General features: G+C 37.0%; 1 protein-coding gene across 5 annotated transcripts; it reads right to left on the reverse strand.

Moving 5' to 3' along the window:
• Positions 1-18,718: 18,718 nt before the first annotated feature.
• Positions 18,719-58,706, reverse strand: MACROH2A1 (macroH2A.1 histone). 5 transcript variants are annotated; one of them, XM_081320499.1, is made up of 9 exons: positions 58,572-58,706; positions 47,628-47,828; positions 34,392-34,498; positions 33,898-34,095; positions 33,144-33,245; positions 29,206-29,305; positions 22,856-22,945; positions 21,937-22,111; positions 18,719-19,406 (listed from the first exon to the last, which is right to left on the reverse strand). In XM_081320499.1, exons 2-9 carry the CDS (start codon positions 47,797-47,799, stop codon positions 19,241-19,243), a joined length of 1,110 nt encoding a protein of 369 aa, XP_081176625.1. In that variant the 5' UTR covers positions 47,800-47,828; positions 58,572-58,706; the 3' UTR covers positions 18,719-19,240. The 5 variants fall into 5 exon arrangements, with proteins under 5 accessions (XP_081176625.1, XP_081176622.1, XP_081176626.1 ...); XM_081320496.1 differs by having other exon boundaries at positions 33,144-33,251; XM_081320500.1 differs by lacking the exon at positions 29,206-29,305 and adding an exon at positions 27,473-27,563 and having other exon boundaries at positions 33,144-33,251; positions 58,572-58,705.
• Between the last annotated feature and the right edge of the window lie 13,383 nt (positions 58,707-72,089).

The following is a 72,089-nucleotide window of genomic DNA, read 5'->3' on the forward strand; positions in this document are numbered from 1 at the left end:
CAAGATGCCACACAAAACTTTTTGTGAGTTTTGTTGTAAGTAACAATGATCCTTCAGGAAATGTTTACATGAGGTCATGCTATTTTGTCCACTGCCCAATCACGGAGGAGATTTTTCTGTCTGCAAAACATCTCTATGGGATGCAAAGGAGTGGAGAACCCATAATTTCCTTCTAGCTGTGTGGATAAGACTGTAATTCAAGCCTAGTGGAGCTGTCAACAGCTGTTGACAAATACATTACAATGAAGTTAGGTTAAGTGAAAATGTATTTAACATTAATCCACACCTTGACTGATATTCCTCTTTTGCATTGGGAAGAATGTGCCAGCAGGGATGAATATAATTTCTGACAACATCCTGAGAACCACCTCAAGGTGGAAATTTGCAAATAGAGCTACTGTAGTAAGTAATGAGAAGCTACAGGGCTTTCAATTATCCCACATAGTCTGTCTCTTTGCAACTTGACTGACAGCTAATTATGTTGGTGCCATTTTTTTGGCAGCAGAATTTAATCTCCCAGATGGAAAGCAAATCAATCTGCCCATCCACTGCAGCTGAGGCATACTTTGGCTCAACTTTAATTTATTCTCCTAAGCCTAAGAAGCCGAGTCATTTCAAGGTACAGAAATATCAACTTTCCTGTGTTAACCAAAGTCGGCAGAAAAACACATGCGGTAGAGCTGGGATTTCATAGGCTACGCTCGGAGATGTTGTCACTATTCATTTGCTATTAAAAAACAGCAAATGTCATCTCCCCTTGATTCCTATTTGCAAGATCCAGCCCAAAGCAAAGACACTTATGAACCGGTTGCTAGTGATAATGGTTAAACATGAGCTGTGAAGGCATTAAGTTGGATTCTATGGAGGAATGAACTAAAGCTATAAAGAGCAAAATACAGAAAGGAAGTTGTGGCAATTTTCAAGTTTTGTAGCCATTGAGCACCAGTCTTGTTCCCTGTGGAGTTCAGAGCAGGGATGTAAATACAATTCTTCTACTTACCTGCACTCCTTCAGGCCTATCAATTATGCTGCTGTTGCTTCTGAGTTGCAGTTCCAGCTTTAGGTATTAGGGCTGTCTGCAAAGGACATACAGAACAAACTATACAGCTAGTTAAGCAGAGGGGAAGACTGATCCTTGAATGTAACTAATATCCAGACTAAAATGATCACATTTGTATCAAATAAGTGTTGTCAACTTGCAAGTCTGAAACAAAAAAAGGGACACCCTTTATGCTCATTGAAGCAATTAAGCTCTGCAGTATAATGTATTCATGTTACAGAGTAACAAATTCAGCAGATTATCAAGACTGTGATGGCTGGAGATTCACAGGGTTCCTGACATTTATCAACTGGAAAATCTTATTTATCTACAAGAGCCAGCCTATAATTTTGCACTAGTGATAAGATTGCTACTTTCTATCCTTCTACACAGATAGGACTGTGTCTCTTTTCACCTTCACCCATCTTCAGATGGTAGTAGTTCTATTCACCTAGTGGCCTTTCTCTCCATTCACAGACATTCTTAATCCCCTTGTCTAAATCATCAGATCAGTCTTCTTAAAGTGTGGTCCAAGGACCCATGCCTCCCTTCAAGAACTTTTCAGGGCTCTGCAAAATCAAAATTATTAGCCAGTGATTGAAGATATTTGCAAAAATTTAAAACAACGTCACTCTTTGCATTATAATTTTTTTTACTAAAATATAATTTTTCATGCTATCTAATGGATTTAATGTTATTCTTCACAATTCAGTAAATAAGTATTCTACAAATGCATCAATTTTAATTTTCTTCCATACTTTTTGTATTGTTTAATAGACCTTTTGAGGGAAAAAAATTCAAGCACTCAGGGCCTAACATTGTACAAGTAACAATCCAAGGGTCATTGATACAATGATGCCACACAGGTTGCCTCAGTACTAATGATGCGGTTCATCTCTTCCCACATTAGCACATTGCATTTTAGTGCTTTTTTTCTGAAATATATATCTGCCTGAGATAATATCCAAGTTTCATGTCTTGTATTAAGCTGAGACGAGCCATTATTTTATCTGTGCTTAAGCTTATAGTTGTCTAGTGATAAATCTGTGTTGTGAGCTAGACATTTGATAGCTACATGAGTGAGAGATCCCACTCACATTTTTATTCAATGAATTGCAAAATACAATATTATACAGTATAGAAATGGCCTTGAAGAAGGAATTCAACAGCAGAGCTCTACTGTAAAAGGGAGGAGAGAATGAGGAAAAATCTCAAGATTCTTTGCTTTGACGAGACACACACACACACATACACACACACACACACACACAGAGGGAAAGGGAGAGAGAGAGAGAGACAGAGACAGAGACAGAGACAGAGACAGAGACAGAGACAGAGACACAGAGAGAGAGAGACTATGCCATACTTTTAAGATTCCATTATTACGGTACATCCTGCAACAAAAAAGCAGATTTACAGAATTTGTGGTGTATATTCCTTCCCTGGCCTACCATGAAGGGCTGATAAAAACTCTGTGTGGAAATAATTGGACGAAGTATCACACTTTAAGAAGATATTAACCCATCTCCATAGAATTCATCTATCTTACATTTAGCAAAAAAAAACATTAAGAGAACCATTCTTTCTAATGAACAAGCTATATTAGTTCACAATTCACAATTTTAGAAGCTGATAAGTCAGTGGAAAGCAGTATTTTTTCATGTTCCTCTTCTATAAATTCTTTGTTTTGACTTTAATAAATTTGCTAGTTTTTTTAGCCTGATTTAAGCCTGAGCATCCAGGCGGGGGAGGTTTTCACAAAAAGCAAGACCCTGGCTGTGACTGAGCAACTCCTTCTCCTGTACGTGCTGATGTTACACAAACACACGAAAGGGCAGGGCTGCAATCATAACCTCCATGTTGACTTTTTTGCCTCCCCTGCAGACCTTGACATGACATAATTAAAAAGGGAATGATGCAGTATAAGGTTCTGATTCAGCAGCAAAGTGATGTTAAGTTGTGCTAAGTTTCACGATTTAACCTTGAAAAAAATGATCTGTGGTCTACAATGGGGAAGCAAGTTTCAGTTTGGACAGATTAAAATGAAAAGAGCAGGGAAGATTGACCATTTAGATGACAACAACCCTGCCTTGATTCAGCTGGATGTTTTCAAGGGATTCACCCTAATATACCTTTGAAAGTTCCTCTTTTAAAGCTGGGCTAGAAATGATTGATCAGCATCCAAACTGTCCAATAAAGAGACCAAATTATATTGAACCAATGCAGCAAGTTTCCTACCCCAATTTAAATAAAATATTAGGGGAAAAAACCCATTTTAAAGTTAGGTTCTTGCTTTTCCACTGCTTTTTCTCTGATACTGGATTTGACATGACACTAAAAAAGGATCGCTGGTTTATCTAGTGGACCTGCTTGCTTTCTTGAATGTGAACATCATTTCTGGGGTGCAAGGACAATTGGCACAGCTGGTTGGCAAGCTAATTGCTTTTTGGGGGATGAGTCTCCACCTCACTGGCAGAACATAAGACACCTACAAAGTTGCAGCATGCTGGCAATGCTCTATGTTATTTAGATAATCAGCAAAAGCAGGTTGGTTGCAGAAGTAGGTTGACAAGATGGGATAAATAGATTAGCAGAGAATAAGAGGCCTTGTCAAGTAGTCTTGCCATGCCCTAGCTAACTCCCGTAATGGCCAACTGAGGATCAAACAATGGTACCTGTGATGGGGCTCATCATGTGTACCTAGGACAGTGCCAGGATGCAAGTACTAACAGTGGCATTTGCTCAATGAGAGCATCAGGTATGTCAATAGCCATTCCGAAAACAGTAGAAAAGCCACTGAATCTACAAAGGACTTCAAAAGTCTACATAGTGCCTTGGAACCCCCTGATGTGATTCGGTTTTTTTGAAGTACATCCGTCCTTCACTTCATGAATCTCTTCACTTTGGAATTTCAATCAAAGTTTCATCGTCCAAATATTTTTTGAAGATTGGCACAACCCTTTGTTTTTAATTCTCCAATGCTTTGCTTATACTGAAGTGCATGCCAAATGTTCTCCCTATGCCGGTAAATAATACAGAAATAAACTGAGAGATAAAACTTACAAATAATGTGTATGTATCTCTATAGACAGACAAACAGACAGACAGACACCAGTTTGAGTATTAGAGACCTCCTCATCTGAAATACTTGTTTATATATTTTCTTCTTAAATAGGGAAGAAAAAAATTATAACTATTTACAGACCCATTATGTAAGGGGAGGAGAATTTATCAGGGTTTTTTTGTTTCTTTTCAGCATCCAGCCAAGGTGGATTTTTTTTATATTTAATATTGGATGTTTGGGTCATTTTTTTCTTTTTTTCTTTTTTTTTTGTACACATTTTTTTTGTTACTGCTGGCTGTATGTTTTTTTTTTTGTTGTCTTTCTGTTTTGAGTTTTATTCTTATTGATAAAATATAAATATATACATTAACATAAGAGGTGGAAAAAGATATAGATAGATGATAGATTGATATTGATATATTTATAGATATATAGATCTAGACATATAATGGGCCTCATTGCATCTGAGCTACCAATGTTTGGGAAAGAAGATTTAAAACAATGATGAGAAGGCAAATGATTTGGTGCAAGAAAGATTTATTGACCAGCAGGATTCCAAAGTCCCAAATGCACTGAAACATAAATTGTCTTTTCAGAGAAAAATGTCTCAATGAATAAACAAATCAATACTCTATTTTGATTGAATTACATTTTGTTCAGCACACTCCTTGAGAATCAATAGACTCATTCAGCAATTATTAAAACAACAACAGAAAAGCATTCCATTCAAGTCATGGTGAAGCTGATCTTCTCATGCTTGGCCAACACAAGTTCAGAACACTCTGAGGAACTTTGGAAACCAATTTAAATTTTTTTCATGCATTTGGATGTGTTTTTTTTTGTCTTCTTGACATAGGCTCCACAATTCAAAACATCTCTTTTTGCATCTATAACAGTTGGAAATTTGTGTTTTTCCCCCCCGCTAAAATAAAACAAGATTCTCGGGAGCAAAGAAATCATTTCATCTTTGCTTACTTGGAATTGTAGAATATAAAGTTTCAGTATAAAATATGAAATTAGTTTTAAATCTCCCAACATTTGAACTGGCACATAGGACATCAAAATTCAAGTCCTTTTTCAGCCACAAAACTCAGTGAATGACTATCTTTTTAAAAAAAAAAATATTTAAATTTTATTTTAAAACATTTAAGGAAGCAAACAAATGACTACATACAAAGAAAAAAAGAAGAAATATTAAAAACATAATGATATAAAATAAAATATCAGTAAATGAACAAGAATTTACATTTTGAAATATTTAAAATTCATCATTTTGTTGATAATGAACTGAATATTTATAGCTACTCCTTATATCATCTTAATAATTAATTGAAAATCACTAGGAAACTGTATTACTATTTATATAAATATCACCAGTATTTATCATTATTTATAAAATAAATGCACATGACCTTATTGAAAAGAAAAGAAAAATGAATAAATGATAAAGAATTGATAAAAACAATTTTAAATTCTAAATTGCATTCTACTCTGCTTGACTGGTGATTACATCAACTATTTAGAAATGTTAAAATTGCTTCTGGCTATCACCTTTACATTGAATATTTTTTCCTTAAAAACTATAGTCTAAATGTTTGAAATTGCCTCGTTGGATGATACGTAATATATCTGGAAGCTCTTCTTGCTTAAATTTAGTCAGACCATTAATTTAGCCATTGCAGTGTATTCCTCAAGTTTACTTTCTGAGTCTGATATTGTCAACAAGCTATTGCTTTTCCAGTGTTCAATCAAATTTGTCTTTGAAGCCATCAGCTATGATATTTTCTGTTTTTTTATTCTGGAAAGATTCTAGTAGGAAAAATTGGAGGGGGTGTCAATTCAAATGCTTGTTTTCTTTAAATTTTGAATAACGCTATGTATTTTTTTCAATATTTGCTAATATGTCTAAAATATAGGAGAAAATAGAGGACATATTTATCTGGTACCTTTACTGATTGAAAAAATTCATAAAGTTCCATTAGCTCTGTGTCACTGATATATGTTTTTAACTAGAGCTTTAAACTGTATGGTGGCATTTATTATTCAATACTGCAAGTAAAAAGGGCCATTCCAAATTCTCAAGAGCTTTTCTGCATCCAGAAAAATTATTGCTATTTGTTTCCATCATTTATTGATAACCTATTGCGTTTTTTATGGATCTACTGCTGCCCTGGCTGGTCCGCTTGAGAATATAACCTGTCTGATGCGTCTCTATTGTATTACTTCTTTAAGTGGTTGCTAACACTATAGTGGAAATTTTGTAATCAATATTCAGTAAGAAGATTGGTCCATCTTATTGGTTTCTCTTCTTTATGAACCAAAATTATATTTCCTTCTAGTACTGCCATTATCTCTGAGAGTTCATTCATTTTGCAGGGATTCTAGTAGTTCATCCTCCATTTCTTTATTATATTGACTGATAAGCCCATCTGATCCTGGTGCCAAGCTTAATTTATTACTTCTTTGTTTGTTTTTGTTTTGAATAGTTATTAATTCACTTAATATTTGCCTATGTTTCTTATTAAATTCTTTAGATGCAAAGTCTCAATATATTTATTCAAAACTATACATGAGAATGGAAATTACAGAGCTTGCATATATATGCATGTGTATACACATATGCTACTGGGGAAGAGCAGAGGGCTAGTACTAGCAGCACCAGAAAGAATGAAGTGACTGGGCCAAAGCCGAAAGGATGCTCAGCTGTGGATGTGTCTGGTGGTGAAAGGAAAGTCCGATGCTGTAAAGATTTTTTCTCCATAGGAACCTGGAATGTAAGATCCATGAATCAAGGAAAGCTGGACGTGGTCAAACAAGAGATGACAAGACTGAACGTCGATATCTTAGGTATCAGCGAACTAAAATGGACAGGAATGGGTGAATTTAATTCAGATGACCATCAGGTATACTACTGTGGGCAAGAATCCCTCAGAAGAAATGGAGTAGCCTTCATAGTCAATAAAAGAGTAGGAAAAGCAATACTGGGATACAATCCTCAAAATGACAGAATGATCTCAGTTCGAATCCAAGGCAAACCATTCAATATTACAGTAGTCCAAGTCTATGCCCCAACCACCAGTGCTGAAGAGGATGAAATTGACCAGTTCTATGAAGCCCTACAGCACCTTATAGAACTAACACCAAAAAATGATGTCCTTATCATCATGGGGGATTGGAATGCTAAAGTAGGAAGCCAAAAGATAACTGGAATAACAGGCACGTTTGGCCTTGGAGTATAAAATGAAGCAGGGCACAGGTTGATAGAATTTTGTCAAGAGAATACTATGGTCATAGCAAACACTCTTTTCCAACAACCCAAGAGACGGCTCTACACATGGACATCACCAGACGGTAAACACAGAAATCAGATTGACTATGTGCTCTGCAGCCAAAGATGGAGAAGCTCTATACAGTCAGTAAAAACAAGACCAGGAGCTGACTGTGGCTCAGACCATGAGCTTCTCATTGCAAAGTTTAGGCTTAAACTGAAGAAAGTAGGGAAAAGCACTAGGCCACTCAGGTATGAATTAAATCATATCCCTGTTGAATATACAGTAGAGGTGACAAATAGATTTAAGGAATTAGATTTGATAGACAGAGTGCCTGACGAACTATGGACAGAGGTTCGCAACATTGTACAACAGGTAGCATCCAAAACCATCCCAAAGAAAAAGAAATGTAAGAAAGCAAAATGGCTGTCTGAGGAAGCTTTGCAAATAGCTGAGGACAGGAGGGACATGAAAGGCAAGGGAGAAAAAGAAAGATACTCCCAATTGAATGCAGAATCCCAGAGAATAGCTAGAAGAGATAAGAATGCCTTCTTAAATGAACAGTGCAAAGAAATAGAAGAAAACAATAAAATAGGGAGGACCAGAGATCTTTTCAAGAAAATTGGAGAGATGAAGGGAACGTTTAATGCAAAAATGGGCATGATAAAGGACCAAAACGGCAGGGACCTAACAGAGGCAGAAGAGATTAAGAAGAGGTGGCAAAATTACACAGAAGAACTATACAAGAATGAGCTTAACATCCCTGATAATCACAATGAGGTGGTCACTGACCTCGAGCCAGACATCCTAGAATGTGAAGTGAAGTGGGCCTTAGAAAAGCTGAGCAACAACAAAGCTAGTGGAGGTGACAGTATTCCAGCTGAGCTATTCAAAATCTTAAAAGACGATGCAATAAAAGTGCTACACTCAATTTGCCAGCAAATTTTGAAAACTCAACAGTGGCCACAGGATTGGAAAAGATCAGTTTACATTCCAATTCCAAAGAAAGGCAGTGGCAAAGAATGTTCAAACTATCGCACCATTGCACTCATTTCTCATGCTAGTAAAGTTATGCTTAAAATCCTACAAGCTAGACTCCAGCAGTATGTGGATCGAGAACTACCAGAAGTACAGGCAGGATTTCGAAGAGGCAGAGGAACCAGAGATCAAATTGCCAACATACGCTGGATCATGGAGAAAGCTAGAGAGTTCCAGAAAAGCATCTACTTCTGTTTCATTGATTATGTTAAAGCCTTTGATTGTGTGGATCATAACAAACTGTGGCAAGTTCTTAAAGAGATGGGCATACCAGACCATCTTATTTGTCTCTTGAGAAATCTATATGTGGGCCAAGAAGCAACAGTGAGAACTGGACACGGAACCACTGATTGGTTCAAAATTGGGAAAGGAGTCCGGCAAGGCTGTATACTGTCGCCCTGCCTATTTAACTTATATGCAGAGCACATCATGAGAAAGGCAGGGCTAGATGAATCAAAAGTTGGAATTAAGATTACCGGGAGAAATATCAACAACCTAAGATATGCAGATGATACCACTCGAATGGCAAAAAGTGAAGAAGAACTAAAGAGCCTCTCGTTGCGAGTGAAGAAGGAGAGTGCAAAAGTTGGGCTGAAACTAAACATTAAGAAAACGAAGATCATGGCATCCAGCCCGCTCAATTCCTGGCAAATAGATGGGGAAGAAATGGAGGTAGTGACAGATTTTATTTTCCTGGGCTCCAAGATCACTGCAGATGGAGACTGTAGCCAAGAAATTAAAAGACGCTTGCTCCTCGGGAGGAAAGCCATGACAAATCTAGACAGCACACTAAAAAGCAGAGACATCACCCTGTCAACAAAAGTGCGTATAGTCAAGGCTATGGTCTTCCCAGTTGCAATGTATGGCAGTGAAAGTTGGACGATAAGAAAGGCCGAGCGCCAAAGAATTGAGGCCTTTGAGCTATGGTGCTGGAGAAGACTCCTGCGAGTCCCTTGGACTGCAAGGTGATCAACCCAGTCAGTCCTAGAGGAGATCAACCCTGACTGCTCTTTAGAAGGCCAGATCCTGAAGCTAAAAGTCAAATACTTTGGCCACCTAATGAGAAGGAAGGACTCACTGGAGAAGAGCCTAATGCTGGGAAAGATTGAGGGCAAGAGAAGAAGGGGACGACAGAGAATGAGGTGGCTGGATGGAGTCACTGAAGCAGTAGGCGTGAGCTTAAATGGACTCCAGAAGATGGTAGAGGACAGGAAGGCCTGGAGGAACATTGTCCATAGTGTCGCGATGGGTCGGACACGACTTCGCAGCTAACAACAAAAATACACACACACCTAAATTGTATACATTCATATTTATTTATTTATTTGTTTCGATTTATATACCGCCCTTTTCCTGAAGGACTCACGGCGGTTTACAGGGCAAATTAAAACAGTGCAATGTACAAATTAAAATTAAATTAAATTAATAGCCCCAAAAGAGTTTAAAATTTAAAATTTAAAACCTTAAAACCCCTCAGTCCAGGCCAGCTAACTCAAATAGCCAGGTTTTTAGGTCCCAGCGAAATGAGCGAAGGTTGGGGGCGATCCGGAGTTCCACAGGCAGTTGATTCCATAGGGCAGGCGCGTCCACCGAGAACGCTCTCCCCTGGGGATCGCCCGCCGGCACTCCCTGACCGGCAGGACCCTGAGGAGGCCCTCCCTGTGGGAGCGCACAGGACGATGGGAAGTGGATGCTGGCAGCAGGTGCTCCCTAAGATAATCCGGACCCATGCCATTTAGGGCTTTATAGGTCATCACCAGCAACTTGAATCTCACCCGGAGGGCAACTGGAAGCCAATGCAGCTCACAGAGAAGAGGCGTTACATGGGAGTATCGGGAGACCCCCATCACAACTCGCGCGGCCGCATTCTGCACCAGCTGAAGCCTCCGAGTGGTCCTCAAAGGCAGCCCCATGTAGAGATTTCACACGAAGCTAAATAAGGCAGTAAAAAGTCTTGAAAAAAAAGCAACTGCATATATTGAGATAGTATTATGGAAAAAATATAATGAGCATAAGAACAAATTAGAAGTTTTTTCCCCACTCAGGAGAATGAAAAAAACAACTCACCAACAGTAGGATCCTGAATACAAGGATTCACCCAGTGGTGGGATTCAAATATGTGAACAAATAGTTCTCTGTGTGGATGCCGCTTCCGGAATTCTATTCTGGACCTGGGCAAGAAAAAATTAGCTACCGGTTCTGCCGAAGTGGTGCAAACCAGCTGAATCCCACCACTGCCTTCACCTCTTTTGTCCTGCAACTTCAGTTTGTAGTCTTCGCATTATCTGATTGCTTAGGCAAGGGTTCTTCCATATTTCTTCTGAGGTTTCTCAGGAACCTGAACTTAGAAAGGACCAAGGCCTTGTTCTTCTAAATGGAAACATTGGAGATGAAACATTACTTGGACTTTTACTTAAGTCTCAGCTGATCACAGATAAAGGCTTCAACAACAGCTGTCTTCCTGAATGATAACTTACTCTGTACAGTTTGTGCAGTAAAATCTCCAGTGCCCTGGTTCTGCTGAATCTATCACATCTCTTCAATTAAAAAGGTAAAGCTTCCCCCGCACATGCGTGCTAGTCATTTCCGACTCTAGGGGTTGGTGCTGGTGCTCATCTCCGTTTCAAAGCCGAAGAGCCAGTGCTTGTCCAAGGACGTCTCTGTGGTCATGTGGCCGGCATGACTAGACACCAAAGTCGCACAGAACGCTGTTACCTTCCCACCGTAGTGGTTCCTATTTTTCTACTTGCATTTTTATGTGCTTTCGAACTGCTAGGTTGGCAGAAGCTGGGTCGAGTAACATGCGCTCACTCTGTTACGCGGCACTCAGGATTTGACTCGCCAAACTGCCGACTTTCTGATCGACAAGCTCAGCGTCCTAACCCACTGAGCCACCGCGTCCCAATTCTCTTCAATTATCTGTGTGTAATTGAGTCCTAGTTGGCTTATTCAGTATTCTCAGCAAGGCCAAAGCACTTATAGAGGACTGCCTTGGATGAACCATTAAAGAAAGGCTTAATATTTAGGGCAGGGGTCCCCAACCTGTGGGCCATGGCCCACTACAAGTCCATGGCCTATTTGTAACCGGGTCATGTAAGTGGCTAGCTGGTGCATGCGCATTCGCACGCACAGACCCACTCACACAAGCCTCGTGGACACTCACACCCCCACTTGTGCAAGCATTGCGGGGGCTTGTGGCCCCTTTTGTGTGAGTGTCGCAGGTGGTCAAGGCATCACTCGCATGAGCAACAGGTGCTCATGCTCACACATATACCTGCCCCTACCACACAACCATCCTCTTTTCCCCATCCAGGTCACCAAACCAGAAAGGTTGGGGAACTCAGATTTAGGGCACCAATGGAAGAGGGGCACCACAGCTATCATGCAGTTAACTCTTCCATTCTTACACTTAGTTTTACTGAGGTTTAATATCCTGTCAGTCAAGCAATGAAAAGAGTGAGGGGCATCATGTTTGGGCTGTGCTTACGGCATCAGTTGGCCCTGTTGAGTACATTATCTTCAAATTCTATGGACATAAGAGAGATCTGCTGGATCAGATTAAACATCCAGAAAATACTCACTCAGTTCCCAGTATATGAGAAAGAATAACTTGCCTGCATCATGATCTTACAAGGAAAATAGCCACATAAACAAAGCTTTGAAGTTACTTTGACTTTTGTTATACTGGCACATTAGATTAAAAACAAAACAGTTACAGGATGCAGGATGCCTTACTGGAATCCACAAAATTGTGAATTAGTCAGATTTATTCAATTCTAGGTGTGAGCTTAAATGGACTCCAGAAGATGGTAGAGGACAGGAAGGCCTGGAGGAACATTGTCCAGCGGTTGCGATGGGTCAAACACAACTTCGCAGCTAACAACAAAAAACAACATTCAATTCTTACTCAGGAATGGACTTTGTATTAAACTAAAATATCCCTCAAAGGGAGAAAAAGTTGAATGTAATGTTTTAATTTTAGAATGGTAGGAAGAAACATAATGGCAGAATTCAAACAGCCAGTTTCCCTTTGTCATAACATACTTAATTCTATGAATAGGATTTGAAGTATGAATGCATTGCTGTCTGTACTTCATGTGTATTCTAGCTCTGAAAAAAAGCTTTGATTTTGCCTACAATTTCATAGAAGGAAATCCTATCATCTTCTTTGTTCTTACAAAATCATTCTCCTACTTCAGCTCCTGAGTATATCAGCGGATATTGATAACCCTGCTTATTAGGCAAAAACTGTTGCCTGTTTAGGCATAGCTTCTGGGTATCCAATCCAACATGTGGGATATCTGAATATGCAAAGGCAGTGCCGGAATGGGTCTAAATTCACAGCAATACATCTGCTTGGATTATCCTCCCAGTTAATTCTCAATCTCTGGGTGAAGTGGGGAGTAAACAGCATTCAAAATATCCGTATGTGTATATGTTGGAGGGAATGTTGTCAGCTATGTGATCAAGCCATAATATCTGTTTGAATGGGTTTGTATGTTATTAGTATGTTGCAGATAACATTTTTGAAGGTGGGATATGTGGAAAAACATCCTGAGCTTTTACCATGGCCAATGAAGGCATGTAAAAACAACAGCCACCCTTTATCTTGAGAGTATAAATCAACAGAATAATTCAGCAACCACAAAGCTCCTAGATCTTATGCAAACCTCATTTTATCCTTGTGTAGCTATTAAGTCCCAATACTTTGATTTTACATGCACAAACTACTTCATTACTCACTCATTCTTTGGGCTAGGTGTGGCCTGTGCCAGTTGGACTTCTAGTGTTTGTGCAAACACTAGCAGATAATTCTTACCTCATGTACTTTCCCACTAGTAAGATTGGATACAATCCAAGAACACAAGGCTTGTTTTTACTAGATCCAACCAACACCAGTCTGACTCAGCATCTCATTTCCAACCTCATTAAGACAAACACCTCTGCTTAGTAACCTTTGCAGTGGAAGGCTTTCATCTCTTTTTTATGGTGGTATATAGTATGAGAATTATGCTGAATCCATTAGTCTCTCCAGCTAATAGGTGTTAAGAAAGCCACCCTTCATTAATTTCTACACGAGCAGTCATAAACAAATCTAAACTCTGTCAGCCTTATGTAAGGCAATTTCTCTTGAGCATATTGCAAATTCTTTTAAGTAGGTGACCCGGGTGTTTTTGTCAGTGCTTTTTTTGTAAAAAAAAAAAAGGTGCCGGAACTCACACACGTCATACAACCTGCCTTGCCTACCCTACAAGGTTCCATCCCAGAACTCTGTTCTGAGCGTTCTATGAGAAAAAAAGCCCTGGTTTTTGTGAACTGTCATTCTTCTACAATACAAAGCCCAATGCAAATCTGCTCTCCTACAGAAACTGTAGCAACATCTTGATTTCTTTTGCACTGATTCTGCTTTATCTGACATAGGGGTAATAGTTAAAAACAGGAGTGGCCAAAAATAAGTGCACCTTGGTTTGAGTTTTGTCTGTTTGTTTGTTTGATAAATTTACATAGTCACCCGTCTCACATATCTTTTTTGGGGCAATGTACAAAGTTAAAGCAGTGAATTGAAGCTCTTTGACAAGCCACATTTTACAAATGGTGAAAAGGAAGAGGTAACCCCCACAATTTCTACTGTGAATTAGTCCCACAGCTTCCCATTCATTGTATTTATGATCCCTAAAGACAAGCATTGGTGCAAACTGGTGGAAGCCCACTCCTGAGAGCTAGACTCTCACCTTTAGTTACCTATAGGTTTGAACTCAACTGCATTAGCTTTTGGTGTTCATGAAAGAAATAGCACAGGCATCTTTCTGTCAGAAATAGAACTCCATACATGTATTGTAGGTATTTTTAACTTCAGCTTCAAAACAGCTTGAGGGTTCTCAATATGCTCATCCTCATGGGAACTGGAGAAATACACATACAGTATGTATCAAGAATTTATTCGGGTTGAAGGATATTATAAACTGTATTTTGTTCTTTATTGCATTTGAATTGTGCAATGAGGCTGGGCTGAAGGAAGAACATTTGCTGTTCATTTGCTGGCTGAAAATGATGTAAGACGGCATCCAGTCATTTCACAATTCTGACACCCAATATTATAGTTTCAAATTCTCACACCCACAGCATTTTCTTCACAAATAGCATATAAGGCATCTAATTCTCCATTTGGGTTTGGGAGATTGCAAATATAATGTGCATCGGAAAGCTACTGACAAACTAAATTTGGCCTCTTACAGGAAATATTCCAAAGCAGTAATTGATGATTTCCAGATTCTTACAATCCCTCTAGTGACATCTAGTGGACATTAGAGGATCAAATACAGGCACGTATATAACATGCTAGCAGATTTATTAAAAGGAGTGATATAATTAAAATGTCAATTAATGATAAACTATTCTATTACATGGGAAAACTTTCACAATAGTGTAATATAGCCAAAATTAAAAAGTAATTTAAGAGGCAGTTTTAAAGGAAACAAGACCTGGTTATGGCCAGGGAATGTGTCAATTCGTGAGGTGGCTCCATTATCATTAGCACCCGTTCATCTATTCCTTTCTTGTTTCTGCTTTTATAGTTTTTTAAATATTATATAATGGTTTTAAGTAATGATTGTTTTAAATTAATAGGAATTGATTTATTGGATTATTGGATTGTTATACATAGCCCAGTCACTTTCTGTGAGATGGGCGGCTATATAAATTTAATAAATCATTATGAATTTTTATTGAGGTAAGAGAACCTGGCCCACTCTGAACATTAGTGTTTTCTTGTCAAAACAATGGCACTAGGTATCCTATCATTAAGTCTAATAGGCTAGGCTGGCTAAAGATTATATGAGCCATAGATCTCCAGTTCTGATCTATGGGCTGGATCCAGTTTTTAAGCAGCTCCCCTGACTTGAATATTTGTTTTAATTAGCCATGTGTCTAAAGATTGGAGCCACGATTGCTCATATAGGACAAAACTGCTAACAAGCAAAGTTAGACCAATTTGATATACTCAATTCAATCATTCTAAACAGAAAAAGGCTAGATCCCATTCTATATTTTATTGACTTTGCTGAATTTTGGAATATGCAGGCATCAAATAAATTCAGGTTAACTGACTCCCAAATGGCTTCAATTGCTAATATATTGATAACATTAATACCATTGAGAACATTATGAATAACAGGATGTAATTTTGTAATAATAAAAACAAATGCTTTATTTGCGAGAATACCGGATGCTAGGGACAAATAATAGGTTAACACTATTTCAAGTGTAAAATTTTAAAAGATATAGAGAATTATTGCATGAATTGGAAAGACTAATTGAATTATATATTCTTGTATGATATCTAAAACCCATTTATTAACTTTGCAGTCGACATTCCAGAATCAACTGGGTGACCATTCTGGAAGAAGGATCCTTTATTAGATGGACACTTTATCCAAATTATTCTGCTTTGTCTCGGAATTAGGATCTCATCTAATAGGCTCTTCTTTTAGAATTCCAATACCCTTCGGAAGCAACAGACAGAAAAAACAGAAGAAAAGTTGTCTCACTTTGTGTGTGTATGTGTGTGGGTGTAAGAGAGACAAAGAAAGAAAGAAAGAAAGAAAGAAAGAAAGAAAGAAAGAAAGAAAGAAAGAAAGAAAGAAAGAAAGAAAGAAAGAAGTGGTGGAGGAGGTTTTTAGGTGCGCATGCTTAGGACTTGAATTCCGTTTCAACCCATCTTAGATTGTGGATCTAACTATAAGTCACCCACACATAATAATAATGATAGATAGATAGATAGATAGATAGATAGATAGATAGATAGATAGATAGATAGATAGATAGATAGATAGATAGATTATGGCCATAATTACATGATCAAAACTTTTTCCCCTTTCTACATGTCACACATGCATTATCCTGGCAGGATTTGAATTGATGTATGATCAGTATTGTCTTTCGGGATGAGAACTATATTTGCCTCAGACCAAGATTTAGGCGTTCTTGCATCTTCTAATACTGCATTAAACACCTCCAGTAAGGGTTGTGCTAAAATATTTTGTTGTTCCTTATAGATTTCTATCGGGAGACCGTCAGGACCCGATGCTTTATTGGTTTTTTGTTCATTAATGGCCTTTATCACCTCGGACAACCTAATTTCTTCATTCAGCATATTTCTGATTTCCTCTGTAACCTTAGGTAATTTAGCTTTTTGGAAACATTCCTCCACTTTCTCCACATTTACCTGACTATCTTCTTTGTATAATTGCTCATAAAATTCCTGGGCTATAGTTTTTTTCTCCTCTTCCTGATAGTGTATTCTCCCTTTGTCATCACATAATTTGCTAATCCAATTTTTCTCCTTTTGTTTTTTCAATTTATATGCGAGCCATCGGCCCAGTTTGTTTGCATTTTCAAAAAAGTTTTGTTTTATGCCTCTCATTTGTTGTGCTAGTTTCTCTTTATCTAGAATATTAAGCTTATGTTTAATCAAATCCATTGATTGTCTGATATTCTTTTTTTGTGGATCTTGTTGGAGTATTGTTTCTAAACTTTTATATTCCCCTTCTAACCTTTTCCATTGTAGTTTTTCCCCCTTGTTCTTATTTATCATATATGCCATTGCTACCCCTCTCATTATTGCCTTGGCTGTGTCCCAGTTATTTTGTACAGAGGTGTCTTCAACTTTGTTTTCCTTGAAGAAGAGATCTAATTCTCTCTCCATCTTTGATTTAAAATCATTCTCTTTTAGGATTGATCTTTGTAAGGTCCATCTAGATATTTTTTTGAACCTTTCCAGCTAAATTTCATGGGGTTATGGTCTGCCCAAGTACCTGTCTCAATACACACCTCTTCAATTTCGGAGTTGATTTCTTTTGTCATCCATACCATATCAATTCTAGACCATGAATTATGCCGATTAGAGTTATATGTATATTGTCTTGCCTTGTGGTTTCTCTCCCTCCAAACATCCTGAATGTTTAAGTCTCTAGCCAAATTAAAAAAAGATCTCGGTAAAGTTCTTCTTTTCTTTTTCCTAATCATCTTGCCCATATAATCCAGATTCATATCTAAGATAGCATTAAAGTCTCCTAGCAAGCAGATTTCATCATGATCAATGCTACATATCTTATTGTGTAGTGTTTTGAAGAACTGTTCTTGATTGCGATTTGGGGCATATATCTCTACTATCATCACCTTCCTATAGTTTATTTCAACATCAACTATCAATATTCTACCCTCTTTGTCATTATAAATTTGTTTTGGCTGCCAATTTCTGATTTACATATAATGCCACCCCTCTCTTTTTCTTTTGTCGGTCTAATGAAACGAATAAGTTCCCTAATTTTGGTTGAGATAGCAAATGTTTTTGTTGTTCCTTTATATGGACTTTCTTGTTTTTCTTTGAAGACGGTTTGCTTCTTATCCAAGAAGCTTCTTCACCTCCAAAATGGTTTCAACGACTCTCTAAAGGAATGCAAATGATCATCTGTCTGCAAGCAATATAAATCCTCCCACTCCCCACCACCAAGTCACAGCTGAAGAAGCTTCTTGGATGAGAAGCAAAACGTCTTCAAAGAAAAACAAGAAAGTCCAGTTGCCTCTTGAAAAAGCATCTTTGGGATAACTATGACCTGGATGACTGAGACTCTTCATAGACTTTGTCTGAAGACATTTCCATGGTTATGTGGCCAGCATGACTATACACGGAGAACAGAACAGAACAGAACAGAATAGAATAGAATAGAATAGAATAGAATGCTGGAAGGGACCTATGCCATCTCAGACAAGTGACTGTCTAGTCTTTTCTTAAAAACCTCCAGTGATGGAGCACCCACGATTTCTGAAGGCAGGCTGTTCCACTGGTTAATTGTTAATTGTTCTCACTGTTAGGAACTTTCTCTTTAATTCCTGGTTGCTACTCTCTTTGATCAGTTTCCAACCATTATTGGAGAATAATTTGACCCCCTCTTCTTTGTGGCAGCCTCTCAAATACTAGAATATTGCTATCATGTCACCCCTATTTCTTCTTTTCTTTAGATTAGCCAAACCCAACTCCTGCAGCCATTCTTCATATGTTTTAGTCTCCAGGCCTTGCTGTTGGAATGCTGTTACTTCCCCACCAAAGTGGTACCTATTTATCTACTTGCATATGCATGCTTTCCAACTGCTAGGTGGGCAGGAGCTGAGGCAAGTAATGGGAGCTCACTCCGTCGTGTGGTGATTGAGTCTCAAGCTGACAAGCTCAGCATCTTTAACCGCTGAGACACTGCTCCACCCATCATTTTTACCTAGGACTTGCAAATCATTAATTCAGACAACACCAAGACCATTTCAAACATTTTACTAAATCAATTCACACAAATTCCAAATTGCAAATATAATTAAGGTCAACAGGGTACTTTTCTCCTTGGATCCATCATTAAGACATGAAATAAACACAAAATAGATAGGTAGCATTTTTTTCTTCTTTAAAAAGATGAGAAAGGAGTGCCACCTGATAAAAGCACCACAACACTGTTACAAAATAGGGTCTGCCGGTTTCTTCTTTCACCAAATAAAAAGACTATGGACTGCTAACAACTTTCCAATCAACGCATAATTCATTAAAATAAAACTATAAAATCTCCTAGATTACACTACATTCAGACAATGCCTGGAATACAGTGCATTGAACAGCAGTAATGTCAACTATCAGTGCCAACATAAAATATTTTTTAAAGTTAAAAAAAAGCCCATCTTTAATTCCCTAGATGAATGAACTTTAAAATAAGGGGCTCTCTGTTTTACAATGAGGAATTTAAGGAGAGGGGTCTGGGCAAAGAGGCAAGTATCATTTGCTTTCTAGACTTAGTTGGCATCTAACTTGGCCATTTCTTGCACATAAATCCCTATACTCTCACTATCAAAGAGAACAAAATAGACTGTCTTGATTGAAGAGGACATCGTTGATACAAAATAGGTGGAAATGGCTTTCAGGATCAGCTGAGCAGCAGTCTGCTTTGGGAAACCATTCCTATTCACAGAATTGTGGAGAGAAAAGATAATTAAAGTTTGTTTTAAAAAAATTGAAAGATACATAGGAATCTCAATATGTTTAAAGAAATGTCACAAAATCCTAATGAGGCTTGCAACAAAATGTGGTTTCCTAGTACCAAAGGAATTTTATAAATTCCTGTATCTACATGCTTGGGAGTACAACCACTGAAATCTCTCTCTCTATCTCTCAGTGTGTGTGTGTGTGTGTGTGTGTGTGTGTGTGTGTGTGTGTGTGTGTATAGGAATGTGCTGTGCGGCTTGCAGAAGCTTGAAGGAAAAATATATGGAATGAGATTCAAAAGGAAATGAGGGAGACCCTGGTTCTCTTTTTCACTTATCTGAAGAGCAGAGACAAAAACAGAAAGCAGGAATTAATGGCAGCTCTTTCCTTCTTGACAAGCCCCATCTTCTCTTTGTAGACTGACTTCTTAAACCACCATGGCTTGTAAAGCAGTCATTCTTAATAACCAAACATAAGCTATGGAAGAGCTTGTAAAAGCCGGGCTCAGTTCAGCTTAGGCAGCAATATATAATCAGTGGATCTCTACAAATTTATTGTTAACCCCCCCTCCAAACCTACTCCAAATGTTCTGAATGAATTTTAATTTTTAATGTGACAGAATGTGAAATATTACAAATTAAACTTTAATTAATTGTATTTCATGTCATGCTAAATCGAACATGTGCGTTAATTTGAAACAAATTATTATCATTTTGCTGGATTTATTTTGGGGGTTGCTGGGTCTACAGTATGTCCTTATTCTCTTAACCTAAAAATGTTGTGTACCGTTACGCTACAGTAATGTTGAACTTATGGAAACAACTCACATAAGTTTTTTCATATTTTCCGGGAATGCCTAACTAACCGAGTGATTGCAAATCCTAAGAAACAAGCAGTGGACAAAGGGGATTCTTGATCAGTTCCAATAACAACAGTTGAATAATGTAAGCTTTTAAAGGACTTTGAAGATATGCTCTGAAGTCTACATTTAAACAACCGTACTTGATACTTTAGAGAAGAGTATATAGAACTTTGAACTTTTAAAATACTATTCTACAAATTTGGTTTGCTGAAATCAGACATTGTAGAACATCTGGCACAACAATTATATATTTCCCATTGTGCCTCCTCCCCCTTTCCCTCTTTTCTCGAAACACACATACTTATAATGAATCACCCCATGTAAACTCATGTTTTATCCATAAAATTGGACAGAATTGTTTATATAGATTTAACGAGTAATGTCTGCTTGACAGATGTCTGTCCTGGAACAGCTGTGTACATGTGTTGGGACTGAGAGAAAAATGCTGCTCTTAAAAAACTTTCTTATGTTTTAAGATTTTTATTTACCATTCTTCAGATTTGTTGAACTCAACTGACAAGATGAGTATGCTATTCTTTAAAGGGACACATTTTCACTTGGAATGTCATATCTGATTGAATACTATTAAACTTCCCTCTATATACATAAACAGTGCCACACAAGATAACTTTATCATATAGTAAACATTTTTTTCATGTTGTAATTAATATTTAAAATCTTAAGACATTCCTCTTCCTGGTCATTTGGGACAATTTCTCAAAATATAACACGTTCAGAGATGAGAGAGAGAGAAAACTCCGTTCATCAAGGAAACAGTGTAAAATTGTTTTATAAACATTTTACCTGCAAAAATGTTTTTCATAATATTGGCTCCTCTCACTGCACCATTTCCTAACATTTAATCATTCTAGCCATGGCTAATATGTTACCAAGGTTATAGGTCTGACCTCACTAAAGATTGTAGACAGAAATGAATGTCATCATTATTGTTTGCACCACTAAAGATAAAAAGGGCACTGCTGAGTCACCCAGCTTAGTCATTTGTCTCACTAAGTGGCCGTTCAGAAGCATGGCAAAGCAATAAGCCAATATTAAAGAACAGTGTACAGCAGGGGTGTCAAACTGCCGGCTCACAGGGCGGTTTCATCATACCGAAGCTGCGCCCACCCCATTGCCGGCAATGCAAGAAGAGTCGCGATACGTTGCGACACGTCATGTGACGTGGCGAGTTTGATACCCATGGTATATAGCAAGCTGTAACATATAAACTGCAAGGATTTAATCATTTTGCAACATAGCATTTTTTGAGACGCAGAAGCCATTATAATGCAATAACTTAGGATCATTATAGCTATCGCACATTTGTATGGATTTAGGTTTTATAGAAAAGAAAAAATACCTTTCAGCTCTATGTTTGGAAATTATAAAGACTTCATCTTAAATCAACAGAAGGAAATGGTTGCTTAATATAATCCACAGTGGTTAGTAATAAGAAGCAAGCAGAACTGTCAGGGATCATATTGACACTAAATCATGGTTTATAGTAAGTAATTTATCATGCCAAAACACAAACCTTGGATTATAAATCACAATGTTGCCAAGCCACAAAAAATAATCACTTTACTGTCTAGCATGTTGTGTGAATATAGATTTGGGGACAAACTGGATGAATTCCAGGTTTACCTGCCACTTCCAATGGAAGGAAATGCAATTGACTTCAGCTTCTTTTCATCTGCCAGTGCTAAGCAGTTTTTCACTGTCTTTTCCAACAACTCTTCACATTTGTCTGAACCCCAACTGGGGCTATTGCAGTGGATCACAAATTTTGCAGGCAATCCATGTCCTGAACTGACAACAGCTGGTTGAGGAAAAAAATAGACTGTATTTAACATTTTGGAAAATATAATTGGAACAGTATAATTCAGCAATGAAGGATACATAGTTCTTTACTCCAATGGATCACCTATTCTGCATACTGAATGTGACTATATTTATGCCCAGTACAAAGTTTGGACACAAATTTAGAATTTGGTGCTGGGGTGGATAAACATGCCTTGTACTCTACATACTTATACTCTTTGGTTGTACTCACATGAGTTAGGTCAGTAGTGAAATACAAATTCATTACAAATTCACCCCGATTTTCCCCTCAAATGGCATAATGCTTACCATTAATATATAGGTAATACTATATAAGTAAGTAAGCTCTACATACTTACTTAGTTTTTCATTTTTGATTATCTAGGATTCTACACTCCTTCAATCATTCACACTTCCACATGCAGTTGACTTGCATAGGACTATATGCCTGTATTAAATTTTACAAATATAGCAGTTTGAATTAGTGTATATGCTAGTAGTGATTTAAAATTGAATGTATGCATAGTTTATTTTCTTTTTCCCATTTCTCTTGTTTTATTATTTTCAATGTAGTGTTAATACTTTCTTATAAACCCAGGTCCGAAGGCCTTTTTGACACAATCCCCATCAATGACATGCTGAGGACATTATGGTTATTTAACAGAATCCAAGCTAAACTGAACTGCCATCTATGGTACACATAGGTAAAATGTTCCCCATTTTCCAAGGATTTAAACTGCACCTCCTGCTGTGTCCAATGGCCCGTTCTTTTTGCGAAGTTCAACAACAGCCTCCAGGAATTCTTTTCCACCCCGCTTCTCCAATGTGCTCCCTGTGCAAGAACAGAGCAGTGACTGTTCCACATCCAACACAGCATTTATCACTTCAGGTGGCTACACATCACAGATTTCTCTGAACAAAAAACGGGGGTGGGGGGACTGCAAAGTAAGATCTAAACCTTTGAGGACTGGTCCAAAAGTAACAACTCCCTCTTGATCTCCATCTTTTTAAAGATTTGCCCTCCCACGGGATTTATCCTGATGCAATTTGCAATGCCAACCAGCAGGGCAGTGACATTTCTTGCTGCTGCTTCCATAGAACCACAGTAGACATGTCTTCCGGAGAATGGGCTAATGCAATGAGACTTGACTCTTGTACCAACGCTTTCCCATGGAGGGTAAGGTTCCCCCTTTCTGTTACAGACTGCTTTAAAGACAAAGTTGCCATAAGAAGAACTTGAAACTCACCTCATCTTCATCCCTGACCCCAACAGGTGGCCCCCGGGAGTGTAACAGTCTTGTGAGTGCAACTGGCTGCTTTACTTGACAACTGCCCGGCTTGTTGAACCACCTTTAACCAAGAGGAAGAGCCTCAGAAATAAGGAGATTCTCTAGGGTACCCCCTTCCCTCCACTGAATTGCTTCACTACAGCTACGGAAGTGTAACAAATGCTGCTCGAGTTAGGAAGGGAGCTGCATCATTTCCATTACTGGCTGAGGTTTGCGCAAAGGCAGTCCACCATGAACTGGTTTAGATCTTATTTTGCAGCTTTACCTTAATACAGAGAAAATAGAACGTAGCTGGAAAAGGTTCATTCCTAATGAAGCACCCAAAACACATTGCATTTGTTCCATGATTATACAAGGAGTGAGGCAAAGAAACAGTGACAGTGAGACTGGATTAATTCTGGATTAAAGCAGTAACTTTGTAAATTGATCTCTGCAGCCTAATCATAAACATATTTACCTAGTAAGTAACTCAGGGCTTATTTCAAGAGAATTCGTGAAGATACTTAGAAACAATGCCTCAGGTTGCAACCTTTGCCAAATTCAGCAAAGCTTACTTCCAGGTAAACATGCGTAGGGTCAGGCTTTTGATGCTCTAGAACAATATTTCCAAAATGAATTCACTCAAGTGATATGGGGGGGCAGCTGTAATTTCTAATGGAAGTCCACATATTATATGCTCATTGAAAAATACTTCTTAACTTGGTAGTAGGTACTGAAACCAAGTATCTATAACTATTGGGAATCTATTATGCTTTATTTGATTAATCTGAGAAGATATTTATTGTTTTTATTTTGGCTGGCTGGGGAATTCTGGGAGTTGAATTGACGAGTTTGATACATGCATAACCTGCCTTCCTTCTATCACGGACCCATTCTAACATTAAGGAGGGTCCCAAGTGTTTTTTTCTCCAAGCATGGACTAGATCCACGTATCCTCAGTTCTTGGAAAACTGACCTTGGGAGTTAGCAAAATCAAGTTATTGAAAGAAAAGAATATAAACGACTCACACATTTTTTAAAATATTAATTGTTAGTCCACTGTCTATAAGCTGTGGCTCCTGATCCTTTTTATTTATTTGTTTGCACTGCTTCTGTGTTCCACAGGAGTTATACTGCTGAACTACAGGTAGGAAACTCCAGATTAACAGATTCACTCCACAGTAGCCTTGCAGGCGAGATGGGCGGCGTAAAAATTTAATAAATAAATAAATAAATAAATAAATAAATAAATAAATAAATAAATAAATAGACTCTTGATTTTCAAACAATTTTCGCAGTAGTAATAGCAAACAGGCCGACCTGGACTGATGATAAGGGGTTTTTAATATGGTTTTAAGGTTTTATTGGTTGTAGTTGGGGCTATAGATATAGTTTAATTTTTAATATTTGTATTTTTACTTGTATTTTACTGTTGTTAGCTGCCCTGAGTCCTTCGGGAGATAGGGCGGCATATAAGTCCCATTAAATAAAAATAAATAAATAAATAAATAAATAGAAATGAGGACTGTCTGTCAAATGGTAAGGCATATGTTTTTGCATGTAAAAGCTTTCATGCTTTTCCCCTAAGATCTGAAAAGACAGGGAGAGCCTAAGATTTGACATGTGTGAAACTGCTGAAACTCATTGCACAGAACTCTAAATGAAAATGGACTGTCTCAAGCTACATTGACTCAGTGTCAAGAAACTTGACAGAAATGTTTATGGGAACAGTGACCATTAGGAAGTGATCACAATGGCTATAAAGGAACTGTGTACTGTAACTTCCTCAAAGGTAACTGAAAATATTCCTTGAAAGATGCTATACTGGCCAAATGCAAACATTCAGCAGGAATCAGTTCCGGAAGCCTGAAATGATTTTTTTAAAAAATATATTTTTACTTTTCTTTTGCTACTTTAAAATGGGAAGCTTGCTGACTGGAGGAATGTAGACAGGGCTTTTATCAATTTCCTAAGGCAATTTTTATACAGATGATTTACCACTTCAGGCTGGGCTGACAAGGTCTTTTAAATTATTATTCAAAATTTTTCCTGAGTCTATATTTTTATACAACTTTAAAAAAGCTATGAGCATTTTTTTAGTATTGATGGATATATAGTTGTATTGTAGAAGTATTAACTCGTACTTAAGGAATGAAATGCGGTCTCCATTTTACATTAGAAGGATGGAGTGTCTTTCTGTTTTCATCATGCTCTATAGCTTTCAGCTGAGGGGCTCTTTGCTCAATACAAGCATAAATATATGTGTTACTCCCATAGAATAATATCACTATTTCATGCTGTCAAAGCAGGCATTGGTATAACGGTGACAACAGCAGATGCCTATAAAATTTGTGAAATATTTCCCCAACATACACTGCGGTTAGAAAGGTCTATATAGAAATAAAAGTTAATCATTTGAAGCTAAGCATTTATGCAGTTCTATTCTTTCTTCCAGCAGCCACAGGGAATTAGAAGACAATTCGGGTATTCCTCTCCCAAATCAAATATTGTTACTCAAACACATCTATTTTTAGAAATTATGGGTTCTGTAAGTCAAAATAAAGGATATAATATATATGTAAATTTTTCCATTGATTTCAATGGAAATAAGCACCACCAAGGTAGAATGGATCAAATGATTACTTTAAAATGTATATGGTTTCTGATCTATGATATTCCATGTGAAATTCTGCACAAAACTTAGTTTTGGCCATTTTTCTTACGTCCTTAGAATATGCAGGGGGGGGAAAAGGTGGGAACTGGATATGGCAGCTTAATGAAAATGTACATGGTTTTCAAAATTGCAAATTTGTTATTGATAAATTATAGGGATAAAATGTAACCAACGTTATATTCTTTATATTGTCTGAAGAATCAGGTACCTACAGTACTTTACCACAGAGATTCTTTTGCGACCTTATATCGAGAATTTATATAGAAATACAATGTGGCCTTTGAGTTTTATGATGGACTTTTATTTGCCTTACTGAAATGGTGTCCCTGATTAACTTGTCATATACTTTCCAAATTAAGAGATTCAGGTATTAAAACATTATAATACCCAGTAATAAATGCACTGACTATGGTAATATTGTTAACATAGTTGATTTAAGGAGATTAAAGTTATTGGCATTCAAATACTAATGTTATTGTATCTTGATCTTGCAGTGGTTCCTAGTATTTCTTATCACTGTAATTTGCTATGCTATGAATTTACCTCCCAAATATCATTGTTTTAATACTGGCAGTCCCTTAATTTGATAATACATTCGTAGGCTGTCATTCCATGCTTCCCACAGGCTCATCTTTCCAAACACATTTCCCAAATTGTTTCTTCTTCAGATCCGCCACACCTCCAGAACATCAATTTGGAACAGGTGTCCAGTATTATTATGCTTTGATGGTATTATTTAATCTTCACAATTATTAATAAGTAATATTTGTGCTGGAGAATACCTATCTATGTGGTCTTTAAGAGTCCATACTGACTTGATGTCATATAATTGAACAATCAAAATTGGATTTAAGCTTGTGAAATTAGTGTTCTCTCAAAAAAATTACACTTTGGCAAGATGCCTCTGTTAAACGGTGCCTTTCTTAAATGTTACACATTTAGCTCTAGTTTTTAGGGCAAGAGGTTGTATGCCCAGAGATGTAACTCATTCTTACTACACAATGAGGCAGAATCACTGTTTATGTGATAGAGGTAAAGTTGAAACTTCCCAAAAATTAATAAATTAATTATTAGTAACCACAAGAATACACCTAGATTTTCTTGCCTTGTGTTTTCTCTAAAACTCTTTTATATTCACTTGCTAGTTTATTGTAGAGAATTATGGATTTCAGATGGATTTGCATCTATGCACCAACCCTGTCCAACCTTGTTTAGTTTTTTTCCAAGATCAATCAAGGTTGCTTTGAAAAAAAAGAGAGGTTTTTTTTTCACTTAACCATTTAGAATTTGCTTTGGAATTGAGGTGGATTGCTGGAAGTGAGAAAAGAATGCAGCTCTGCAGAGCAGAGACAAGGTTGCTGCTGCTGATTGGTCATGCATACACACACAAAGTCTGCAGCACTGAACTCTCCATTACCTACTTCACCACCGGTGTAGAAGTCAGAATTTGTCGGGTGAACGACAGCATCACTGTCGATTGTGGCAATGTCAGCCTGAACAACTTGCAACTACAACAGGTAAACAAATGTGTATCAACCATGTTGGTCAAAGACCCAGAACAGGATCTACATTTATGTACATACCAACATCCTTCTTTATCCTACCTTTTGGGATCCAAAATATGTATAATAAACCATCACAATAAAGCCTAAGAGTCTGTGTACAGGTATGTGCTGAGAAAAGGGAGAATGAAAGGAGAAGATAGAGAAACATCAAATACATAACTTTTAATACTTGACCAATAGGTCAAAGACACTGCATTTCAGGAAGGAAGTATAAAGAACAGCTAGCATCTTCTTGGTTTTGCAGAACCTGTAAAAATGTAATCTTAAAAAACATGATAACACCATCCAATCTGGCTCATCAAATCTAACAAAGCAACTTTCTCCATTCTGATACACTATCTTTCCAATATTCCTTGATTTTTATTTCCCTCTAACAATGTATTAATCACGTTGTGAATATTTATGCATTAAGACCTATAGAAATCAGGGTGCAGTTTAACTCCCCAGAGGTTCTGGGAGCATTTTCAGCTTGCAGTACTATAGCTACTTACTGAATGTTTAACTCTGTTGAAAGGGGCAGATATCCTGAATGGCTTGGGGACAAGGGAGGAAACGAAACATAGCCTTTTGCTTTGACAGTCCATTGGGGTCATTCGGGCCTGAATAAGCAGTGGTGGTGATGAATGCAATGGCGATGTTATCCTGAGGCAAAATTCTTAAACTCTTCCTCTGACACTAATAATAGGAAAAAACTGTATGACTGAGTACTGGGTCTTTGAAGGATGTAAATAATTTGCAAATAAATAGATTATAATGTGCCTTTACTCTACAGTTCCCACTAGTAGATTTATGTCTAAGGAACTGAAAAATCCAAGAATAAATATATCTAGAGATTTCAGCATATTTGTTCTTTAATTTCTAAACAAACAAAAACATGGGACTGTATGGAATTCACCACGGTTTTTCATTTTAATGAAAAAGTGCTAGCTTCCTAGTTTAAGTTCCAAAATATGATACTTTTATATTTATATTTTATACTTTTATATTTTATATAAGACAGTTGCCTAGAGAAAACCCACAGAAGGATACAATGCTTATAGTGTTATCCTAACCAATTTCCATTCTATTGAATGGAGTTTGTTCCATGTAAGTCTGTGTAGCACTGCATCCTTAACTATCTAGGTCTATCCATTTTTGTCTTTAGCTAAAACAATGAAAATAGAAAAACTGAAATCAGAATGGAGAAGCTGCTTAGTTTGAAGCCAACTTGATGATATAAAGAGCTATTTCAGTCCTCAGAATTTATATGCAAAATATCCCCAAGGGAACCAACAGTCACATCTGATTATTATGGAACAACATTTAAATGATTTCAGAGTTACTCAGAGAGTCATTTTCATTCAAGTAGTATCCAGAGAAAGCTACCACATATTAATAGTCTTTCCACTATGTATTTTGAATACTAAAGATGCACTCCTCTATCTTCTTACCTGTGTTAAGTCCCTGTGCAATCAAATGGGATTTGTATCTGAGGAACATGCATTCAGTTGCACGATAAAATATTTAAATTTATTACATGAAAATAATCTGCAAATTCCATAATTTCCATGTGACTGTTAGTTATAGCCACCCATTCCCCATTTACCTAGATCATCTTTAAGGTCAATGTCAGCATTGGTGGGATTGATAATGGCCTCCACTTCGAAGCCGGCTAAATTACTGATTTCACTGTGAATTAGGTTCAGCTGAAAAGAAAAGCATGAGGTGGGAAATAACAACAGGACAGTTGGGAAATCACAGAGAAGCTGCAGTCAAAGTAAGCTTTGCAACATAGATGAGGATAGCATCTCTGAAGGCAAATGTGCAAAAAATAAACAGCAGGTCATAAAGAAAGTTGCTTATAAACAAACATAGAGTATGTTTCAAACTCTAGACATTAACGTGATTCTCCACATGGGAAGTCAAAATTTGACAGAACAGGGCTTAGTTTACAAATTGTAATGCCAGATGGGGAAGGGTCTGGAAAAGTCCAAGGATGCTAAGTTGCTCGGAATTGCTACTAAACCTTACTCATGCAACCCTATTGATCATAATAGCTGAGATTACACAGGGCATCCATTTAAATTGATGTGACAATAGCCTTCCTTCACATTATTCATTTGTTATTTTTTGTGATGGGTAGAGAGGTCATTTTTGTTCAAATTATTTTGGCAGAGTGCATGAGTATCACTACATAGTTTTTGAGTTAAACAGTAAAAAGCATCCTAAAATCAAGAGTAATTTCAACTGAAGCCAGTAAGATGTACTTCCCAGTAGCCATGGGATGGACTGCATTGTAAACAGGGCAGAGACACCCTGAAAAGTTTGATTGTAATACTTCCATTTTAAAATTTTACTTTTGGATTAAAATGAATGATATGAATATCCATTCTTAAACACCACCAGAGATATGGTAAAATATTTTATTCTTTTCTAATATTTTCTGGGTTGTTTTTTTCATGTTCTGTTGTTTGAAACTTGTACTAAGATTGCAAAAAAAAAGTGGGGGGAGGTAGAAGAAAAAAATCAGACTCATTTAAAAAGGAAATGAAATATTAATGAAGGAAGGGTTCATGCTGTTATATGTATATGTACGAAATTCTAGCTGGATTATAGTCTTAATTATTGTTTTAATATTTCATTTGTAACTAAATGAGAGGTAAGATAGCGGACTTGCCTAAAGCAAAGAAAGCATGGAAATGCTAATACCAGTCATCTATTCCTGCTTTCTGAACTTCAGTTAAATGAACACGTTATGTCTGAATCAATCCATTGCTTACATTCCACTGTTTTCAAAATGCCATAAGTAATAAGCACATACTGAAAGACAGCCTACTGTACAAATCCAGTAAGAGCAGGATCTTAATTTGAAAATAAATTTCCAATTATGCATTTAGACCCAATAAAAAAGGCATAGGAAAAGAAAATGTATTTAGCCTGTTGTATGTTTAGTGGAGAGTTTGCATGCTTAAGCTTGTAAACAACAAATTATATTTTGTGCAAAACAATTCTTTTCTCAAAGGAAATGTTCAGTGGGTACATAACATTTCCCTGCCCTCCCCCATTAGACAGCAGAACATTCTCCTGCTTGTCGAAAGGAGTTCTTTTGAATGGAAGCATGGCAGATGGGAATATTGTCTCTTAGGCTCCTCCCACTGTCACAAAATATGTTTTTCTCTTCAATTTTTACTGTACGGCACATGATAGCTACGTGGGTTATGTCATGGATAAGCATTACTCGAAACCAGTCTGTACATGGTATAATTCCAATTATACAACTTAAAAAAGAGAGGTATTTCTATTGTTATTATCTGCTGCCACCATTTCAGATTATGTCTTTCCAGGAGCCAAAGATTTCTTTGACTTCTTACAGGCTTCCATGTATGTTACTAGCAGCTTGTGAAATGAATGTGGTTAGAACACCATGACATTAACAGGATTAAGAGGGTTGAGATTAAGAATGCTCCACATAATGGTCTTTTGACATCAATTTCATTTAACCACTATTGATTCGTAACAAATATTTTTTTTGGCCTCACACATAGTAAAGTAATATAATATGACTAATAAATATAATAAATGTAATATAATAAATAATATAATATAATATTTTAGCTCAGTATTCAAAGTTTATGATAACAAACAATAACATTTAGAACAGCAGGGTTAAACTTTGTAAATATGGCTAAATATATACGCAATGCCTTCTTAGGTACAAAAAAATTCTCTTATTTGTATATATGGATTCTTGCTATGATACAGTCTCATATTATCTTGTATATCTCCATACATTATTATTTATAAACCAGTATTTATTGCCCAACCTTTAGCAAACAGCTCTTAATACTTATGGATGTATCTTGATGAAGAATTTCAATTCTCATCATACCAGTACAGTAGAATAATATGATTAGAAGCCATATCAATATAAATCATGTTAAAAGACAAATATTTTCTGAACATATTTACAATCTTATCTATTCCTGTGAAAATTTATCTCTGAAGGTTTCTTGTATGTATATCAAGCTCTAGTGTTTCAATGCAATATAATAGCCAATGAAATGTGACACTATGACACCAGAAGAAATCTGTTTACCATTTTTATAACAAAACATGGTACACTTTATTTTTAAACATTTTCTTGATGTAATTCAGGTTGAATTTAAACTGCAAGGGAAATATGTAGCAACATGTGAACTGCATAAAAATATGCCTCCACATATGCCTTGAAAAACCTAAGAAGTGGAGAGATCAGGTACGAAGACCTGCTTAATGTATCTCTCACCCACCAATCCCTCCAATGTTTTCAAAATTCTTTCCTCCCTTGGATGTATTCAGCGTATGAGTTGGGATTGGGTTAAGCCTGTGTGAAAGGTCTTTGAATTGTGGCCTTGAATCCTCTTGCAATATCTCCACTTAACAAAATTACCATTTACTATATAGTAGCACATCCCTTTTAGAAACTGATGCACGCTTCTTGTATTGCCTTATATTCTATTCACATTAATTTGTGACTCTGGGCTACTACATTAATCCCCTCCTTTCCCTATTTATGCTTGCAACTTATTTCGAGGACGATATTCTAAGCTTGATTTTGCCCACTTTCCCTCTTTCTCTTGTGCTGAATTATTGCTACTCTGGATTAGTGAAACCTTTTCCTTACAATTATAGTTCAGGCTTTTTATCTCCATTAAATGGCGACCAAAAAGTTTCAGTTTTATGAATAATTTACTTAGCCAAATGGTGTTCCTCATCAATATCCTTTACTAGGTTTTCATTCTGTTTTATATCCAAAATAAATGCAATGTCCTTACTTCTTCATGGCTGTACTTTCACTTATTTTTTTTAAACTTTCTGCCCAGTCTTTGGTTCCCTCTATTCTGCCAGAGTAATCCACTTGAAGACTATTTCTCTCTCTCTCTCTCTCTCTCTTCTTGGAAATAAAAGCAGCACGTCTTCCTCTTACAAATGCTTAGAGCAGCACACACACACCCCCACACCAACCTTTTGGATGCCAAGGACCGCTTCCATGGAGAGCACTCTTTCGTGGAGAGGGCATGGTTTTACACGCTGCCTGGGCCCCGTATATGGGCATATGGGGCTTTGCTCGCTTGCACAGCCCAGTGCCTGGCAGGCTGTGGATCAGGGCTGGTCCACAGCCCGGGGATTGGGGATGCCTCACCTAGAGGCCTGTCTTTTCTGTGACTTTTGGATTAACCTCCAAATCATTATTCCCAATTGTAACCAAGTTTCAAGTGTACGCAACTGTGTTCATTCACATTTATTATTAATCTTATGTCTGTTTAAATTTTACTGTTCTTCGGAGTGGGGTCTGGTTTTTTTAATCGATTACGTTTTATAAATTGATGGCATTCTGTACTTAATATGTATAATTTACAATACATGTAAAATAAGTTGCAGATATGCACTTTTATTCATGTATACCTCTAGGTTCAATTAAGTGCATGTATTAAACACACGCGCACGCGCGCACACACACACACACACACACACAGAATATTTTGATTAAATGCACAAACCTACCTTTTGCCCAAGAAATAGACTTTTGGTGGATAAGACAGTGAAACCATCTGTTGGGGTGCCTTCTGTTGTGCTGTCAGCACTTGCTGATTTACTGACTTCTCCCTGTTTCTTTTCACATATAAATCAGTTAACCAATCAGCTTATTAGCAAATCCAACTTTAATGAAACATTATATAACTAACACACACACACACACACACAGAGGGGGAGGGAGAGGGGGAGAGACACACAGAGAGAGCAACTATATGCTGGGATAAGCAGATTCCAGAGAGAAAAGAAAGTTAGCACAATTTTGATTTTAGAACTTAAATGCTGAAGTCAGGCCATCCCTCCCACATCTTTTTTCAAGAGCAGCATCTATTTTCTTGTGTTAAAAAACAAATAATAATTGGTGTTAATAGCACCAAGAATAGTTGGCTTTTTCGACTCTCTCTATAGCCAGGAATGAATGAGCAGATAAACTAGAATTGAAAATGTAACTCCTGCACAGCCCTAAAGTCTAACTATACATCTAAATCTATAAAAGAAGTTGAATTTTTATTAGCGTGTATCTGAAAAGTCAGTATTTCACATATCCCCTCTTGAATTACCTAGATCTAATGTAGATATTTTTATGAATTAGAATAATTCAGTGTAATTGCCTTTTATATTATATTAGACTGGAGATATATTTTACTAGTCATCTAGCAACTTAATTGTTTCTGAGCAAAAATGCGTTAAGACTGGATTATAGGGGGAAAAAAATTAAGTGTACCTTAGACTTTCTTGCTACTTTCTTTGCACTTGCTTTCTTTGTTGTGGTTTTCTTCTGTGATGGTGACTTTGCTTTTTTAGCTGGGGGTGGAGTGATGATGGCTTCCAATTTTCCTTTTGAACCCCGCTTTTTGGCCAACAACTCTGGGTGAATATTTGGTAATACACCACCACTGGCTATGGTGACACCTTTCAACAACTTAAAAGGAAGCGGAACAAAAAGATATCTCTGAGGATTTTTAAAACTTGAAGACACTAAGATTTTGATTCTGAAGAAAAAGATAATGAAATACCCAAATTAAGAGTCAAGTCCCTACTGAGTTATGAGACTCTATGACAATTTCAGAGTTAACAACTGCTGATATATTTTCTAATGATATAATTCAACTGAAGCAATTTCGACTTATTTAACAGATGTTACATTTTAGGCAGAATAAGCAGGAAATTAAAAAAGAAAGAAAAATGAACCCTTAAGACCATGGAATGTATTTTCACCTGATTTAACTCTTCATCATTTGCTACAGCCAGCAAGATATGTCTAGGGGTGACACGGCCTTTCTTGTTATCTCGTGCTGCATTTCCAGCCAATTCAAGAATTTCCGCTGCAAAGAAAGATAAAATTGTTTTAAGTCTTTTTTTTTCTTATTTTAAAAACAGAATGCATAACATTATCCAGGAATTTAAAAAATGCAATCTTAAAATCAGTAAAAGAACTATAACTGTTACAACAACATTAAGGATAAAATAAATAGGAAAAGACATTTGATAAGAATTAATTGCACATAATCTGATAACATCTTGTTTCAGCATAGGGATGGAGGACAATATAATTCTATGTGACATCAGAGGTACTCATCTGTGCTAGTTTTCTCCAAAGATGTTCTCTAAAAATACTTTCAGAAAGTATTTTAAATGTATTTTACACATCTGACAGTCTTGAAAATCAACCAGATTTTTAAGGGTTTTGCTAATAACAACTTGATCTGTAAAAAAATTAATAACTGTGTACACAGATGATACATAACATATGTAAGGAAAGAGCAAGGATTAGCTGTCCAGCTAAATAAACAATGGAAATACCCAAATTTTCTATGTTTCAGGGCAATGAACACTAAAAAGCAACTACAGGTAAAGGAAGCAAGAAGATTTAAATGGAAAGAGTCACACAGATAATTATAAAGATAGTTAATAGATCAAGAATGCAAAATCAGCAAGCAGATATTCAATGGATATAGAAGATCTAATAAATAACTAAAATAAGCATACTGTATACATAAATATCTTTAGTTATTGGTATATTTAAAAGCAATAACAGAATTTGTTTAAACAACTTCAACTAAGCACCCTACTCTATGGAAATTCTGTTAATTATGTTAATGGCTCATTTTAATGTTGTTTTTAATTATATCAGTTTTGTGATTTCTTAAACTTATTTTCATTGTAAGCTGCTTCAGCATTCGAATATATGAAAATTGAGGTAAATTCAGTAATAAAAGACTACTGAATACATTTAACAACGTCAAGAGGGTGTATACTTCTATCAGATGCTTTCTGGATTTTTTTTTTTACAAATAATCTGGTCATTAAAGTTTATTGGGAAATCTGTGACAAGCTGTGAATATATTTCATTAATAAGAAAATAACTTTTCAGTGCTTCAGTCAAAATGATGACAGTCTTACTAATTTTATCTTCTACCTAATTCATACTCCACTCTACTTGTTATCAATATCCATTATGATGAATTGCACTGTTCAATTTGGGGATAGGATTTTCTTCCATAGCTATATTAATAACTACTTGGTAGCAAGCAATTCCATTCCTTGCCTTTATTACAGACTAGGAACAGATTTTAAGTTAACATCTGATCTAACATAGAAAAAGTCATAACATACAGTCTACGAGTATTCTCTAAAATTCTACTGGAATGATTTTTTTGTTCTTCACCTATCTCTTAAAATTTTCTAAGGTTATCTCTGTAAAAGGGACCCCCCACCCCAAATAATCATTTAGAGATCTTTGGATATCTCAATCTCTTGTCAAATACAAGATGCAAATATACTGGGAGAATTTAAATTGGAGATACAGCAAAAAGAATGCAAGTACAGAAGAGAAACACATGCATCCCATTCTCACAGTCCTTGATTGACACAATATAACAACAGTACATTTTTCCATCTAGTTTGGGGAATTTTACAGATAGTTTGAGGAACTTTTCTTTTTAATACAACAAGTGACCAATAGTTATATTTTACAAAAAACAAACCAAGCCTGCAAACCACTACTTAAAAACCTGAACCTCCAAGCCAGCAACTTCTTCAAGATAAGAAACAGACACACAGAACTTTTCCAGGAAACTTCACATGTAACTTACACCTGCAATTCTTTAACTGGTTCTCATGAAACATTCTGGTTTTTATACCAGATTTCCATTAATATAGTTTGACACAGGCCTAGCCCAATTTGAAAGTATGTATTAAATATCAGAGGAGGGAAAGCCTACGAGATTGAAAATCCCAAGGTTTAATAGTGGTATCTTGGATCACAGGAAAAATATACATATGTACACTTAGACACTGTTCCGCAACACATGCCTAAACAACGTGCTTAACAGTTGCTGGAAATCGTGACTTCCCTCCAAGTTATTTTTTCTTACTCAATTCCAAGGAGTTGGAGATGGGGAATATTTATCTTGTTTGGAGCTCTTGAATGGAGAGCAAATAATCAAATCAGCAACAGTAACAGCATTACTGTGTAGAAAGTCCATTCAGATGCTGGTATCCAGGGAGGCATAAAAATCCAAAACCATAGTCATGTTTAGTTCTCAAATAAACAATCAGGGTTAAAAGCAAAATTGAGGTCCAAGCTACTAGCAATATACCAGGAGAAGGTAAGGCTACTAGCAAATATTTGAAATGCAGATATTTCCCAGTTCCACATGAACTTCAATTGGAGAGTTTCCTACTCAGGAATCAGATAACAACCTGACAATGTTAAGGATTCTGCTTTAAAAGGGTTAAAACATGTTAAGAATTACATGCCTCCCTCCTCTTTTGCACGCTAACCTGTTGTTGGTTTTTTTGTCTCTCACAATTTTATTCACTGTTGTAAAAATTAATAGAATATACAAAGTGGATATCATAATTTGGAAAATTCTGAATTTTCTAAGAAGAGTAGTACTTTTCACAATAATCATGCTCTTATTATTTCCTATAGTCTCAGACAACTGGGAGAAATAGGTATTTTCTAGCAACTTCGGTTACAAACTCTGTAAATCTGTGATCTCTGATTGCGAACATTTTTACATGCACAATAAATTGCTAATGAGTTTCAAGATATATGGTAATAGCCAAGGTCAGAGCTCTGAACATACTGCATTCATTCTTTTTCACAATGGTGTTCCAAATACTGTAGAACTCCCATGATGTTTTAAAGCAGAGTCTTACATATAAAACAGTACTGAAATGGAAGTAACTGATCAAACTCAAAGTTTGATGTACACTATGGAAATTTATATGGAACGATTCTGCAATTTCATACTTTTGAAATTTAAATGTAGGTTAAATGTCAGCTCTCAAGTCAAATCTGTTGTTCATTACAGAACACAAGTTAAATGCTAAATTTGCATGATGGTTTCTTTTCTCAATACTTAGTTCAAGCAAAAAGTCCTTGGTAATTGTCAGGTGTTCAGGACCTGGATTTTTGCTATGCAAATGTGAATATACCTGACAGCTAGGAATTCTGACTTCATCTAAAGTTTGATTAGATTTTGTTTCCCCTTCTGGGTAGAAATTTTATGTCTTGAGTAAAACCATTTCTCTGATTTCAAAAACATTTGCCTTTCTTTACTTCATTGCAATGAAGTCATAATGTTGAGAATTTAGTTTCTAACAGCTAACAGATGACATGCTGAGCAGTTGCCAGCATTTCCAACACCCTCAAAGCCAAAAAGAGAAAAGTGTAAAAAGTGTGTGAAACTCAACCCTTCAGCCAAAAAGAAATCTGAGAAAAACTCCACAAACTGAGAGATATTAGCATTCAGAATTTTTTTTAAAAAAAACCTGTAATAAACAATTTCTAAGCCATACAGACACTTTATTCTTATTCCCTTTCCCTGTTATACACATACATAAATTAGTCTTCTATTAGTGACTAGTTGATTAGACCATCTTATAGGTTTGAATTTTTTTAACAGAATTAGCACTGTTTTTCTTGAACGTTCCTTTATTTTGAAAAAAAGTACTTCTTTTCTCTAGAAATAATTCTTTTAAAAATGCCAGGGTTACCTTTGCCATAATTAACAGTCAACAGTCATCATTCCACGGATGTATCCTGACAAACCTGTTCACCCAGCCTGTGCATTAAATGTTTAAGGGACAGCTTTTAACGATGCAGTTGACTGAACAGTGTTTAATGAAATTTACATTTTCACTTTAGAAACCTCTGAATTAAAATCCCCCCCAAGCCAAATTACTATTCTATCCTTTCCTTCAACCTTGCAGGTGTTTCTAAAACGTAGGCTTCCAGAAAGCAAAAGGGAGGTAAGGAAGAACATGTTATTTTTTAAGGCTGTGCTACACAATTAAGTGTTTTATAAAACATGCTGATGTGAACAAAGCAGTTCCCTTTGAAGCATAAGGCAGTATCTGTGAAAAAACACATGCAAACCAATCAAGAGTAGCTTTTGGAGCAGCCGTATAAGCTATACAAGGACACGGTTGATAAGAGAGTCCTTTATTCAGGTTAATGTACTTTTTGAAGCACCTCTTTCAAATGCTTTGCTCAGCCGTATTCTTCTTTCCATCTTAACAAGCTATAGAAGAAGTGGTGGAAAAAATATTAGGTGGAAATCTATTTTAGGTTTCTTGTATGAATCACTCCTGTGAACGTCCAACAATAAGCAAGGACAAGCACATGGTAGAAGCTACTTGGAAGCAGCATCAGACAAATTTTGTTGGAATCATTTCTTTGATATGTCTGATGCTGTGTCTTAATAACTTTACAACAGGAGTGTGACCCTATATGCATATTTAAACATTCAATTATTATTTATTGCATTTCTATCACATTTTTCACTAGAAATTCATGACAGTATACAGAAATTTCAAATCCTGTTTTTATCCTCACAATAACCTAGTGTGGTAAATTTGGGTTTAGAGAGATCAATTAGCCAAAGTCATCCAAATGGGAATGTAACTATCAAACCATATTACTTTAGCTCTTAATGGAGTTCAGTGGAGCTTCTTCTCAAATTATTTTTGAACTACAAGAAATATAGTGTAGTATAGCTATACTGCACTATTGAGGCCACCTTTGGAATACTGTGTCCAGTTCTGGTTACCATGATACAAAAAAGATGTTGAGGACCCTAGAAAGATTGCAGAGAAGAGCAACAAAGATGTTAAGATATCTGTAGGCTAAATCATACAATGAACAGCTAAAGAAACTATATAGGTTTAACTTAATGAAGAAAAGGCTCAGAAGAGACATGATAGCAGTCTTCCAATAACAGAGAAGAGAGTGTGGCATGGCACCTGAAGACAGGACAAGAAGCAATGGGTGGAAGCTCATTGGATTCAACCTGGAAATAAGGAGGAAGTTTCCGGCAGTAAGAACAATTAATCAATGGAATTGCCTGCCTCCTAGAATTTTGAGTGCTTCATTAATGGAAGTTTTCAATAAAAGATTGGACAACCATTTTTCCAGGATAGTATAAGGATTTCTGCCTTGGGCAGGGGATTGGACTATAAGACCTCCAAGGTCCCTTTCAGCCCTATGATTCTATGATTTGAAGAAGAAGCTTTTTTAAAAAACAAAAACAAAACAGAACTAAAAGGACCAAAACCTGATAACAAATGTAAATATAAGCTGCTTTCTTATAGACTTTAATAGAAGGAAGTCAAAACATTTATCCTTTCATACTAGCTTCCTCTGTCCCCATTCTTTCTTTTTCCTTCTCTCAATTAGTCTGTAAAATGGTGTTTCCTTTGCCTACCAGTTTACACTTCACTGTTACTCTTTAACAGTTTACACATGCCTTTCCCCCTTTTAAACACATCTAAACATGATTAGACTAAGAACTGCCAGATGTTGCTTGAGTGAAAGCAGTATGCAAGTTTTGGCTCAATTAGTTTACAATTCAAGACCGGTCTTGTGCTCTTAAATTTGCTCTTGGCTTACATCCTTAAGTTCCAAGGGCATTTGTTATAAACTAGTAATTACACGAATTAGACACCAATCACATTGAAAGTGTGTCCCCTTCTGCATTAACATCAATAATTACAAAGTACTAATTTCTTTGGATGCAACACTGGACAAGTCCATGTACCTTCTGCTGGAGCAGACGGTTACCTCTGTCACACTTGCTTAAGGGAACATTACAGGTAGGAAAGAAAGTGAGGCCTAACTTTAGCCACAGTCATTCATTCCTATTATGTGCTTATTCCATGATTTGAACAAATTAATAAATCTCCCTTGCACCAGATTTGCCATCACACAAATTGGGAATAGCTGGATTTGTACTACAATGACAAGATTTTTCAATAATCTAAGCCTCCTAAAGAAAGCTAGTCTTTGAGCTTCGCTTTCTTTTTTCCTTTTTCACCAATTTTAAAAAACCCAACAACCTTGAAAAAGAAATTACCAGTGGCACAGTTATGGTTGCTGGCACCACAGGAAGATCTGGGGGAACCTTATCCACTTCTAACTTTATGACCCCAATAAAGAATTTCACAGGAATAGGGCTTATGAGTGATTTCCTTACCTTAATGAACCAGGCTAATTGAAAAGCAGCAGAAACAGAACATTCAAATGTGTGGCTGTCAGGCAGATTTGTGTGTGAGAGAGAAAGAAGGGGGGGGGGAGGAGAAAGAGAGATTTGTCCCTATTCAATTTTTCAAAAAATGTGTACAGAAGAAAAAACAACTACAATGTGAAATATACCACTAAAATATAGAATATTTAAAAGTGATCAAATAAAAGTTTATGTCAATAATCAATGGTAATGCATTGCTAAAAGACCTGACCAAGTCTGTTATTAAATTCAAGCATAGCACTGAAATATCGAATCAGAAAAAAAATCAAATTGAAATCAGTGTTATAAATAATGCTTTTACATCTGTTTTTGCAAAAGACAGATTTTTTTAAATATGAGGGATATAATGGAAGAAATCTAATGCTTAACCATAGAGATGTTCTACTATGGAATACAAAGTGTGAGTTAGTAGTTAAGATAATAAGGAACATTCTAATCTCAAATATTGATACTGTCTATTAACCCTGCTGCCAAAGTGATCATGAGACATTGGCAAGCTATTATGTTTTCCAAACACCTTCAATGTGGCATCCATCAGCATTTATCTGATGCAACCACAGAAATAAATATTGCTGCTTTTTAGATGGGATAAATAGTTGTTGAAAAGACAAGGGCGAAAGTTAGGGAAAAGATGAAAACAAAAACAAGAATTAGAACCAAAATCCAAACAAGTAAAGCATAGTCAGGAGACAGAAAAGTAATTATTAAAACAAACTGTAAGCTCTTTGTTTTGTGTATATTTAAAGCTGTAAATGCACCTAATTCATAATTTCACACTGGCTTTCACTTAAAAGGAACGGTAACAGAATCCAGGTAGTCCTCGACTCATGACCACAGTTGAACCCAAAATTCCCATTGCTAAGTGAGACAGTTATTAAGTGAGTTTTGCTCCATCTTAAGACTTTTTTTTAAAACCACAGTTGTTAAGTGAATCGCTGCAATTGTTAAATTAGTAACGCAGATGTTAAGTGAATCTGGCTCCCCCATTGACTTTGCCTGTCAGAAGGTAACAAAAGATGGTCACATGATCCTGGGACACTGCAACTGCCATAAAGATGAATCAGTTGTCAAGCATCTGAATTTTGATCACATGACCATGGGGATTCTGCAACAGTCGTTAAGAGTGAAAAATGGTCATAAGTCACTGTCTTCAGTGCCGCTGTAACTTTGTATGGTCATTCATGACCTATGGCAACTGGATTTTCTTGTTTTTTTCTTGAAAATGTTTTGCTTCTCATCCACAAAACGAATGGTTGTTAAGTCAACCATTACTACCTGTAATGGTACATGACTCCTTTTTCAAAGACAGCAGCAAACTTCAATAATTTTAACTATAAAAGTGTTTTGCTTATTCTTGCCTTGTTAGAGAACAGCATACAGAGCCAACAGTTCAACAATGGCAGTCCTTTTTAAGAGGCCCTGCATGTCCTCATTCCAATCTCACTTCTTTCATTACCTTTTGTAATTTCCTCCTAACTTCTCTGACTGTTCTGCTCTCTGGTGCCTGCTTGATTTATGTGACCTCCTTCAGAACAGGCGGTCAGTCGTGTGACTACAGTGGAAAGCCTTCTGGATGGTAGTCAGCAATTCTGAGACTTCAGTCCTTCAACAACATCCCCTGTCACACATAACACGGAACCCTCTTTAGACTTTTGTTATCAGAACAATATCATCCTTGCCGCCTATCAAGGGGATCGTTGGCTGTACCAATCTGAGATTGTTTCAAGAAAATATATTTTGTTTTCAGTATTAGTTGAGCCATTTAACTCGGACATGCATAACATAAATAGAAATCATTACACACAACATATGCATGAATGGCATGTGTTCAAAAAGATACTGTCATTTTCCACTGAAAACTTTTTATTCCCTCTTACGATGCATTTTAAGTAATACTCAAAACCTTTAAATGTTATTCATTGAATCAAATTAGTTTTTATACATCTCAGACGCTGCAATCAACATTCTTTAAACAGTTACGTTTTTTGACTTGGGCACAGATGCCCCATGTTTTTAAATTACTTCAATTTTTCCACAGAAGGAAAAAAAGTAACTTTGTGGATTAAGCGAGTTCAAGCTAATGACTTCTGACAACTAATATAATAAGGACTTAAAATGACAAGTAAAACACACTAGCAGGAGAGGGCTTTATTGTTCAAGCATTCAATGACTTAGCATAAATCTCTATTTTATTAATGAATTATGATTCAACAGAAGTCTAATTGTTTACTATACTATCTGAGACTTCTTGGGGATTTTGGTGATGCCATGACACAAGAATAAAACCTCAAAATCAGCACCTCCAAGGGGAAATTACAATACTAGGCTATTTTTTTTGGCATTTGTTTGTTTTGAATTTATAAAATGCATGTATTGGCAAGTCATTTCCAATTAAGGAAAATGTTAATAGGCAAAGCAGACAGTTCCAGGATTCTTCCTACTGCACTTTTCTAACAAACTATACACAAGTGTATTTGAGGAATGTATGTTTTGTACATCACCTGCAGTTTTATAAATTTCATTCTTTCATTGTTGTGGTTTTCTTCAATTCAGTACAGCAAGAAATTAACAGAAATTTCCATAAAGTTCATTTTCTGTTGTCTTTAAATTTTCTCTACAAGATTTTTATGTGTGCATTTTTTTAATGTTTTATGAACACATGGGGTCACTGTAAATGGGACTACATTAACACAGTACAGCATATAAAATAATTTTAGTTTAAAGAAAAAAGCAAAACAGCATCATGTTTGACATATTCATAAATATAGTATGTCACAAATCCATTCACCATAGACTAATGGCTCTAAGGGCCTCTACATTTTGTTAATGTTCTAGAATTACAATAATCTTAGAAGAAACAGAAAAACGGCATTGGAATTTAAGAAGCAAACAGACCAAGGCTATTTTAAAGCTCCTTTTTGAACAAAACTTCAATACTCTGTAACTGTCATGAGTTCTCAGGTCAAAGAAATACATATAAGATATTTATAATCACCTATTCTCATTTCTTGAATTCTTTCCATGTTTTGAATGTTTAAAATCTTAAATTCACAAGAATCTTAACGTGTTCATTGAACTTAGGAGCTGGACTAGGAGTAGAGAAATCCAGATTCCTATTTATTTTCAGGGATGAAAGGACAACTTGTTGACTATGGGAAAGTCACTATCTCTGACTTTGTCCTACTTCACAAGGTTATTGTTAGTTTAAAATTAAGGGTGGTGCACCTTGCATGTTATCCTGTGGAAAGCTGTGGTGTAGATGCAGTAAATAATAAGTGAATAATTAAATGAATATACATAGGCTGCCCAACTCCAGATGGCTACTAGATAACAAAAAGACCTACAGAAAGTTTGAAGTGCCATCTAGGATTAAAATGGATTTTTGTACCCCAAATCTTAGCCTTAGCCACAATGCACAACTGACAGGACTGGAGACAAAAGTTGTAAACATTTTATTTATTAATCAGTTTTCCAGGCCAACCAACTCCAGCTCTAACAGCTCTAGGCTGTTTAACACATATCAAGAGTAAAATCCAGAATACAGGGAGTCCTTGATTTACGTCCATTCATTCAGTGACTGTTAGATGGTGCTGGATTTTTTACCCTTGCCTGAAGTTACAGCCTCTGCACACACACACCACCAGTTATGTGATCACAATTCGTGTGCTTAGTGATTGCAGGGGTGCTGCATCTTCCCTCACCCACCTATCTTCCTCCATCTCTGCCCTTTTGCCCCCCTGCTGCCTGCCCTCCATCACAACACTTGGACTTTGCTGATTTGTGGCTTCCCTTGCTAATAATGAATGCCCAGCTTTTTTTTTTTTTGCAGCCCAAAGCCAGCTCCAGCCCTGCCTGGTAGCATGGTGCAAAGGGGTATTTTGGCATGTTGCACCTCTGGGGATGCCCCAACCTGACCCAGCAACCAGGGTAGGCATGTCTCAGCAGCTACAGAAGGAGAAGGAGAAGGAGAAGGAGAAGGAGAAGGAGAAGGAGAAGGAGAAGGAGAAGGAGAAGGAGAAGAAGAAGAAGAAGAAGAAGAAGAAGAAGAAGAAGAAGAAGAAGAAGAAGAAGAAGAAGAAGAAGAAGAGGAGGAGGAGGAGGAGGAGGAGGAGGAGGAGGAGGAGGAGGAGGAGGAGGAGGAGGAGGAAGAAGAAGAAGAAGCAGCAGCAGCAAAGGTGACCTGGGGCAACACAACACAGAGTGGCAGGGGTCCCATAGCACAGGGTGACGAGGGTGATTGGGAACGGTGGGTAGCTGCAGCTTCTGGGGCATTGCAAGCAGCCCCAGAGCCATACAGTTCTCAGAGTGACCAAAAGAACAGTGATAGGGAGAGAAAGGTGGGGGGAGTGGGGTGGGGTTGGAAGCGGTTCTTTACCTTTACTGAGGCTTACTGAGGCTCAGGACTGGGAGGGACTAAGCTTGGAATGCCTTAGATTGACTGAAGACCAGTAACGTTCACTTAATGACAGCAGTGGGGATTGCCTAGACTGCAGTGGCTAAGTGATCCTGTCACCTGATGCTTCGCTTTACGACTGCAACACTTGGCAGCCAAAATTCTGGTCCCAACTGTGGTCATACGTTGAGGGCTACCCTTAAGAATTCAAAAGATATCATCATCTGGAGTATCAACCAATTCTTTCCCCAGTGGAGATAAAAAATGAACAGCCCTGCTCTATCATCCAACCCCAAGACCTACAGCAGCGGATCCCAACCTCTTCTATACCCCGCGCCCTAGAACACTTTTGATATATTCTCATGCCCCTTACAAAAGTTTGAAACAACGGCAATGAATTATGCACAGTATAATTTTGAAAAGCCAAGTTTTTGCACCCCCTGGAATATCGTCTCACACCCCCGGTTGGGAACCCCAAGGCCTATAGAAAAAGCCATGGTTTTAATGCTCTTTTAAAGGCTGCTGAGGTAGGGGATGGTCCTGTAAACCTTTGTGGGGGTGCTGTTCCAGAGGACACATGCTGTTTACTTGCTTACTTACTTACTGCTAGGTAGCATTGCTTAATTACAGGGAACCGAAGCTGTCTAATGGATGAATTTTACTTGATCATCTAGACTAGTTTCTGGCCTTGACAACTTTAGGATGTGTGGACTTCATCTCCCAGAATTTCACAGCCAGCATTCAGCTAGGCATTAATTCTGTGAGTTGAAGTCCACACATCTTAAATTTGTTAAGGTTGAAAAACAGTACTCTAGATTGACATTTCAAAGGACCGTGAAATGGAGTACTTCTTGTTTGTTTGTTTCATAAAAGCAAATAGCTATAATGACACATTGCCACTGCAAATAAACAACTTCATTTTTGATCGTAATGCATTTTAAATGGGCACAGCCATCAGAGTAATCAGTCAAATGAAAGCGTCTTTTTCTGAACTTTGCTTCTTTAAAAAAATTAGTCAAACAGAAAAACCATGAAGGCAATTAAAAGAAAACGTGCATGAATACATGCACAGAGTAATCACAGTTCCTCATAATGGAACTAATTAAAAGTAGACAATGCCTTTTTCTCAGTTCTTTCTATAATACCTTCCTTAGTGAATGCAGACTATGTTTACAAATTCCCAAGATGCCGGATTCTTCTACCCCCCCACCCCCAATCCTTGCCAACCCCCAAATTTGATCTTCATGCTTCATTTTATTTCTCTGCTCAAGATACTTCAGCTGACAGAAGTGATGAAAACAGTTACATAATTGGAGGCATGTGTTGCTCATAAACATTTCTAGCAATACGTGTAGTTGCAAGTTGTTCTTTTAAATAAGACACACGGCGAAGACTATTTTGTAAAAGGACATGCAGTTTGGAATATTTCGATTTAGATTTCACGTCTGATTCCTTTTATTCCCAAGAAAAATGCATGATACAAATTTAGATATTTAGATCACAATAATAGACTAACTCAAGAATACACTATTTTGATCTCAAATGACGTGTTTAGAGACAAATAGAAGACCTGGCAGCCTTAACGTGACAATTTCTAGATGACCATGGTTGGTCTTGAAAAATTAAGCAGAGTCCAGCTTGATTAATAATTGGATGGAAGACTTAGGAAATGTCAGGTCTCAAAAAGTTGAAAAAATCCCCCACATCCTAAAGACAATTATGGAGAGCCATTTGCATAGTTTATCAAGAAACAATATGGATGCATCCTTGTAATCAGTAATCAAGTTAGACTTAAGGGCACATAAACTGAATAGTAGGAATACTTTAGTTTTATATTGATATTACTTAATATGGATCTACTTCATATTTAAAAGCAGCTCCGTATTACATCTTTTTTAAAATAAACATAATTCAGTTTTCTTAAAAGTTGTATGTTTAACTTTTAAAAGCTTATAAAGAATAAGGAAGCAGAATCCTGCACCTCACAAGAATTTAGCCCAAGTGAAACTAACAAAATTTCATTAAAGATACTTACAATAATTTTTTAATACTTTACATTTTAAAAAGAGATTTTTTAAAAAAATATTACCTTAGCTGCTTCTATTTTAAAAGTTGATTTAAATTTCTATTTGTGGTCTTTTTCTTTTTTTTGTAAAATTGGATTATGTGCAGAAAAATTATATACATTAAACATCACTGTTACACTCTGACCTTGATTCTTATTAGAAGCTTACATACTGTAGGGGTGCACTGGTATTTAAGCATTACAACCAATTATTCAAAAGCTACAAATCTTAAGAGAAATCTACTGTAAATCCAATTAAAAAACCATTTACAACGGCTCAAATTATATGGTATGGTACTTCCAAGAATTAGAAAAAAGGAACCTGGATTAAAACGTGACAAACTGGATTATGTGGATGATGTTTCTATACCAAACCTCATCCTCACTTTGTTCATGAATTCCTTTTATGATTATTTTATATTTTTTATTGCTTTCTCACTATTCTATTAAAATGAACTTACCAGTCAAGTATTCAAGTACTGCTGCCATATATACTGGAGCACCGACCCCAATTCTGTATTTTGGATGACCTTTCTTAATATAACGAAGCATTCGTCCAACAGGGAATATGACTCCAGCCTTTGCTGAGCGAGATGTTTTGGTTGACTTTTTCTTTCCACCCCTGCTGGACATTTTTTTTCAAGGGGGTCTGGATAAGCACACTAAAAACAAAGAACAAAGTAAGACTACCCATAGGTTCCATAATATTTATTCCAAATAATAAATAAAACCTTAATATTACAAAATATTAACAACTAAATAAGGTCCATGGTTTCTAAGTGCACTTTGCAATTTCAATTGCCATATTATCACAAATAAAGGATATTTAATGTAATTCAACAATGGAAATGGAATTAAGCATCGTTAGCATGTAAGCAAAAACAGCCTCCAAAATAATCAATATTTCAGTACATGATGCAGCTTTTGGGAGAGTGGGTTTCTTTTAGGCTATGTGGCAAAGAAGAGATAACAGAAGAGATATAAAAAGGCCTCATAAAATCTCTTAAAGCAAAAGTTATATTTAATTCAAAAGAACATTACAGAATTGAAATATTCTACATCACTCTTTGCCAACATGAATTCATCTTATAGAAGTGAATTATGAAAAGCATATATGCGCCAATTAATTTTGCAAAATGACATAATTCTAATTCTGATAATAAAGCATACAGATGTCCACAATCACCATTTCAAGATGTGGTGGAGAATGTAATACAGGTGATCCTGAAGTAATTGGGACCACAACTTTCATTATTAAGTGATGCAGTTGATGTCACATGACCACATTGCTTAGTGATGGCAAGTTTTGCAGTTTCCATTGCTATCATTAAGGATGAGGTTGTTGAACGAGGATCTCCTTGCAACTTTGTCAGTTTCTAAGAAAAAAATCAGTGGGGAAGCCTGTAAGTTGTAAGTCCTCGGTGGCTCGTCAGCAGCCCAGCAGACAGGAAAGTGCTGCTGGGTGCGGTGGGGGGGCTGCACAAGGGTGCTTGGATGGATGGTGAGGTGTGGCAGGGGTGGGGTGGCTTTGGAATAACAGTCTCATTCATTCTACTTATGTAACCATACCACTTCAATGAAGGTCTGGTCACTCGCTTTTATATATAGGCCGTTTATTCACCACCTATTCATCCTTGACTCTTTCTTGCTTTACATCTTAAAGTGCCCCATTCCTACAGCTTTCATGTAGGATGAATGTTATGTGATGTGATGTTCCTCTTGACATGCACAACTTTTGCTTCTATGTAAAAAATTGACAGAAGCCACTTTTGCTTCCTTGGCCATTCATTCCTCACAACCATCCACACACTACCTACTACTTTGTATTAACAGTATTTGCATATTTTAGTATTTCTTCATCTACTGTCATCTACATTATACCAAGGTGCACATACGTATCCACTTACTCTAGAGCAGCGACTCCCAACCTTTTCTATACCCCATACCCCTAGAACGCTTCTGATATATTCTCGCACCCCTTATAAAGTTCAAAATAACGGCAACAAATTATGCATGTACACTATAATTTTGAAAACCCAAGTTTTTGCACCCCCTGATCTAGATTTTGCTATTTATGTGTAATGTTCAATTGTTCATTCTATTTTCTCTATAAAACATGACAACTGCAAATAAAACAACACTGCAACACAAGACAGAAATCACAAAACAGCCAGTTGTGGACGGCCTCATTTAAAAAAAAAGTATTAACTGCAGATTAGTTGTTTGCATTTTATTGTTAGTATCTTTGACAGATGATGGAATTTCAGAGGACCACACTCATTAAATTTAAAACAGGGTCAGAACAAGTTACAAGCATACTAAACAGCGCTTTTTGTGCTATTTTGTAGTAGCTTAAAAACCCAGAGCATAACTGCAACAGCAATATGTACATCCATAATGATGTATTTAGGAGAAAGAAAGCAAAGCAAAAATAGAATAGTAAATCTGATGTTTTAGAAATACATTTCAGTGCTTCTTTATTCAGGAATAAATCTCAAATAGTTTTCATCTCCAGGAAATGTGCATCATATTTTCTTAAAACCAGCAAGAGTCCTAACAGGGACTTTGAAAATATTCAATCCAAGATTGTCCAAGTTTACCTATATAATTACATAAATATCATTCAGATAAAAAGTATGGCTTCTATCCTGTTATACCTTTCTGCTTACATTTGATGTTTTATTTTCTTACAAAAAATATATAACTGATAATAGATGGTTGTTTAAAACAGCAGGGTTCCTGTATTATTTTTCAATAGTTTCTACTGAAACCATATATGTGTGTGTATTTATTTATTTATAATGGTGAAACAAAAGACGTACAAAAACCACTCAAAATGCATACTTATACATATGTGTATACACGTGCATCAAGTATATAAAACATGCCTGGGATTTGGACAATGTGCCAATAACATTCCCAACTAATTTCCAGATCAGAAAAGCCTGTTGATACAACAACACTAATTCTCCCTAGCCTATTTTTCCTCCTAATAGTTGTTTCTAGAAATGGGTAATTTTGCTTCCTGTTTTTATAAAGACATGCAAACTTCCTCTACTGATTGTTGCAAGAGATAGGGAGGGAGGGAGGGAGGGACAAAGATAGGATACACAATATGGTTCTGATTAGTCCCACTTGAATAAAGTTTGCTACAGGCACTTTTCACTTGAAAGTATACTAGACTTCAATGTATCTTTTAAGTTTTTGGACTGACCTTTAAAGCAAATTCCAAGGCTAGCAAGGCCTACTTCCTACTAAGCCCTGTAAACAACACTTGCATATACAATGTATAGTTCTTTTATCTTTTTGGAAAGGATAAAGAGTTGCAATTAAATTCCTGGAATGTGGAATGGTAGAGAATTCATCTCCTTACCAACTAGGCTTTTATGCCATTCCCCAGATGGAGTTTCATAAACGTCAGTTCGACAACTAATTTCCACAAACATAATTGCACTTGACACCCATGAACATGCCCCAAAACTGCAAGTTAATTTACTACCACAAACAACCTTTTTATGGATAATTCTGTGGAGTGCCTGCAATTTTTACCTCGCATTTTTCTAAGAGAATAGGCATTACCATAAAATGCTAAAAAGCTCTATGGAGAGTAGTAGTTTACAAGCTCAGAAACTGTGGTTCTGCTGGGAACTGGTGGTTTAAAAAAAACTTTCCAAAAAATCTTATACTTTTGATTTTGTGCTGTGGCTTTTGTGGAGATAGACAGTTCCATAAACAAAATTTTATAAACCAAAGGAGAATCTGTTGGCATTTATTGGCCTTAAGAAAACCTCCTTGTCAGGCAAAAGTGATCTCACACCAAATGAAATTATTTCACAATAGTTCTTCTCCAACTTTCTTTTCCTTCCCTATTATTAAATAATGGTATCTCTGTTTTGAATTTTTTATTTAGTTGCTCTCCATTCTTTTTTGTCCCCACCTTATTCAATTTCACTAAGTTTTTTGTGTATTTGCAGCCAAGATCTATCAAAACACAAGTACAGGCATCTCCAAATAAAATATTTTATCCAGTTTGATCCAATATTTAACTATTTCTATGAATGTTTTCATACAAGGCTGAAATGTCAGATTGTAGTTAAACTTTTATTTACTCCATATAGGGAAATTTGTCTACATTTAAGAAAAGATGTACTATTTCAAATGAGGCTATCATGACAGTCCTAACTGAATATATTATCTTATCACAGCAGCAACAATTGTTCAGAAACTTATGGAAACATTGTAAAAAAAAAGTTAAGAAGCTTCACCCCATCTCATTATTCTTTTCATTTTGGAATTAAAACAAAAATGAATACTGGCATGTAACTAACAAAACATCTGGTTAATTCTGGGTCTTCTACCAGTCTTTAAAAACAATAGAGGCCTCAATCAATCTGGAAATCGAGCATTATAAAACCATTCACCTCTAAATAAAATAATGGTAATGGATTATTTTTCATATGTTGAATTAAAATTTCAATCTAAACCATTTAAAACAACTTTAAAGCTACATCTATTAAATTTTTAAAAATCTACCAGTAATTGTGTTACTAGTAACAATTACAAACTGAGATGCCATCTGAAGTTAAATTTTTTAACATATTTTCTTAAAATTAATGTACATATTGCTGTAATGTGACAATTTTCACAAAGCTGTCTAGCATTTTCCAATAGAATCACAGAATTGGAACAAGCCATTTTGGTCAAATTCAAATAATATTCTTAGGGAATCAGCCATAGCTACATATTCTTAGCCTTAAGATGCTAAATCTCCACTGGTAGCTCAGAAATGAAGACAGGAAGGAGATTGAAAGTTGGGGGGGGGGGAAAGTCATATCTAATCAGAAGTGCTCCAGTTTCATTGGGTGTGCTACAATGTTGTATCCCCATTAGTGATAGCATGCAACTGATCTTAAAAAGCTAAGCAGAATTGAACTAGGTTAGGACTTGAATACCTCATGAATTACTAAGACTACAAGTCAGATTGGGGATAAAATCTTGAAGAAAATAATATTACTGCCACAAAACTATATGGCAAGACATGAAGTCACCGGAAATCAAGCTCAACTAGAAGGATGTCACCACTGCAATGTAATCCAGACAAGAAGCACAACCAGAAATAGTAGCTCTATGTTTATTTTAAAGTTATAGTAACAAAATCATGCAAGAAAGTATTTCTTCCCTCCTTTCCTTTTATTCTCCAGAAAACAAAGGTGGGTCACTTCTGAAATGTTTCCCATGTCCTCTCTGGGCTGATGTAGTTTTTACCCACTGATTGTCCAATCTGCAGCTCTCCCACCCCTCTCCTAAGGCCACTTTCACATATCACTACATCATCTCACAATCTTAAGAGATGAAGACTGTACCAATGAGCAAGTTGGGCTACATATTTCACACTGACACAGCTAGCTTCTGAAGCATTTTTGGCAAGAAAGTTAACTTAATAACAGACTGACAGCTGGCCCTCAGAAGATGGGCATATTTCAACCGAGTTCATTTTTAATGTCTATGTGGCAGTGGCTTGTTTCTTCTGGGATGCATTTGGAAAATGACTGCTTGCATACACGTCAGATTTTGTTACATAAGGCATCGCTACTAGATAATCAGCTCCTAAGGCTGGATAAAAGCCAAGCTGAACTAGAACTACATTTACATCTTCTTGAACAGCCAGACTGTGAATTCATAGCCATCAGATGGCTACCATTTCAACCTAACCCAGGGGTAGGCAACCTTGGCTCTGACTCGTGGACTTCAACTCCCAGAATTCCTGAGCCAGCCAATTCTGGGAGTTGAACTCCACAAGTCATAAAAGAGCCAAGGTTGCCTACCCCTGACTCTTTTTATTCATTTATCTGGCTCTCCATATTAGTCGTGTGAAATTAAGGGGATGCAACTACCACGATATCTTCATAAGAAGCATGTGAAGTTGACTATGGAAAGAAAATATTTCTGCAAACTAAGAGCTAATATTTATATTCAGGCCGCCACTGTGTAGCACAGTGTACCTATCTATTGATTTCTCTGCTGTTGTATTCAGCTGAACGATGTTCCTTTTACAATACACTACTGCCAATCAAGTTCTGCTATTGTTTTTTCTCCAAAGTGTAATACTGTCTCTTGCACTCTATTGACAGATATGGTAGAATCCCAGATTAACACCACACCAGAAGTTGCATAACAGCATCAAGAAAGTTACTCAATGTAAAGTGGGGCTGTGTTAAAAAAACAACAACAACCTGTACATACTACTCACTGTTTCCTTCCTCTTTATTCAGCATTTAAAACACAGTGCTTGCTACAGAGATGATGCTAGAAGCTGTCTTTCCACCCAGAATTGTGGAACTTGAAATATTTTGATAGATTTAGATTCAACTTTCTACTACCGAGACTGTTCAAGAAAGTTCTACTTCCAGCTCTATGCAGAATCATTTGCCTATACCAGGGATCTTCAAACTTGGCCCTTTTATGACTTGTGGACTTCAACTCCCACAAGTCATAAAAGGGCCAAGTTTGAAGACCCCTGATATAGGCAAATTCCTCAGCATGCCTGGCTGAGGAATTCTGGGAGTTGAAGTCCACAAGTCATAAAAGGGCCAAGTTTGAAGACCCCCTGGTCTATACTGTATATTTAAGACAGTGAGATCAAAGCAATGTTCAAGCCTATAAACCCTGAATATTCAAATTATTTATAGGATTAATACATTTGGCCCCAACTAATTATTATGACACAGGAAAACTATGTCTGACCATCATAAATCGGCTATTTCAAAAGAAGATGCAGATCTCTTTGGAACTATCCACATCTTTCTCCCTGAACTGTTGAAATACTGACAAAAAGTAATCACCACTGCTGACGTTTTTTTAGGTGTCCTTGAGAAAATCAAGTAAGAACAAGCTTTAAGAGCGTACGTTACCCTTGCTGAATCAAACAAAAGACTGATCTTATTAGGGATCTTGGTGACCATCTAGACACTAAGCTGAAGGTTACAAACTGAGTAACAGTACAATAGCAGGCTCTCAGTCACAAGTCACTGAAAATAAGATATATAAAATATATCCAGAATTATAACTAGGCACTGGCATGTTCTTCATAAATTCCCTTTTTTTTTAAAGCATCCTAGTTTGGTGAAGACTTGCTTCACACACTGTACTTCACAATAAGGTTTGGATATAGCTTAGGGTTTTGTGTAAAACCACCATGATTCAGGTCAACTGAAAGAAGTCAAGGGTCTCTTAGGCCATGAAGTCCAATCCTTTGTTTAGTGCAACAAGAGTCTTAATTAAAGCATCCCTACCATACAGGCATCAAGCTTCAACTTGAACTTATGAAATGAAGGGGATCCCACAACTTCTCCAGGCAATTGGAGATTGTAAATATTCAATATTCCATCAATATTCAAGCTGGGATCTGATCAAGCATTCTCTTGCATTTGCTTTCATGCAGCCACATTATACTGCTGACTCATGTTCAATAAGTATTCAGTTGCACTACATGTTCCAAGAAATCTTTTTTAAGTATTATCTTTTTTAAGTATTATTACCAAGCTGATTATCCTGTAACTTACATCTGAGAAGTTCATTTTATTTAATGTAAACAGCTCAGCATATGTTTCCATTAAATACTTATTTTGCAATTTCAGCCCATTTCTCTACCCCATCAAAATAATCCCAATAATTTGGGGTCATCTGTAAATTTGTTAATTTGTGTTTTTTTTTAAAGTGCTCACACATAAATCTCTTTGTGATCTGGTCTAGAATCTTCCCAAGTATTCATATGAGTCTACGTTTTGAGGTAGGCCAAGTCATGAAACAGTGCAAGGATTAGAGGAATTGTACTGAATCTTGAGACTTTGGCTGAGTTTCCCTCTTCCCCCTCTTATATAGCGCACAGAATAAAAGCAGGATTATTTTGAGTTTCTTTCTCACACTTTCCCCTTTTCCAGAACTGAGTTGTCTTTTTACTTTACTTCTTCCCACATACTTTCTTCAATTTGTGACACACAGTTTGGAATTCTAACAGTGGTATTAGATTTTAAAAGAAGACAATTGGAAATGAAAGTGGCACACCATTTAAGAATTGAAAGAAAAGTGTGCACCTGTAAGCAACTTTACAAGTTTAGAGTTCCCTCTTTTTACTGATTTTGAAGACAGACAGCTTTATACTTTTCCATTTATCTGGTACTCACTTCTGCAGATTTCTGAAAGGTAACACATAACATTTCGGCCAGACTATCAGCACTCCTTCAGTATCCTAGGATGCACTGAGATTTAAATACATTCAAAAGAAATATTCTCTACCCATGGCTCTGTCAACCTCAACTTTAATTCCTGTTTTTCAGTTGCCTGATGGAACATAAATTCTCTTTGTTAAAGAAGACTGAACCAAAAGCAAAATCTTTTTAAATACTCTCATCTTATTTTCTCTTAAAATCAATAAACCATAGTTGAATTGACTTACACTTGATACCCAACCTAGCCATCGATTGTTACAGTGTATATATAAAGCACTTAGGCAAACTTATTTTTGAAAAAATGAATGAATATGTAAGTACTTACAGTCTTCTCACAATCTTTTTTTTAAAAGCTTAGTATAAATCTGCCTTTTTGAGGCTATTAACGAAGCATTAATCACACACACACACACACAGAGGGAGGCAGGAAAGCATATCTGGTGGAATAACAAAGGTTTGGCCTACAATGTGGACAAGTGGAACTGGGCCTTTCCATTTTATCTCTGCTGAAGGGAAAACATATTATGCTAAACATTACCAAGTATAATCAAGGAGGCAAAGTAAAAGAAAACATTGACGTGGTTGGCAATATTTACGGTTGCAATATATATGCTCTCTACTTCCTCATTCTGCAGTAGTTTTTGTATTTTTCTGTAACTGTCATAAAACTTACGTATGCACTTCTTTTAGTGTGAGATCCTACTTAAATATATTCTCAGCATGAGACAACATAAATACATAGAATGCAGGAAAACGCTGAGCACAATCACAGTTATTCTATATCCATTCGTCCTCCTCGAGTTTGTCAAGTAGTTTTTATTGAATCATTTTGATATTCTGGAATGGTGCTTACATGCACATACACACTTTTATTTCAGTTCTTAAATGCTACACCCCTTTTATTTCCAATTATGTTCTTTTAAAGTCTACTAATACCACTGGCAGAATTCCAAACTGTATGTCTTAAATTTCAATGACTCTGCAACTGCCGGTATATTCCCTAATCAAAGACTATGTACATACTGCATTCAGATGCAAACTCCAAATTTGTCACTGTCACTTGAACCAAGTTATTCACATTCTGTTCTCAATTACACTAGTGTAAAGCAATAGCAGAAACAGTTGAAATATATACAGCAGTTGATAATAATACTTATAATTAAGATTTTAATTATACACAAAATATAGGCATTACTGCACATTTCTTATTTTAGAATCTGGTTAGAGAGAGAAAGAAAAACATAGTTTTAGTTAAATCTAAAGATTTAGTCAAAGAAGAAAATTGGTGAATATGTGTCCAGAACAAAATATACTATAAACCCACAACAGAAAATTCTTAGTAAATTAATGTATTCTCAGACATCAGTAACTGCTATTCTGGTTTCTGACTGTCTTAAATATTAGGGTTATGCAATGTTTTGGATATGATTCCAAAACACTGCCTTGGATTATGAGGGTGCATTAATGTAATACCTATAACAACTAAGTAGTCACATCTTTTCCAGGGTTCATATAGCAGTTTACAGAGTTTTCTTACAAAAAGAAAATGCAGCTGCTTCAAAAACTTGCACACAGATGCTATATTTATTCCTCTGTATGCTCCAAATGGCTACTATGAAATCAAATCTAAAGTATACAGAGTCCTACTATAGATCTCTCTTCACCCACCTAGGCATTTCTTGTCTGAATGAAAGAATGACTAACTTTGGGGCTTGTTATTTTCAAACCCTAAGAAAAAAGAAGCATGTAAGCTAGAGTAATCCCCATGCACCTGTTGCTAAGTGACATTCTCACAATAGGCGTAATGCATAAATATTAATACTCTAGTGAGAAGAACAAAATCTCAGATCATGAAAAAACTGTTACAACTCGACATTGCAAAAATCTACATATGGAGTTACGAATTAAGTCAAGGTACAATTTGGTCCCCAAAAGAGAAAATGACAACATACGTTTACCAGAAAGTAAGTTTAAAATTTCATCCACGTACACTTCAGAGAAACATCCTAATCAGTAAGAAGTGTACTTCATACTTTATTAATGACAGTGGACCATATGTAAACAAGCAGAACTACCTCAATTTGGACTTTATTCTCTTGGATGGGCTATGACTGGCTTTGATACTTAATTTTTATTTCCCCAATTCACCTTCTTCTAAAGTCCTGAAGTTGTTTGGGACAACCATATCATAATCCAAGAATTATAAAACCTTTTAACACATTCATTATACATTTTCTTATGGTTCACTGCTCCAGAACACAGGATAAATCTTGCAGCTTCATCATCATAGCTTTGGTTCAGATTTCTAAAATATCCTCTAGATGTGTGTTTTGGTCCCCCCACCCCTCCTGACATGGTATTTTCTCTCATGTTATTTCAGCCATCCCTTTGATAATATAGTTTAAAAAGCTTCTTTTAAGCCAATAATTTGGGGCCAGGAGCATCATTTGCCCTGAAACAGGGAACATGACCCCCATTAACCCCCCAGCATTTCTATTTGCAATCTCTGTTCATTATCTGTTCGTGTCCAATGACCTGGATGAGATGAAAGAGTAAAGTGAAGGACGGTCGGAGGGAGGGAATGAGAAACGTTACTGGAGCAAGCCAAACCATTTTTTTTTAGTGTTTAACATTATGATGCAACGGAGTTTGTTTCCTCGGGATTTGCGGATCGCTTCCCAATCCTACCCGTAGCTCGAGATGAAGTCAAAGTGAGAACAGATGCAACGACCCTGCGAGGGAAGAGAGAGTTTATTTCTTGGTTCTCTTTAAGGGCACAGCGGAGAAGTCTTCCAGCTCTCCCTTTAACCCCGTCGATCCCGTTCTCAGGCGGATCGAGAGGGATCTTTTCTCTCCTATGCCCCAGCCCTTCCCCCCCTACCGAGATCACAGCTGCCAAAAAAAAAGTCGCGGCTGGGCTCTCCCAAAGATCGCTCAAGACAGAGCTTAACTCGACGGCGACTCCCGGGCAGGGGCAAGACAGGTTCTGCTGCCTGCAAAACGGCCACCTTCGGTGCTGCGACGGGAAGAGAAAGAGAGCGAAGACCCAGCCGTTGCCAGCCCCACCTTCCCAAGCGACCGGGCGAAGAGCGGTGGGCATACAAAGGACAAGCCCCGCGCCTGGCAGCGCTCGCGTCCCGGAAGGTCCGGGAAAGAAACGCAGCGTAGATCACTTACAACGCGGCGGCGGCGACGGCAGCAGCAGCAGCAGCAGCAATATGTCCCCCGGCGTCTCCCGCTTCCTTCTGAGCTCAGTCGCGCATGAATTGGAACGACTCGGCCGAACGTGCAAGGGCGTCCCACAATGCACAGCGCGCGGCTCTCGTCACATCCCCTCCTCCTCCTCCTCCTCCTCCTCGGGGAAGAAACGCGGCGCGCTCGCTCGCTAACGCGGCGGCGGTCTCGGCCTTCCTTCCTTCTTCCTTCCTTCACTTCCGCGACGTTTTGAACACCGCCGCGTTGCTGGGCAGCGCTCCTCCCTCCTCCTCCTCCTCCGCCTGCCTCTCTCCCAGCGGGAGGCCCCGCACAGAGGGCCCCGCCGCCGCCGCTTGCCCTCTCTCGGCTGACGAGCGGCCGTGGAGGCTCCCTGGGTCAGCGTGGGGGGGGGGGCGTGGACGGCGGGCAGTGGCGAAAGGGCGCTGCTGCCCGGCCTCCGCGGTGAGGGGACCGCAGGTAAGTCCCCCTGCGGCTCCGCCTGCTGGGTCTCCCTTGGCTCGACGGCCGCCTTCCGGGACGAGCCTGAGGGAGCGGCGGCTTGGCAAGTGGCTCGAAAGGCTCCCTCTGGCCCTCTCCTGTCCCCGAGGAGACCCGCTGGCGTCTTTTGCTGCGCAAAAAAAAGCCGCCTCTCCTTAGCTGATGCCTCTCCCTTTGTCCTTGGTACAACTGCTTGAAGAACGCTGCTTCTTTACAATTATTAATTACAATTATTCCGACGCGATCTGAAGACCTATTTATTTGAACAAGCCGGCCTGGCCTGATGGGGGGATGTGTTGGGGTTTTTATTGCGGTTTTTTACACTATTATTTATTGTTTTAGCTCGGGCTTATATTTAATTCTCTCTTAACTTTTGTACTTTGTATTTTATATGTGCCCTGTTTACCGCCCTGAGTCCTTTGGGAGAAGGGCGGTATACAAATATAATAAACTTAAACTTATTCAAAACGTGCAGACCGTGGGGGTCCAGGACTGAACGCTATAGCTCCCCGTTTCCCATGTAATTGAACCTCACAATAAGCAGAACAAAGGGGAAAAAATAGATCCAGGAAACTACAGACCTATCAGCCTGACCTCAATACCTGGGAAGATTCTGGAAAAGATACCGTAATCAAACAACAAATCAGCGAACACCTTGATGCAAACAAAAGTCATCACTAAAAGTCAACATGGGTTTGTCAAAAACAGATCATGCCAGACAAATCTTATTACATTCTTTGACCAAGTGACAAAACTAGTGGACCAGAGGAATGCTGTAGATATAATTTACTTGGACTTCAGTAAGGCATTCGATAAAGTAGATCACAACCTACTACTTGATAAGATAGAAAAATGTGGGTTAGATAGCATCACCACCAGATGGATTCGTAGCTGGCTGACAGGCCGTACTCAGCGTGTGGTCCTCAATGGAACCACATCTACATGGAAGGAAGTGTGTAGTGGGGTGCCCCAGGGCTCTGTTCTGGGCCCAGTGCTCTTCAATATCTTCATTAATGATTTGGATAAGGGGATAGATGGGGAACTCATCAAATTTGCAGACGACACCAAGCTGGCAGAAACAGCCAATACTCCAGAAGATAGGCTTAAGATACAGAAGGATCTGGACAGACTCGAACACTGGGCACTATCTAACAAAAAATTCAGTGGTGAAAAAAGTAAGGTTCTACATTTAGGCAGGAAAAATCAAATGCATAGGTGGTACCTTGCTCAATAGTAGTAACTGTGAGAGGGATCTTGGAGTCTTAGAAGACAATCACTTCAATATGAGCCAGCAGTGTGATGCAGCTGCCAAAAAAGCCAACACAGTGCTAGGCTGCATTAACAGAGGGATAGAATCAAGATCAAGTGAAGTACTAATACCACTTTACAATGCTTTGGTAAGGCCACACCTGGAATACTGCAACCAGTTTTGGTCACCACAATGTAAGAAAGATGTCGAGACTCTAGAAAGGGTACAGAAAAGAGCAACAAAGATGATTAGGGGGCTGGAGGCTAAAACATAGGGAACGGTTGCTGGAATTGTGTATGTGTAGTTTAACGAAGAGAAGGGTGCGGGGTGACATGATAGCAGTGTTCCAATATCTCAGGGGCTGCCACAAAGAAGAGGGAGTCAAGCTATTCTCCAAAGCACCTGAAAGCAGGACAAGAAGCAACGGATGGAAACTAGTCAAGGAGAGAAGCAACCTAGAACTAAGGAGAAACTTCCTGACAGAACAATTAACCAGTGGAACAACCTGCCTCCAGAGGTGGTGAATGCTCCAACACTGGAGGTTTTTAAGAAGAGACTGGACAGCCATTTGCCTGAAATGGTATAAGGTTTCCTGCCTGAGCAGGGGGTTGGACTAGATGACCTCCAAGGTCCCTTCCAACTTATTATTATTATTATTATTATTATTATTATTATTATTATTATTATTATTATTATTCTTAAATGGAAACACTGGAATATAATGAACTTTGCTTTCTTTGTTGTTGTTAGCTGCGAAGTCGAGTCCGACCCATCGCGACCCCATGGACAACCTTCCTCCAGGCCTTCCTGTCCTCTACCATCTTCTGGAGTCCACTTAGGCTCACGCCTACTGCTTCATTGACTCCATCCAGCCACCTTATTCTCTGTCGGCCCTTTCTTCTCTTGCCCTCAATCTTTCCCAGCATTAGGCTCTTCTCCAGTGAGTCCTTCCTTCTCATTAGGTGGCCAAAGTATTTGAGTTTCAGCTTCAGGATCTGGCCTTCTAAAGAGCAGTCAGGGTTGATCTCCTCTAGGACTGACCGGTTTGATCGCCTTGCAGTCCAAGAGACTCACAGGAGTCTTCTCCAGCACCATAGTTCAAAGGCCTCAATTCTTTGGCGCTCAGCCTTTCTTATGGTCCAACTTTCACTTACACACATTGCAACTGGGAAGACCATAGCCTTGACTATACGCACTTTTGTTGACAGGGTGATGTCTCTGCTTTTTAGTGTGCTGTCTAGATTTGCCATGGCTTTCCTCCCGAGGAGCAAGCGTCTTTTAATTTCTTGGCTACAGTCCCCATCTGCAGTGATCTTGGAGCCCAGGAAAATAAAATCTGTCACTACCTCCATTTCTTCCCCATCTATTTGCCAGGAATTGAGAGGACCGGATCGCTTCTTACAGCCGGATTGCTTTCTTACAGTACAGTTAATCGTTCTTCCACATAGTTGGTTACAGGTCCCTTCACGATCATCACAAATATGAATGTCTTATTTCAGTAAATAAAATATATTTATCATTGAAATGTAATAGTGTGGGCTCATTTACATGAAAGCAATTTTTTGTCTCAAATGTTTCATTTGCTGGAAAATGCTTTTTTGGTCTTCATTACAGTGTTTAATCTGTTACAGATTAAATTTGTGAAGAGATGAAATTAGTAACCTAAAATAGAAAATGTGGACTCCCCTTACTACTACTGCAAATAATTTAAATCCAACAATGAACTATAACATGTTTATAAAAAAATGTAAGCAACATTTTTAAACTAAACTACAAACTACCTATGTAATGAGGTAGTTTGCTTAGCAAAGCAATAATGAAGATGCATCAAAGAGAAGAGAGATACAGCCATTTCAATATTAATGGTTATGTCAAAATTGCAACTTTGATTTCTATTCCATTCTTTCCAAAGAGTTTTTGGAGTTTGTAAAATTAGCAGCAGAACCATTCATAAAAAATAGATCAATTATTTAATATTGATGCCATGTAGATACTGTTAGCAATGAATAAACCATGTTCATCTCAGACAACTATCTCTAATGCAAGGAATGTTATGTGGAATGCAAATGAGTCCATCTTCTATTTGTAACCCTTGTCTGATTTCCTATTGTTTTATTTATCTTAAATGAAAGGAGGGATGGAATACTTGCATAACACCTCTTGATCACAAGCAGTCTGGTCACTTTTTCAAGTAGTAATTAAATTAATGATGCATTTGTTTCAGATGACAGATAACAGGGAGACGTGTGGCAGTTGAGCTACCAAAATGTGAATGATGGAAGTTAGAGTCTTATTATTAGTGTTGACTAAGAGAATCTGTTATGTCCATTTGGCATCTGAACATAGGAATAATATAATAGAAGATATCTAGCGTTTATATTTGCTTACTGTTTTGTTTTTTTACTGATCTTAAACTTTGCATTTTTATGGAATAATTATTTTCATGCAACTTTCAACAAAAACATTCACCATGGAAATATCTAAAATTATAATTGACATGATTATCTCATTAAAGAAACATATACAGGTAAAGATAACTTTAAGAAAACATTTGATATAATTATAGTTGAATTGAAACAAATGCACATAATTACTTTCAAATTATATCAGTCATAGTTTTGGTGTTTGATTTCACTAGTTGGCTCCTCTTAATGTGTATATAATTGGCATTAGTAGCTTGTTTAAAGGTCCTTGTGTCATTTGTTCTTGGTCATTGCCTGAATGATTAGTGTGCTATTTGCTCTTATTTCCATTCATTGCCAGCCTGAATATAAATCAAAGACATGGGTTACTTTAGATTTGTTAGTGAAGGGAAAAGTCATAGGCCAATAACACAATGAGCATTAATCACTCTGTTAACAGTCATGAGAAAATCATAAAAGATTATGAGTTGGATAGTTTATATACCGTAAACTGAATGCACCTAATTATCTTCTATGTGTCTGGACTATACGCATGTTAAATTGTTAATGGTTTATAAATATATTCTTTATGTTTTGCTCTAACAACATGTATTATCTTTCTGATTTGGAGTGAATTGTATGGATAGTCATGCAAGCAAATGCTCAAGTCTCAGTTAAAATTAATTTAATTTATTTTCAATTTTCTGTATTTGTGCATTTTTACATTTATGTCACTGTTCACCGCCCTGAGTCCTTAGGGAGAAGGGCGGTATACAAATCAAATAAATAAATAAATAAATAAATAAATAAATAAATAAATAAATAAATAAATAAATAAACAAACATGAAAATGGTACCAAAGATGATCAGTAATTGATTCTGAAACAGATGCTATTGAGTGCCACAGCTCCCAAACAAACAACTTGGTGGAGCCTTGGTGGAGCAGTGGGCTGATGCCTCCTTACGTAACACCAGCTGCCTGCAATTATTGCAGATTCGCATCCCACCAGGCTCAAGGTTGACTCAGCCTTCCATCCTTCCAAGGTAGGTAAAATGAGGACCCAGATTGTTGGGGGCAATAAGCTGACTTTGTAATAATGCCGCTTGGGGGGGGCGAAAGCCCTAATAAGCAGGCATATACATAGAATGAAGGCTATTGCTAAGCACATTTGATTTGTGCTTAGATTGTAAGCCACCCTGAGTCTTCGGAGAAGGGCAGGATATAAATGGGATTAAAATAAAAAAAAATAAAACTAGGAAAAAAACATAATAGAAATATTTTTCCACTATTAATTTGATTTAAAAATGGAAGAGTTGATTACCTCACTTCTCTTTAGAAAGAGAAAAAGGTATAGTATTAATGTACCAGAAAATAATGGTCTTGTTTATTTCAAGTGTTAGATACAAATTCATAACGTTAGGGAAATATGCTGATTGAGTCAGAACTGAAGAAGATTCTGCATCTTAGGAAGACATTTGGAGACTATCTTATCACTAATACATTTACCAGCATACAAAAGAAGAAACGTAGTACTTTATTTTTTAGACACTTAGTATTACATATGTTGAATTATTACAGCCACAATACTGTACAATATGTTCCTCGGTGGATAAGACTCAATATCTCTTTTGTCACACATCTTCAAGAAGTATAGTTGAATTCTCTAATGACAAAGTTACATTATAAAAATAATGGAGCTGATCCTAGTTGGATCACTCGGTTTGAACATGATTCTTACATTTTATTTCATACCCATAAACAAATAGCAGAATTCTTATCCACAGCCTTTCTGGATGTTATCGATACTTCTAAGTATGAAATTATTTATTTTAATTATGCAAAAATTGGCTTAAGATTATCCCCGCTGGTCAACATTTTAATAGAATATAGCTATGCTTAATTACATTAAAAGATTGTCATTAAATTTGAATTACAATCTTCAAACATTTTCAAATAGAAAATTTAAAGCTTTGGCTTTACTATTCAAAAGTACAGTAGAACTCTATTAAGGCTCGTATTCATCAAATGTCTAAATTTTTCTAAAGTTAGAAATGAGATAAATAGAAATGAAAATACATAGAAATACATAAACTCATCTGCGTGAGTTTTGTTTTTGTGTTTTTGAATGCTTCACTAGAGAGAAAATTTATGATTTTTTCTTATAATCAACATTAAATTGTGCTTGAATATGAATAAGAGTTAAACATCTTTGTAAATTGATGCATTGGCACCAGTTTTTTAAAAAGTTTGAAAAAGATGATTTCCCAGCACTGAGTGAACAGAAAGATAAAAAGGAGCCAGAATGCAGGCTACATATGGTAAAAATAAATAAAAATGCAAAATTGTTAGCTTATTATATGGGACCTCCCAGTTGGACCAATCAACTCTCCTGTTATCCAGGATTTGTGTATCCAGTGAACAAATCAGTTCCTAAACATAATAGTAGATAATCAGCAGCTATTTACCTGCCCCTTTCTTGTGTTCAGAGATATTCACAATCACAGCCCCTTTTCACTGAAGTAAATGTGAAGGTAAGTGTATTGAGTAAGAAGGGCTGGTAATGATGAATTTATTTTATTGTCCTGTTCTGAGCAGATTCAAGGGTAGGCAAGACTCAGAACAAAAAGTATGTTCATTGTTTCATTGTTCATCAACTTGTTTCAGATCCATACCAATCAGTGCTCTGCCTGAAGCAAATCCTTGTGCCTGGCCTTATGGTCAACCTATACTGACAACCTAAGGTTATCTCTGTGTCAAAAAATTTTATATGGTTGTGATTACTGCCCCTTGTTCCCAATTGTTCCCAGCATATACATTTAATAAATATATTTGTCATTCATGCATCACATGAAATAGTCATAAGAGCAAAACATGATTCTTTTAAATACGGTATTTATTTGCATTTAATGCTTGCACATATATACAAATAATCATCTTTACACTCCTACAATTCCTAGCTTATGGTTCTTAAGGATGATTAAAGTAGCAAAGATTGCCCAAATGCAAGTGTAAGAAGAAATTATGGCTGGTCACCTCCCACCTAAACAAGTGAGATTCAGAAGATGGTGGAAGCTAAAGTGCATCACTGGGAAAAGGTTGAAGTCAAAGCACATGTATGCATTCTCCCTCTGATGCAGATTCTCAGCATCTTTTATTTCCTGAATGATCTAGCCCAGGAGTGTCTAAACTCGCAACGTCTCATGACGTGTCATGACATATCGCAACTTTTTCTGCCATTGCCGGCAATGGGGTGGGCACGGTTTCGCTATGATGCATCCAGCTCACGGCCCGGCAGTTTGACACCCTTGATCTAGCCTGTTTTCTGGAGAATTCTACTTCCCAGGCTCTTAATTAATTCCAGGAGTTCTCTTTCAAAATTGGACCTCATGAACAGTGGTCCAAATTTCAGCGCATTAGCACTGGTTCATAAAAGCCATGTTTAGTGGCAGTGATATTTTGTAGAACCAGTTTGTTTCATTCCCTCTAGGGTTTCTTCCTACCACAGCATCGGTGTGTTTGGGATCAGCAACAGAAGTCCAGACAGAATAAATGGCTCTGACCTATTTAGTTGATATAACATTTGCAAAAACCCAAGGACAGAGCACAATATCAAGATTCTGAGTTTAGACTCACATTGCTACTATTGCAATAAATGAGCATATCCTAAAGTTGTCTTAATATTAAATTGTAAATAGTTTAAAAATCCAATTTTATACCTATCTAGCTGAAACATGTATAAACAATACGGATCATTCTGTTTAAATGTGAATGTTCCTAATCTGCTAAGACTTTCAAGTGCTTTTAGGTGGCCATGATTGCATCTTTCCACATATAAAGCAGGCAGTTCCTGTCATTGAATGAGAATGCAGAAGATAATAATACTCAAGAAATAAAAACTTATAGTGTGGAGCCATGGATACTTTCAGGACTTCATTTATAGCACATTTCAACAAAGAATAAAGTCCATTAAGAGTCTATTTATTGATTAATTAGGCTTGGAGGAACAAGCATCATCATCATCATCATAAAAAAAGGCCAAGCAAATGAGGGACTAAAAAACCCCCCACCTCAACCCACCATTTAAGGAAAAGAAACATCCTATACTGGAAGTATTTGTGGATTGGAGGATAATGAAGTAAGTTTTGAATACAGTCCCGGCAGTTAGATGTGATAATAACGCTCTAAGAGTTATAAAGAACAAACTGGCAAAAAGAGAAGAAAGGTGTGGATATTCCAAATAAGGAGAGGAAAGCATGGTAGGGACATGATGTGTTTAGAAGTGAGACATTTCCCCCCCCCCTCCAGCCCATGTAGTAATCAGGAATATAAGTTCCATGCAATTAAAGAAGATGTACCATTGGCAGGGTTCTCCTGCCAATTCTGATAGCTTCCCTAGCCCCCAGCTCTGATGTTCTTGGAAGATTAGTTATATAACCCTTTTTGTGCATAGCCAAACACTTTGGTGAAATGGACCTTCTTTATCCTATTAATGTATTAAGAGGGCATAGAGACAAATCAGGCTCTTAGTTATGTTTAAAAAAATTATGCCATGTTTTATGTTTGATTTAATTGTGCTTGCTTATAGTTTTAGATAGACTAATAAATAAACATCATAAAACTATGTTTTCTTCTTTTTTAATTACGTAACTTATTCTGTTATTATCCATTATGGGCCAGCTTGCAGGTTGAGATTGGGCAGAATATAAATGAACTCACTAATTAAATCAAAATAAAAGATACAGGATACAAAGGGTAAAAAAGAGTTGGTACTAAATGTGAATTGGATATTGCAACTATACAAAGTAAGTATGTTTCAAAATAAATACAATACACAATATGTTATGGAATGTAAAAGAATTCCCTTTGTCTTGAAAGAGGAGATGCTAGTAGAAACGGTGCAGTTCTTATTTCCAACCAGCAGAGGGCACTGTGCACACTTGCATATATCATTAGGAAAAAAAATCCCCCTCAAATAACAATAAAAGCGTTGGAAAAGACCTTGGGGGTCTTCTAGTCCAACCTCCTGCTCAAGCAGGAGACCCTACACATTTTAAACAAGTGGAACAAAATACCCCATGCAACAGATTTTAAAAATATATAGAATAAACTAGAGTGTAATATTGCCCACAAAAGAATCATACTGCCGACTAGTTGGGTGTTAGAAACATAGTAAGACTTTCAATAATTACTTGCTAGGTTTCATGCACTGTGTGGATTTTATTAAAGTGACATAAAAACAAGTGCTTCAATTTTGTTCCTTAGCACTAGATTATTTTTTTCTAGGCTTCTCCATAAATTGCCAAAATTTTGGTTGTGGTGTAACAAAGAAAAGGGCATTTCTTTGTATTTAAAATAAGACAAGAATGTTGTGACAAAGAAGAAATTTAAGTGAAAGGTTCATTATTATGTTAACTCTGTTTGTCAAAACCCCTTGAAACAAAAATTAAATGTATATCTTTATCTTTATTAGACTTATATACTGCCCTTCTCCCGTAGGACTTTGAGGGAACACCTGCTGCCGGCATCAAACGCCCTTTGCCCAGTGCGCTCCCACAGGGAGGGTCTGCTCAGGGTCCCGCCGGTAAGAGATTGCCGGCGGGTGACACCCAGGGATAGGGCCTTCTCAGTGGGGGCGCCTGCCCTCTGGAACCAGCTGCCGGTGGAGCTGAGGACTGCTCCCGACCTCCGATCATTCCGCCGGGGCCTGAAGACCTGGCTCTTTGAGCTCTCGGGCCCAGGCTGAGGAGACATTCATTTTAATTGGGGTTTTTAATAGTACAGGGTTGATTTAATATTTTTTTAAATTGGGTTTTAACTTTTGTATGGTTGATTTTTAACTCCCTGTAAACCGCCCTGAGTCCTCAGGGAAAGGGCGGCATATAAATGCAATAAAATAAATAAAAATAAATAAATAAAATCCAATTAAAACCCCAATTAATACTCTCAGTCCAGGCCAGAAAGCTCAGAGAGCCAAGTCTTCAGGTCCCGGCGGAATGAGCGAAGGTCAGGGGCAGTCCTAAGCTCTAGGAACCTTTCAGTTATAGTACCTGAATTCAGGATACAATTTGCTTTATAGGAAGTAAAAAGGAACAAAAAAGCAAAAGCATCAGAAAATAGAAAAATGTGGAGAAACAGCCAGAGACATCACTAATTGAAAGCTACTGTGGACTGTACTCAAATCATGCATCATGATCTGGTTCTTCCAGTGGATGACACTTGCTGATGCCTTTCATTTATCACTAAGTGGAAAAACCCTTCACAATAAGTTCAACTTCTGATTTGTGACTAGGTGATGAAATGGAAAAGATTAAAAGAGACTGTTGGAACAAAATTTAAAAACTGCAATGTGGGCATTGCTACTAAACTGATCATTCTTTTTTCCAAAAGAAAATGTGTGCGTGACTGTGTTATGGATCAGTTCATCAATACTTCTGAATGGTTTTCAAGGGAAAGCCTATATAGAACTGTAATTCAGCTGGAACTTACTAAGGTCTGAGCAATGGTGAGCAAGGCCTCTTGGTCCAGGAATGGGCACAATTGGCACAAAAGATGCTCCTGTGGAAATGCCCCCTAGCTGCCACCTGCTCCTCACTCGGGAGCTATGCATCCAGAAGCACCCCAAATTGTACACAGGCTCAGTATGGGGGCGTGTAACCCTGTCCAGTAAGCAATATGAAGCAACTAATCAATCAATGCCTCTCCACTCATAGAGCTATTTTCTTCCCCCTTATCCTTTCTGTGAATGTTTTTTTTTTAAATTCCATTTATATCCCGCCCTTCTCCGAAGACTCAGGGCAGCTTACAAGCTTAGCAGTAGCCTTCATTCTATGTATATGCCTGCTTATTAGGGCTTTCACACACACCCCAAGCGGCATTATTACAAAGTCAGCTTAATTGCCCCCAACAATCTGGGTCCTCAATCTGAATGTTGTTGAGGAAAATGTTTACAACTTTGGTGTTCAATAACTCTAGAGATAAAGTCACAATACAGTACAATTATTCAAGCAAGCAAAACCAATAGTTTTGGTTCACTTTTCTGATCACAGAAATGGTAGACTGGGAAACTGATGTTAATAATTATGGAGTTCTACGCAAAAATTCTGAAAACACAAAAGGTGGGGCACACGAATGGTTTGAATAAAACTAACTTAGAACAAATCATGAGGAGATTAGACTTTAATTTTGAAAATACTATTATTGCTACAGTGCATTGGCAACTTATTTTGATGGGTGCTCTCACTTTTTTTTTGCTATCTGAGGAAATAAGTCTGAACTGCAGCAGGAAATTCTATGCACCCAGGTGTTTTCAGTTATCCAACAAATAATTTCTTTATAGGAGAGTCAAAGTGCCTTGGAATCTATGTGGTGGCTTGTAGCTTAGCACAGTACATCAAATACTGGCATTCTGATAACTTCTTTAGTTCTTAATTCAGTTTGAAGTTATTTTGCTGGGCTGAGCCAAAGATGTATAAAATGAAAATAATAATAATAATCATAGTTAAGGGAAAACTGTAAACTTTGGTTCAATGAGAAGTAGTTTTTCCCCAAACTTAGTGAAGAAGCCCATTTTCTGGGGGGTCTTCTGCATAACACAGTGGGCTTCTGTGATTTGATCCACTGGCCAAATTCACAGATAATGTAATTATAAACTATGTTATATGGAACAAGCTATATGACCTTGTTCAAACATAACAGGAAAACAAAACAAATTTTATGGTTCAACATTACATGTTGGTCAGTCAACATTTGAACATTTTTGCCCATTATGGAACAGAACTGAACAATTAATTACAAAACAATTCTATTTCTCTGAAAAAGCAAAGGGGGAATCCCAACATACTTGACTGCCTTCTTTTGTTATTGAATTGTAATATGACTTTTTAGATTTTGACATTGTAGGAATGTAAGCACTGTGCTGTGCAAGCTATGCTTTATGAATTCAACCTGCAGAGGATGTATTCTCGTAAAACCAAATGATAGTTCAATAATTTAATCAAGGCCAGGAAATTGCAGTTTATTCAAAAATTCATAGGGAAAAAGCAATTAGTATGTATACTGTTTTGGTTAGAAGTATATTTCCTCCACCATCATTCATTTGCCGGGGCAGGGGATTATAATATGTTTCAAAAAGGACAAAATATCAGTAACTGCATTGCAAGTGAAGCCCTTGCTCCTATGTTGCCACCATTTTGCCTGTTTAGACCGTTCCTTTACAGACAGTGTTCCTGGAGACTCAAGGGGGCATCACAGCTAGTGATGTTTAATATTCAATTCAGTGACCAGCTACCTGGAGTTTGATGGAACTATAGTTCACTATCTGGAAGATAAAAAGTTATGGAAGATTATCCATGTTTTCTGATATAGAATAAAAGAACCTCCAGAGAAAATGTGTTATTTGTGTATTGTAATATCCCCCAGGTCACAGGGCTGCATTTTGTGTTTTGAATTCCACTGGGATTTTTTGAACTGCCAAGATGAAGCCAATGAAAATGCAGATAATACAACTTAAAATAATCATATTGTTGAAGGGTTTCAGAAAATTAGCCCTATCTCCATGAACTACTTGATTTTAGTGCAGAAAAAAAATTGTATTTCCTTGGATCTCTAAAAATAGTGACACTGGCCCAGTAAAGTTTAAAAGCACTTATATTTTTAAACAATCTCCAATCTTGAATTGAAAATATAATTGCCTGTAAAGTCAATTAAATGAAAGGACCACTTAAGCTGTACAATGTAGGAATGTAATTGTAGCTTTGTATCAATTGAGAAGGCATTTTATGGCATATAAGCCAATTCTGCCAGCCACATGGAAACACTTTTAGCATTTACCAACAAAGGTGATGACTGTTAGAGATTATGGGAAATTGTAATTTAGTCTTTAACTTCAAATACCAGCCATATCAGGAAATATGAAAGGGTTTTGGAGTGCTTAATAATGCTAGAACTTCACTGCAATAATTTCAAGTATAATTAGAGGCTGAGACAGGGTGAAGAGTTGTTGTAATGGAGAGATTTAAATAAACCAGCTGGTATTTTACTTGCAGTACTACACTATGACTGTTTTTAAGAAATAATGTTTCATTTGCTACAGATTGTCATTAAGATAAATCTGCACATTTCCCCATTAATTAAGGTGATATATACGCAGCCACTGTTTCTTCTCAGAGGGAAACAGGACCTCTGGAATTGTTTGCTTCTGGTGGTTCCTGAAAAGATCAATCCCATTCTAAATGTGCACATTTGAATGCCTTCCAAAATCTTCTCAACTGGGGCAACTTTCTTCTCCCCTCCCCCCATTATATAATAGCAGTCCTCTTTCATTTTCTAGGTTACTTCATGATTTAGCTAGA

Source organism: Vipera berus (assembly GCF_964194415.1).
Source record: "Vipera berus genome assembly, chromosome: 2".
NCBI lineage: Eukaryota > Metazoa > Chordata > Lepidosauria > Squamata > Viperidae > Vipera > Vipera berus.

What these genes read in the sequence shown, in the direction of transcription:
- MACROH2A1 (XM_081320496.1), bottom strand. Translation starts at nt 47,799, where the DNA reads ATGTCCAGCAGGGGTGGAAAGAAAAAGTCAACCAAAACATCTCGCTCA. An exon ending in ATGATGAAGAGTTAAATCAG is followed by an intron (nt 34,096 to 34,391) that starts GTGAAAATACAT and finishes CTTCCTTTTAAG; the next exon opens with TTGTTGAAAGGTGTCACCAT. An exon ending in GTCTATTTCTTGGGCAAAAG is followed by an intron (nt 29,306 to 33,143) that starts GTAGGTTTGTGC and finishes TTTTCTTTTCAG; the next exon opens with CTGAACCTAATTCACAGTGA.